At 34.6% G+C, this 67370-nt stretch overlaps 6 protein-coding genes, 1 non-coding gene and 1 pseudogene across 11 annotated transcripts; 6 read left to right on the top strand and 2 right to left on the bottom strand.

Moving 5' to 3' along the window:
- Nucleotides 1-4292: 4292 nt before the first annotated feature.
- Nucleotides 4293-9032, top strand: LOC147384922 (large ribosomal subunit protein eL14z-like). Its single transcript, XM_086425269.1, has 5 exons — nucleotides 4293-4418; nucleotides 4533-4634; nucleotides 7739-7868; nucleotides 7950-8062; nucleotides 8710-9032. Exons 1-5 carry the CDS (start codon nucleotides 4416-4418, stop codon nucleotides 8764-8766), a joined length of 405 nt encoding a protein of 134 aa, XP_086281395.1. The 5' UTR covers nucleotides 4293-4415; the 3' UTR covers nucleotides 8767-9032.
- A 12272-nt stretch (nucleotides 9033-21304) lies between these two features.
- On the top strand, nucleotides 21305-23048 carry LOC147384921 (cytochrome P450 94C1 pseudogene; annotated as a pseudogene).
- A 5148-nt stretch (nucleotides 23049-28196) lies between these two features.
- On the top strand, nucleotides 28197-40582 carry LOC147384920 (Transducin/WD40 repeat-like superfamily protein). The gene is made up of 16 exons (XM_086426604.1): nucleotides 28197-28351; nucleotides 28798-29221; nucleotides 29928-30054; nucleotides 30154-30194; nucleotides 31157-31250; nucleotides 32462-33603; nucleotides 33754-33885; nucleotides 34166-34238; nucleotides 35489-35534; nucleotides 35696-35768; nucleotides 36217-36282; nucleotides 36872-36949; nucleotides 37186-37358; nucleotides 38589-38635; nucleotides 38844-39084; nucleotides 39858-40582. The coding sequence occupies exons 2-16, from the start codon at nucleotides 28911-28913 to the stop codon at nucleotides 40193-40195; spliced, it is 2982 nt and encodes a 993-aa protein (XP_086282730.1). The 5' UTR covers nucleotides 28197-28351; nucleotides 28798-28910; the 3' UTR covers nucleotides 40196-40582.
- A 714-nt stretch (nucleotides 40583-41296) lies between these two features.
- Nucleotides 41297-45128, bottom strand: LOC147384919 (TRAF-like superfamily protein). Of its 2 annotated transcripts, XM_086426605.1 has the most exons (4): nucleotides 44990-45128; nucleotides 44678-44741; nucleotides 43214-44152; nucleotides 41297-41759 (listed from the first exon to the last, which is right to left on the bottom strand). In XM_086426605.1, exons 2-4 carry the CDS (start codon nucleotides 44729-44731, stop codon nucleotides 41538-41540), a joined length of 1215 nt encoding a protein of 404 aa, XP_086282731.1. In that variant the 5' UTR covers nucleotides 44732-44741; nucleotides 44990-45128; the 3' UTR covers nucleotides 41297-41537. The 2 variants fall into 2 exon arrangements, with proteins under 2 accessions (XP_086282731.1, XP_086282732.1); XM_086426606.1 differs by lacking the exon at nucleotides 44678-44741 and having other exon boundaries at nucleotides 44990-45123.
- A 3785-nt stretch (nucleotides 45129-48913) lies between these two features.
- LOC147384918 (large ribosomal subunit protein P2-like) lies at nucleotides 48914-51589 on the top strand. Of its 4 annotated transcripts, none has more exons than XM_086425708.1 (4): nucleotides 48914-48983; nucleotides 49087-49181; nucleotides 50136-50365; nucleotides 51406-51589. In XM_086425708.1, the coding sequence occupies exons 2-4, from the start codon at nucleotides 49094-49096 to the stop codon at nucleotides 51430-51432; spliced, it is 345 nt and encodes a 114-aa protein (XP_086281834.1). In that variant the 5' UTR covers nucleotides 48914-48983; nucleotides 49087-49093; the 3' UTR covers nucleotides 51433-51589. The 4 variants fall into 4 exon arrangements, with proteins under 4 accessions (XP_086281834.1, XP_086281835.1, XP_086281836.1 ...); XM_086425709.1 differs by having other exon boundaries at nucleotides 48918-48983; nucleotides 49090-49181; XM_086425710.1 differs by having other exon boundaries at nucleotides 48930-49025; nucleotides 49090-49181.
- Nucleotides 51590-53000: 1411 nt separating this feature from the next.
- On the top strand, nucleotides 53001-58555 carry LOC147384917 (serine/threonine-protein kinase D6PKL1-like). Its single transcript, XM_086425706.1, has 3 exons — nucleotides 53001-53367; nucleotides 54622-56512; nucleotides 57572-58555. Exons 2-3 carry the CDS (start codon nucleotides 54852-54854, stop codon nucleotides 58419-58421), a joined length of 2511 nt encoding a protein of 836 aa, XP_086281832.1. The 5' UTR covers nucleotides 53001-53367; nucleotides 54622-54851; the 3' UTR covers nucleotides 58422-58555.
- A 978-nt stretch (nucleotides 58556-59533) lies between these two features.
- LOC147384916 (neutral/alkaline invertase 3, chloroplastic-like) lies at nucleotides 59534-64740 on the top strand. Its single transcript, XM_086425707.1, has 7 exons — nucleotides 59534-59697; nucleotides 60332-61015; nucleotides 61206-61371; nucleotides 61478-61689; nucleotides 62913-63406; nucleotides 63493-63541; nucleotides 64334-64740. Exons 2-7 carry the CDS (start codon nucleotides 60401-60403, stop codon nucleotides 64658-64660), a joined length of 1863 nt encoding a protein of 620 aa, XP_086281833.1. The 5' UTR covers nucleotides 59534-59697; nucleotides 60332-60400; the 3' UTR covers nucleotides 64661-64740.
- Nucleotides 64741-66384: 1644 nt separating this feature from the next.
- On the bottom strand, nucleotides 66385-66458 carry TRNAV-CAC (transfer RNA valine (anticodon CAC)). Its single transcript has one exon. It is a non-coding gene; the product is annotated as a tRNA-Val (tRNA).
- Between the last annotated feature and the right edge of the window lie 912 nt (nucleotides 66459-67370).

Genomic DNA, 67370 nt, shown 5'->3' with positions numbered 1-67370 from the left:
TGGCGCCCCAACTTTTACTTATTACCTTATTCAGTCCCTAGAGTGACAAATCAGTCAAGTGTGGGAAATGGTTTCTACCATTTCATTACAGCGCCCCGGCCCGAACCTGACGGAACGGAATGTGACCTAAGAAGCACCTTAGAGAAAAGTAGCATGAGGCCCCTCACCTCAGGGAGGAAAGTGTGAGTGACTCCACTCCGCGGATTGCTTCCCATGCATGCAGAAGAAGTCGAAGAGTGGGATCTCATTGATCTTATTGACTTAGCGCGCATAGTTTGGGTAATGAGTAAACTTCTTGGTTTGGACATTGTAGGGAATGTTGGCGTACCCATTAGCTCCAGAAGGAGAAGACGTGCCTTCTATATCCCACCTGTTGGCAGTCTTTTTTCCGGCCCGAACCAACAGAGATGCTATGGACATGCTTCTCTAGGGATTCCTTCCATAGGCCATAGGCGGGGCTTAGTCAATGCAAGAGAGGATGTGTAACAGAGCCACTAGCAAACTAAACGTAGGAGCAAACTACGGCCCTGACTACACTCCACTTGACGTTGCCTACTTCTATCAAGTTCCGTCAGTTAAGCCAAAAACACGGGGTTTATATATATAATTGTTCCCATTCGACATCTATTGTAGCATCAAGTAGCAGCTTGTCTTGAATCTGTCCGTAGCATCAAGTCGTACTTTATCTGTCAGTAGCATAAATCCTACTTTCTCTTTCTCTGTCAGTAGCAGAAAGTAGTCCTTTCTCTGTCATTGAAAGCAGCTGTTGTCTCACTTGAAGCTAATTGGCTCAGCAGGAGGCCCCACTGACGGAACTACACTTGATATAGTAGGCTGAAAAGCCGTATCTTGCTGGTCGAGTGAAGCCATAAGCTGGCTCAACAAACCCTCGGAAGACGGATGACGGAACTAAACTCTCTCTCAGTAGGCCCAGCAAGCTCCGGCTTCAAGTCAAGGGGCCCCACTCATAAGCATCTGACCCACTTCTCGAAAGCAAGCTACGACAAAAAAGAAAAAAAAAAAAGGGGGTCGAACACTTTACCAAAAGTAAAGGAAAGAAATAAGTAGGCTTCAAATCTACAACTAGCAATGTATGAGACGCACATCAAGCAGCGAGTGTAAACTCACGAGACAGATAGCTAAGATAGAGCCTATACGGGGTCTCAAGGAGCACACCTTAGCACTTCGCCACTGACGCAACAAAATTAGACATAAAGCCATGACTATACTACACTTTAAAAAAATTCTAATTTGGGTACATTTCATTTTAATTCCCAAAATATGTTTTCGAGTGAGTTCGCTACTAGGTATTCTAATTTAAAGTGACCATCTCACTAATAAAAAGTGACAAATTCACTAGTAAATTTAAAATGATAAATATCCTCAATTTTAAAATGATGACCCCGCTAATAAAAAATGACGGTCTCGCTAGTAAATTTAAAGATAAATATCTCTTATTCTTTAATTAATGGTGAGATCGTTGGTAATTATCAATGAATTAGTCACGTTTTATCAGTGAAATTGATTTAAATTAGAGTACCTATTAGTGAACTCACTAGAAAACATGTTTTGGGAATACTTATTAACAAATTCACTCGAAAACATGTTTTGGGAATAAAAATGAACAGTGTACCTGAGTCAGAATTTCGTCTTAGAGTTGTGCTAATTTGATTACCCCACGTGGCATACTCAATCGACTACCTAACGTGACAAGTTTGTGAACCATAGATATGCATTCCTCGAGATACACGATCCCTCGATATACAATTTTTATGGGAAAGTGCAACCATGTATCTCAAGGAATGCAAATCTACGATTCCCGAACTTATCACATTAGAGTAGTTGTCACACCTTAAAAATTTTGAACCTTGATTTGATCAATAATCATGTTCAGTATCTTAATTTAAGGGTATAAGAAGAAACAAGAACCATTGAATTGTATCAACTAAATATCTATAAAGAAAGAATTAAAATAAATAGAAACTAATGCTTATCAAAATGGAGAGTATCATCCTAAAATCCAATTAAAATTTCAAGTGTTGTATTACTCTTTGGGTACTTATTACATTCAAATCAAATATAAAAAAATAAAATAAAATAATTATAAATTTGAATCTTAAAGAGACTAAACAACTAACAAAAAAAATATATAAATAATTATCCCCGTTGAAGATTTTACATTGCCCAACTCCAATCTCAATGCTCATTATTTGAAAAGTTTTTTCAATAGAGTTGGTAAGCTAAAACTTTTAGAAAAATCAATGTTATACTAACATTTAGGCATACATATATACAAAAAAAAAAAAGATCATGTTATCATCAAGTAACCAAGTCATTACAAAACAATCAATGCATGCAATGATGACTAATTTTCCCATCGATTTGGCCATTACTATCATCACTAATTTTTCTTACAGCTCGATCAAACTCTTCGTTCTAAAATAATCATTACATGCAATGATGACCAATTTTTTCACTAGCTTGATCAGTACCATCATTGTCGATTTTTTCAATAACTTGATCAAATTCCCTGTTCCAAAATAATCATTGCACGCAATGATGACCAACTTTCCCACCAGCTTGGCTATTACCATCATCACCAATTTTATCAACAGTTCGGTCAAACTCTCTATTCCAAAATAATTAATACATGTAATGATGACCAATTTTTCCACCGACTTGGTCATAACCATCATCACTGATTTTTTTAACAGCTCAATCAAACTTTCTGTTTCAAAATGCTAAACCTTCCTCGATGGCCTTCAAGGTCTTTCACCCAATGACTTAAGTTATGACTTGCTCAATTCATTATTTCAAAGCATGTCCATAATTATGCAATTTCACATTTATTTTCTAAAAAAACATTATATGCAATTTCAACATAAATATTATCACGACAACCAAATATTTATCACCAAAATCTACCGGATATTTATACCTCACATTATTCAACAATAAACACGTAACCATGTTATATACTTCATTTTTATTTATTACGTATATATAAATAGATGTGTCATGACTATCTTAATCAATGTTGGGATCCGTTAATGAAATCCGATTTCTTCTTCTTTGTTTTACGTCTTTTCATTTTTTTTCACTAAATAATTATATAAATAAAAATTACATAACTATTAATGGTGTCCAAATTATTTTAATATAATTTTTAGGATTTTTTCTCATCTCAAGAATCTTATTTTCTTGTTAAAAAATAACACAAAAATAAAATAATACAATATTTAAGAAAAAAAAAAAAAAAAAAAACTGAAATGACAACTTTGCATTACAAGTTGACTTCTTTAAATATAAAATTTCATTTATAGTTTTCTAGTATTTTTTTTGTAAACGAAACTTTCATATCTTTCCAATGATATATAAATTGTCAAAAATAGATAAGTAATGAGTTCTCGACAGATTTTACAAGTTAACCCTACAAATATGCCTCGAGTGATGAGAATCATAGATTATTCAAAACGATAAGTTTTTATTTATTTTTACAATAAAAGAATAGATGTTTGGTTTAAAACGATAATGCATAGAAATCTAAGATTATTAAATGATCTAGAAGTTCCCTACTTTAAATTTGCATTGAAAAATATCCGAAGAGCATAGAAAATTAAGTTGAGTCAAAGGTTTAGTATCGGATATGATCAGAAACACTATTTATTTGATTCCTTTCGAAGTTTGCAATACACTGAACAATTTTCTCTTCTACGTCGAAGCCTAACGGGTCCTCTATGTATATGAAAACCTGGGTTGAAGATGAAGGGAGACTAGGATTTCCCTAGGGTTTTGTTTTAGAAGAAGAGAACGTGAAAAATAAATGATTAATTCTAAAATTTTCGTAGTTTTAAATATTAATAGTGTTAAAAGGATGTAACGGTCATTATTTATTTTATTTTATTTTAATTAAAATGTTTATGTCATGAACTTCGATTTTCGCGATCTTATAGTGTAGTTCGATTAATTTTTCAATGCGGATCTAATGGGGTAATCAGTTTCAAAAAGTTCCAACTAAAAAAAAGAAAATTCTTCTATTTATTAGCTTGCGGATTTTCTTGAGATACATGTTTAAAAATCTGGGGTGTTATAGTAGTCGATTGAGTTTGCCACGTGGGATAGTCAGATTATCACGATTCTTCGTCTTATTCAACACATGAAATGTTAGTTCTCCCAATTTCAAAAGGATTGGTGCATTGTAAGTAAAAGTTGGTGTGCAAAATATAATTTCTTTATTGATGATTTGATGTCGGACTGCTCTAAGAAAATATTGGTGTGACAATAGGAAATTTATTCTGGATTACGTGTCAACTTTCAATCTAAATCCATAAACCCTAATCCTCACTTGTTAAGATTTACAGAATTACAGCTCAGAGCTTCAGACGTTTGCTCTCTTCCTCCAGATCTCTGCAACCATGGTGAGCTCTCTCTCTCTCTCTCTCTCTCTTCTTAGTTTTCAATCTCAAATTACTTGAACTTCTTTCTGATCTCTTATCTTTATTTCTTTCTTTCGTTTGAAATTCGAATCAAAGCCTTTCAAACGCTATGTTGAGATCGGGCGAGTCGCTCTCGTTAACTATGGAAAAGAGTACGGTAAACTCGTCGTGATTGTCGATGTTATCGACCAAAACAGGGTAAGATTTCAGATCTACACACCATTTCAAGTCCTCCATTAATGCTCGATTTACATTTTCAGTAAATTTTCCACTTTATTGATAATATGCACCATTTAGCGTAATTTTAGAGAAGCAACAAAGAATTATTGTAGACTTTCATACTAATTTTCTCAGCTTAAATTGTATTATTGAAAACGATCAATGTTGGGTTTTTTTTTTAAATTTTTTTGTTTGTTTCTTTCTTTCATGGGTTTTAATTTAACTCTATATTATTCAATGTTTACGTGCTAATTCTCACCTAGAAGATCCAATTTTTTGTTTTATTTTGGTTCCAATTGTAAAATCTTGCTTATTATCTGGAATCAATTTTATTTCTTAATAATGGAGAGATTTTCACATTGATTATGGTTTCTTTTTGCCTAAATTAAACTCATATCTTTGTTTTGGATAGGTTGAAAAATTAGTATTGGATTTCACACTAAGAATCTGAACTCAATCTGAACTTGGATCAGCTTTAGGAATTAGTAAATTCGAGATCTTGAGAGTTATTGGTGTCAAAGTTTCTCTTGTAAATGCCCAAATGAATTGTTTTGAAACATTAATATAATAGATCGGAAAATTTGGCTCATAATAATTTGATTTTATCATTTGACCCTTTATTTGAACCTTGGAATTTCTTAAGCGAACAAATAACTCACCCTATTATTCCTCTCTGCCTACAATGTTGCCCCTAGACTTTCTTTAATGATCAATTACAATTCCTTACTAACTACAACTCGCTTAGGATGTTTGGTGGTTTTAAAGAAATTTTTTCTCCGAGGTGCTATTCCGCTTTGATGTGCGAGGACTTGCTCCCATTCTTCCGAAGTCTGGTTATCAAAAATTCCATTCAAGATATCTTTTTTTTTTGTTGTTTTTTTTTTCCATTTGGACCTCAGCGTTGGGTAAAGCTCTCTCAATAGATCAACTTATTTGGAGGGTTTTGCATGCCAAATTTCTTCTTTATGTGTAAAAAAGGAAGGGGAATCAGTGAATCACAGTATCATCCGTTGTTCTCTTGCTTGAGAAGTGTGGGCTTACTTCTTGGATCTAGTCGGTATTTCAACTTGTTCCCCTGGGTCGGTGTGTGCTTTATTCAGGTCTTGGATGTGTCAAGGAGTATCTTTCTTTCTGGCAAAGAGATCATATGATCTACCACTCCTTCATTGTATGTTAGGGTATTTGGAAGGAGAGAAACTGTCAGGTTTTTGAGGATAAAAAGTTGAATTTTCATGATGTGATTATTTTTGTTCTTTTATTTTTCTTTCTTTCAGTGTAAAGTGTTTAAATAATTCGAAGGGGTCTTTTTTGAAGATCCATGGGTTGGTGGGAATGGGTCTGTAATTTAGCCCATGTAAGTCCATGGCCTTGGTCTTGACGACTTTTAATACAATTGTGCATTTAACCCCCCCAAGTATTAGCGACTTTTATGAATTTTATGCAATTATAATAAAAATCTAAACCCTTGTTTTGGATAAATTCTGTCACTACTTGGAAGAGCATGGGATAGTTCATTAGCGAACATATCCTGACACCGGGTTGCGGAGCACCAAAACATACAGATTTGAGGATCTCCCTTATTTGAGGTTCATGTTCCTGACCAATTAATCTCCTTTTATGATCCTTCACAGAAGAAGCACAATCCTCTATCGCCCAAAGGTCTAAACGTTGGTTCTTGATGGAATTTTGGAGCACAAAGTCCTCCTCCTTTCGATGCTCATTGAACTACCTCTCCTTCCCTTCATTCTAACATGATTATTGACAACATATTCACTTGCCTTATTTGGCTCTGATTGTGACAAAGCTTGAGCCAGCTCTTTCCAGACTTTAGCTTTATCACTTCTGGAATCATCAGAGGCTGATTCCACCTTTTTTTTTAGCACCTTGAGAGCCTCACAAATCTACCAATCTCGTTAAAGTATCTCTCAGGAACCTTGATATTTCCAGACACGGATTTTCTCCACACTTATTTGTCTTGTGGAGAATTACTAGCCTTTAATATAACATTTGTCGGCCACATAGATTCCTTCAAGAGCAAAGGCGCACATGGACCGAGGATCATTGAGACGGAGCATTCATTGTTCCCTTCATTGGAATTGCTCACTTGTGCAGAGGCCTGCAAATTGCAAACTACAAATCTGTCTGAATGCCCCCCCCCCCCCCCCCCCCTCCCCCCTCCCCCCCACCCAAAAGAAACAAAGCTTTTCTCCTTTTTCCTTCCTTGAAATCTGTATACGTAAGAAGAAAGAGAGATGACAAGTGCCTGAAAGGGCAGATCTGTTCTTTGATGACTCTTTTGTGTGACTTCAACTTCTTTTCCATTTGGTTCTGCCTTTTTTCTTGTTAAAAGGTGATAATGCAATATGATTTGAAGCTGTCACCTTGGTGAGGTGTTAATATCTGTATCTGGTAAATACCACAGACGTAGGGTCAAAACCCTTCCTTTGCACTTAAACCTATCAGAAAAAAAAATGCATATGGTTTCCTAAATGTAGGGCTGTGTAAATTGAACCATGTTTTTTTTTTTTTTTCATGAATCAAGCCCACCACTTCTCTATGGAGTATATTTTATGTTGGTTTGGAATTTTGGAGTGCTAGCTTTACAAAGATATACCATAAACAAAAATTTCTGAGACATATTTTCTCAATCCCTCCCCCCCCAACCCCCAGAAAAAAAAAAAAAAAAACAAAACAAAAACAGAAAAGCGATTCTTTTCCCCATAAAATTTGCATATTTTCCATGAAGCAACCAAAACAACATGAAAAAAATATATCCTAGAAAGTTCTATGTAAAAAAATAATAATAATATTGAGTGCGAATTTTCTGTGAAAAACAAATGAAACCTTTACCCTCCACGCTCCACTATGCCTAGTTGGGGTGCCGTATGTAGGAGTCATACTAATGCAAGACCACCACAGCCTTTACCAAAGCTTCCCTCTCTAACCACACACAAATATATATTTGCCAGTTGAGACATAGATATCTTATGTTTATTTGTCTTATTCTCTATTTTTATTTATTTATTTTATATAATATAGCTGTACTGTTGTGACATTTGTTATGTGTACACTTTGACATGCAGGCTCTGGTTGATGCCCCAGATATGGTTAGATGCCAAATGAATTTCAAGAGGCTCTCACTAACTGACATCAAAATTGATATTAAACGAGTGCCTACAAAGAAGTCTCTCATTGCTGCCATGGAAGCCGCAGGTTTATGTTCATCTTTCATTCAAAAGCTCCATTTTCTCTTTATAGATAAAATCTAATTGAAGATGATGTTTTCTGGTGCAGATGTGAAAAACAAGTGGGAGACTAGTTCTTGGGGCAGGAAATTGATTGTGCAGAAGAAGAGGGCCTCACTCAATGACTTTGATCGGTTCAAGGTTATGCTAGCAAAAATCAAGGTGTGCTTTTACTATTGCATTTCTTTTCTAGAGTATTGATGCTACTTCAGTCTAGGGCTGTCGAAGGATTGGTCTGGATCGCATTGGGGTCGATTGGTACCAATCCAATAAGGATTGGATCCAGGACTGACCTGATAAGTAATAGATTGAGTTTTTATCGGATCTCAATATTAAAATCCAGATCCGATCTTGAAGTGCCAACTTTGCTAAGTGGTAAGACGTGTAGAGTGTTATTCCCACGTCCTAGGTTCAAAACCCCTTGAACCCAACTTCATTTGCTTTCCACTAACCTTAATACCTATTAAAGAAACAATATCCAGATCCAATCCATTAACAATTGGTTCGGATCTGAATTGAGCCAAAACCAATCTTATATACAAAATCTGAATGAACTTCAGATATCTCAACAAATATATTATATAATTTATATACTTTACATATTATCGGATCAGGTCCTTGTCGGATTGGGACATGGTTGATCTAGATCCGATCCAAGAAGATATTGGATCGGATCATTGTCGGAATCCAAAACATTGATCCATACCCGAAGTTATCGGATCAGAATGGATTTTGGGTCGATCCCTTGACAGCCCTACTTCAGTCACTAAATTATCGTGTCTTACGATGAGAATTACATTTGTTTTCAGAGGGGTGGTTTAATCAGGCAAGAGCTTTCAAAGTTGAAAAAGCAGGTTGCAGCTTGAGTGGTTGAGTTGCATATCAAACACGCTATGGTATATTTTCACTATTTTGTCTTTCTCACTTATTGTCGGTTTTGCAGAAAACTATCTTTACGTAATAGATGATTCATCGTGGTTGTAGTAGCTTATTTTGGACCCACAAGGATTTTGTGCCTTTTTTTGTTGAATTCTTATATTTATTTTTGGAAGCAATGTTTATCATTTAGTAAGAATACCAAGTCTTTTAATTAAGTAAATAATTTCAGATACAGGTTTTGAAGTTGTTCTCAGCTCACAAGGTCTATATTGTTTTATTAATTTATTTTTTCAATTGTTTCTAATAGGCTTTATGTGTGAGTATGTGTTTTGCCTTGTCGATGAGCACGATACCTGGAGGTTTGTAAGTGAGAGGCAACTAGCACTTTGACCATAACTCTTATTTTTCTTGCTTCTTCTCTTCCATCATCCTACAATTTCCATTAATGTTTTGGGTTCAAGAGTTGAGAAAATTTGGAGTTCTATTTTGTTGGTTAGGTTTTGTAAGAAAATTGTTGAATTTTTCAGGATTGAGGAGTCATCAATTTTGTGTTATTTGAACACATTGGATTCATTATTGGCATATTTTAGTAGTTGCTTCCCAAGTATTCCTAATTTGGCAGGGATCAATTGGATTCATGTGTTACGGGGTTTGTACATACCCCCTTGAACTTCACCTTGTTAACTACCCTTTACCAATCAAAAGTGAAAATTTTTAAAAACAAAAGCAAAAAAATCAAGTTTAAGTTCTTTTGAAGAGCTTAAGAATCATTTGCTTCTTCAGAGAGATTAATTTGAAAAAAAAAAGAAAAAAAAAGTGGAGATTCATTGGGTAAGGAATTATATGTTGGCCCAGGGAAGATTAATAACACTAGTGTAGCATCCCTTTTGACATACCATATGCCCCTTTAATATCCAAACTTCAATGGCAACGTAGTTGGAGTAGTTCTAGAAGGATTTCGTTTGGGAGAGTATTGTTGAAGGTTAAAAGTAGTATCATCTTGTATGTTAGAATGTTATTTCCATCCCAAAATTTAAAATTGCTTTTGGGATTAGCTATATGGAGAGAGGGACTAATATGAGGGTTAAAATGATTATGGGTTGGGTGTGTGGGCATTTAGGGTGGCAATAGAGCTTAGTTTTTCGGATGCCACTTGGTCCATGGAGACTCCACTTTACAGAAGCGGAGCCAGGATTTTATATCAATGGGGGCTAAATTCGAACTCGATGACTTAATACTTTCAAGGATTCTCTGCATAAAGATCTGTGTTCAAAATGCAATTATTTCAACTTTTTAGATGAGTTTGATTATTTATCATAAATAATTTATTATTGGAGCTTCTGCTCAAATTTGATAGACCCCTTGCTAAACTTGTAGGGCAAGAGTTTGAGATTAATATTAATGATTGGGGCATTTCACATTTTAGATTTAGCATATTTAGTGCACATTCAAAATTGTCTGCGAACATCGATGTATGAGATCCTGATATTGAATTCGAACTCGACGAGGGTTATACTACAAACATAAGCATTTTGTATACATTTTTTTTTCTTTTATTGAACCTCTTTTTAAGTTAGACTGTCTTTCGTCGTCTGAGTTTGGTTTGAGTTTTAATTTTTTTTATTTTTAAGTTCATGCCCTCCCCTAAAAAATGCAATATTGGTGTGAATTTTATCACCAAGACAATGTAGAGGAATATTGTAGTCAAAGTATTTATCAATTGGCCGTCATTGCAACTCTCAAATTCGATGGGAATCACCTTCCTAGAATTATGATATGCTAGTCTGTTCTAAATACTTTAGTTTTGTTCTAGATTCTAAATCAAGATCATCACCTTTTTAATATAAATAAAAGTATCTACTAAGGTTTTGCACCTCTTAACACATTAAATTCATAACCTTTCATACATATATAGGTAGGTATTGTACTCTTTGCCTTGATTATATAAATATATATTCGATGCTTCAAATCCAATCCCTGATGCCGTCTCAATCCTCTCATCGAGTTAATTTCATTAGTTTGAGTTAATAAGCATTTTCTACAAGTCAAAACAATAACAATTGATTTTGTTTATTTTAAATTAATTGAATTTTTCGCCTTTTTCTAAGGTATGAGATGATAGAAGAAATTCATACAATTAATTTCTTTTTTGGCACAAAGATTACTAATTTAAATAAGCAACAAAACATAATTAGGATAGAAAGTAGAAATAAACTCTCTCTATAACAAAAAGAAACTTGACTTTGGACACTCAAGTGAAGGGAATATAATTTTTTTTGGCCAACCTGAAATCTCTGGGATAAGGCTTCGTTGTTGTTTTTGATGTCGACGCCAAGTCCAAACCACATTGATCATGGATTGCACATGGCAGGTACAAATCCGGGTCCCTAGCAATTTATAGTGGTGAGGAGTGGGGACAGATGGTTAGGTTGGTTCATGGTGGTGTTTTTTTTTTTTGTTGGGGTGGCCGACATGTATGGGTTTATTGTAGTTCCAACTGCATAGATGTATTTTAAACTACAAATTTTCCTTGTTTCAAACATGGAAAGCCTGTTGTGGTCCTTTGGAATGTCAGCATCTGCAGTCTTAGGTAACCAGATTTCTTCACCTAATGATGTGGAAGGTTTGTATGATTGCTCATGGAAAATGATAATTTTTATTTTTCTTCTTTTTAGAAAATGTTATTTTCAGATGTATGATTGATTGCATATTTTTTGTGGAAAATAATTTCTCTGTCAAGGCGATTGTCCCCATCCAAGATAATGATATGAGTTGTGATAATATGACGTCTTCTCTGACACACGCCCCCATCATGGAATCGTAGATGATTGACTTGAGATACATAAGAAAAAAAAATAAGGGATAAAAGATGAAAAATAATAAAGTGAATTAAAGGGATAAAAGAGAAAATATAGTAAAATTAGAGGAGGTGAAGAATAAATAAAATAAAGTGAATCCTATAACACTATTGTATGATGGAAGATTTAATCCACAAAATTGTGAACATGGAATGTTTGTCTTAGTTGAATTTGTCCCTCATAATACTATAATTGATTGGACGTTTGTGTCACACATAACTATTACAACTCAATTATTTTTTATTATATACATGGGTCAAATTCAAGGGACAACAAAATAACTAAAGTTTTCTATAAAATATGGGTTAGAAGTTTTGGAATAGGCTGATTTTTGATGATGATGGTCTATATGGTGAGGAGAACATCCTCATCAAAAATCAACCCATTCTGAAAATTTTAACCGAAGTTTACAAATTGAAGAATCATAGACTATCAATTTCTAATGTTAATTTGTAAACCACTTTTGATGGGGATAAAAGTTTCGAAATGGGTTGATTTTTGTGAGGATGATCTCCTCATCATGATCATCCTCACAAAAATTGGCCCATTCCGAAACTTCTAACCCTATCAAAAATTATTTATAAATTTTTTTTAACTATCTTGTTATCCATTGAATTCAATCCTATATATCTATATAATAAAACACAATTAAGTTGGAATAGTCGTGTGTGACACAAACATTCAATTAACTACAGTTTTGTGGGTTAAATCTCTCGTCAAGTTATAGTGTCATGAGACCTATTTTATTTCTCTTATTTTTCACCTTCTCTAATTTTATAATATTTTCTCTTCTACCCCTTTAATTGACTTTATTATTTTTCATCTCTTACCTCTTTAATCTCAATTTTATTTAATAATACCTCTCCAACTTTTTTTTTCCCCACTTTTACTCCCTTAACTCGAAAGATAATGCTTTCTTTTAACTTTACTATATTTTTTCTTTTACCCCTTTAATCTACTTTATTATTTTTCATCTCTTACCCCTTCCATCAAACTATAGTTTTCAGGACCCTCTTTATTTCATCTATTCTTAACTCCTTAATTTTACTATATTTCCTCTTCTACCTATTTAATCTATTTTATTATTTTTTATCTTTTACCTCTTTAATCTCAATTTTTCTTTTATAATAATATCATTCCAACCTTACTTTTTCGCTTTTACCCTCTTAATCCAAGAGAGGATGCTTATGTCGTAGGCAAGGGTGAACTCTAGTATATATATGGAATGTAGTTATATGAACCGAAAGGACCATCTTTCTCTATGGCCCACATGCCAATGCGCCACCCAAAACCACCATCAAACGTCACTTTGTATGTAGAGCATGAAATTTTATTAACTTCCAAACAAAAAAAATGAAAAAAAAAAAAAAAAAAAAAAAATTTCTCCGTTGAATATAAATTTTAAATCTAGTAGTTCAATGACTTTCTTTTCAAAATTAAGATCTAGTCTTAAAAAATATTTTTTTCAAGATAATTTTTTCAAACCCAATCTAAACTAGAAATCAAGAGGGACGAGTTGTTATTTAAACCGTGACGGTCCACATGACGTAAATGTAAATCTTGGTCCATACTCTACATGGTCCCTCAATTCATGCAACATTTTCCATATATACATATATATATATATATGGAAAAGAGAGAGATGGAGTTATATGGTCCAAATTGATGGCGTGATCAACAATCATGATGAGCACATGTACAATAAAGTGGATGGTGAGCTCTACAACGAAATCATTCCTGATTCTCCAAGTACTGCCGACGTCAACGAGGGATTCGGAAACCAATTCGCTTCTGTAACTAAGGGAATCTTGCTATGTTTGCTACACCAATCAAGTCATGGGATTTGTTGTTCTTTCCATATTATTATTGTCTGATTAGGCTTTCTTTTCTTAGTTAATTAATTATGGTAAGAGTGCAATACAGATTTAGCTTTAATAATGATGATCGCACGCGGACTTGATACACAGTTGACGTGGTAAGGACACAGAATCACACATCTTTTTCTTGTTTATCTCGATGAAAATGATTTATGATTTTGTACTCTTGAATAAAATATTAGTATTGAATCATGATAAATTAACTCGTTTTTTGCACATGGACTTGACGTAATTTGGCATGGATATAAAGGGTAGAGATCCAAAACCCTTACAAAGGTTAGGTGGCACCCCATTTCATACCACATGGTATTTATGGGACCCACTGCCCATATGGATATGTGATCCATCCCTTGTTAAACCTACCCTCAAAATATCAGTTTGATTGGTGATGTGCATCCATTGATTTTAGCATTGTCTTAAGAATGATTTTGAATCGTTGGATTCAAACTCTTTTTCATGATCCTGTGGATAAAAGTTATCAAATACTACGATTTTTGGTATGTAGGTTCACCAAAGGATGGACCACATATCCATATAGTCAGTGGGTCCCACAAATACAACGTGGTATGAAATAGGGTGCCACCTGACCTTTGTTGGGTACGACACACTGTTCTGGATCCCTACCTTTTGTATTCACGTCAAAATGCGTCAAGTGCATGCGTAAAAACCGAGTTAATTTATCGCGATTCATTAGTATTTCACAGTAACGTGGGTTATTTACTTAAGTTGTGTTTGAGTTGTATTACGATCACCTATCTATATGGATCATGTCTTTAAGTGACACCTACAAACACGATCGGGTGCCATATAGCTTATAAAGAATAGAATTCTAAGAACTTTGAAAAAAAAAAAAAAACAAATTTAAAAAATAACTTATTTTCACCATTGAATTTTAATCTTAAATTTTGGTGTTCATCAACCATTTATTTTCAAAGTTTTAGATCTGATTATAAATAATGTATTTTTATGAATTTTTTTCTTCAGAATTCGTCCTATTCATTAATTTTAAGGGGGGGGTGAAGTGTTATTTGAACCAACGTGAATGTCCATGTGGCCCAAACACGACCCTCGGTCCATGCTCTACATGGTCCCTTCGTTCATGCAACCTTTTCTTGGTTCACGATCAAACATAATTAGTGATAAATTTTTATCAAGTTTGATCGACTAATTGATTTGATTTAATTTTTAAAATATTAAATGAAAATACTTTAAAACTTATAAGGGATAAAAGTGACATTTAAATCATGTTACACGAAAAGTGGACACTAAAATTGACATTTATTAAAAAGCAAAATAGAACACAATATGATTTATTGGAAAAGCTGAATTTGTCTTGTTTTCCAAGGAGTTAGGCTAGCTTGACTACCGTAGTCACTTTCCCACCTTGACTAACACTTTCGATTGGCCCAATCATGACCCACTTGAAAGAGTTTGTATGCGTGGGGAGTCTAACCATGTCAATCAGCTTAGACTTTTTCTACTCAAATTATCCAAAAAAATTTATTTATTTATTTGTGAGCTCCATTTATTATTGGAAAAAGTAGGACGACGGGTGCAATTTGGTCCGGTTTGTGGCTAAATTGAAATCAAACCAATATAGGTCAGTTCCACTAAATAAGAATAAGAATCAATCAAAAATACCAATACAATCGAATCAACCCAAATCAAACGTAGGTCTATTTGATTTGGTTCGGTTTCATGGGTTGTCCACCCAAATCATTAATCTATTTATAAAAAAAATTATTAATTTATCCATAAAGAAGTCATTAATCTATATCTTAACTCTAAAAATAATTCATAATAAAAAATATATATTTATTTATTATATAACGTTCAGCTCTTGGTTGGTTCTGTTCTATACAAGTCTTGAACTAAGAATTGAACCAAATTGATCAAATCTACATTTTCTAAACCTAGAACCGAATCGCAACTTATTTTAAATCCGACCAAACCAACCCAAAATTATCGGTTTGGTTCGATTCTTAGGTTAAACTAGGCCAAGTTGCACCCCTAAGCAAGAGTGTGAAAACATAATCAAAATCCATTCTAACCCACACATAAATTCCTTAATTGGGTTTGATCCATGCATGGACCGGACCCCAAATATAGATCAACCATTCAACCTTATTAGTAGTGGTTTCGACGACAGCATAAAACCGTATCACCTCTTCGAAAACATTGGCTTAAACACTCATTGGGTTTTGCCTATTCATCTTAATACAGGGATAAAAGTCCTTGGATTAAAGACAATGGTAAAAATATTTTAATTTAAAAAAATGATAATGAGGGTAGTCAGGAGTTTTTGACAAAGGTTGATGGCGAGGGTGTTTATGGTCATTTACGTCAATCTCTCAAAGAATACCAAAGTCAAGGGATGTGCCATCAATTTGAAAATACAGGACTTTCTCTAAATTCCACTATAACCTAGAGGAATTATTCAAAATCACCGGAGTGGTGTGGTTATATAATGATTTTACAATAATAAGGAGTCATGATTTTCTAACTCGAAAATTTTCACTCAACTAACATGGAAATGGCATCTTTTTCTTTGGGATATACAACCAAAATGATCAACAATTTTGTGCCCTTGCCACGTCAAACGAGTACAGATTAAGTAAAATTAGCACAAGAAGAATGATAGTCATTATGCTATAGCTTTGGGGATACTCATATTTAGGGGTGTCAATGGGTCGATTCTGGAGGAACTTAGAACTATAACCATTATATTTAGTTTGATTTAGATTCTTGTTGATTCCGGCTCCGATTGCAAAATAAATAGAATCGAAACTATCAAAAATCACAGGTTCTCATCGGTTTCAATTCTCAAAAATCGAATGAAAAGAAAATAATTTGAAATCATTATATATCTATATATATATATATAATCCTTTCAAAAAAATTGACATTTTATCAATAAAAGTATTAAGTTAGTTATGATTTGTTATACTAAAGATAAAATTAATGATTTTTTTTCAAAAATGAAAAGTTATCTTAGTTAAAAGTAATAAATTCTTAGAAGAGTAACTCATTTTAAGCTTCAATCGATAATTTATATGAAAAATTGAAGAATTTTATATTTATTTTGAAATTTTAAAAAAATATATCTTAAATCATCTATAATATGAAAAGAAATGATAAAACAAATTGGTTCTAGGTACCCATTGGATAGAATCTAATGGTTTTGATTCCTATCGATCGGTTCGATTCTATTTTAGACCCGGTTCTAATCAATTCCAATAAAAAAGAGACCAGAACTGGAGTTTTCAATTCTGGTTGGATTTCAGTTAAATGGATACCTATTGACACTACCCTAAATGGATTTCAGTTAAATGGATACCTATTGACACCCTTACTCATATTATGGTGGTGTCGTAATATCACTACCCTAAAAATAAAGAGTTGTTCATAGTTGAGTTACCTAATTCGTTGGTAGAGAATTGAATCGTGAATTGGCTCGAATCAAATCAATTCGCAGTACAATTCGCTCTCAATTCATCAAATACAATGAATGCAAGGAATTAAAAAGTAAATTGCTTTACCTTTTATTTTTTACAACCCGTCCAAATATTTTAAAATATTAGAGATGTCTTCCTAATATTTTAAATTAATATCATGCCGCTTTAACTATGATATTTCTCAATAGAGTGATGAAAATTGACCAAAAACTCTCATCTCCAAATAATAAATACATCATCATCAATCTTTTTTGTATCATACTCATCACTTTGACCTTCAATCGCCCTAACTCTGTCTACCCCTATGAATCGAGTTCATTCTAATGCTTCATATAGATACTTTTTCTCGGGATACACAAATCTATGGTTCTAACCCATACGACGTCAAGGGGTGTGTGTCAAAGAGGTATTAAAAAATCACAACTCAAAAAATTGGGGGTAAATGTAAAAGGGGTCGTGCTGGAGTGACTCAAGATCGGACCTCATATCACACATCTTGACAGGAAAGAGGGTATAAATCATAGATGTTCTTCATTCGTATCTCGATGAAAAACATCTAGTATTCCCATACACCTTCACGTCAGTGTGTGTGTTATGTGACGTCATTTCAGCATTATTCATGTAAATTTTTTTATTTTTTGGTAAAATCATAAATTTCTCCATATCTTAATAGGAACACGTGGAATAAGTTAAAAATGGCACGTGGAATTTGGAAAGAGAGACAAATGGCTCACATGCAACAAAAGAAGAGAATATTCTCTTCAGATAGAATGAAGTAACAAGTGGAAATAGTAAGAGCGACAAGTGGAAATAATACGGAAAAGTTATCACTAAGAAAGTGACAAGTGGATTACATGCGGAAAAGTCTTAAAGTATGGGAAGAAGAAAGTAAACTTATCCAAAACAAAAAAAAAATTGTTTCAAATTTCAAATTTTGATCATTTTAAAAATAACTTTTAGCTAAGAAAAAGCTTTTCATATACCCATATTTACATCATGTTGGATAATTCAAGTGTGTACAATCCTAATCTTATCTTATAAATAAAAAAATCAAATGATCGAGATATATTTTTAAGATAAATATCATTGGGATGTGTATTATTAGGATACTACAGTAATTTGCCTCGTGCCGCATCTTTCAGGTTAAGGGGGATAAAAATTAAAAAAAATAAAATAGGTTAAAAAGAAAATATAGTAAAATTAAAAGTAGTGAAGAGTAAAAAAAAATAAAGTGGACACCTCAAAATTATAGATTGATGGGAGCTTATCTCCAGTCCTTTCATATTCCATATCTTGTTGCTTCTTTGCTTGCTTTTCTCGATCAAGCATTCTTGTTCTTAGTAAAGAGATAATAGCATTTAAGGTGACAATAATGAGATGTTCCAGATAAGTCGGCGTAGTTCTTGCTTGTTGTCTATGCATGGTCTTTCTTTCGCGAATGTTGCTGGACTTTTCTTGATGTTTTTGGGTGACCCACCAATCGACCCAACAGTGATCGATGATAGAATGGTACGAACAAATCAAAGTCATTGGATTTGGTAGTTCTCCATTGACTTATCTCTTTGTCCACCAAAGGCCTTTTCATATGTTCTTAAGTGAGTGTCCACTTCCATATGGATGGTTGAGTGAATTGTGCAATAAGCCTCTCTCGACCCTCCGTTTCTCATACATATTTATTCAAGCCTTTCGTCTTTCGAGATATGTTATAAAATTGTAATTAATGAGAGGTTTATTCCTCACAAAACTGTATCATGTGTGGGTATTATTGTTGTGCTTTATTATATATATACATATATATGACAAATGCTAATTTCGAAGACCTCATAGAGACGTTAGCATTATCCAACACTTTTACTTTTAAAAAATACCCATGTTAATTTTGTCTTTTAGTAAAAAAAAAACAAGGGCATCTTGGTCTTTTACATAATAAATACTTGTTTACATGATAAACGTTAAAGATATTTAAGTCTTTAGATTTAAATATTTTATTTATAATTAATGCGTTGACAATTAATATCAACATAACATATGCATTTATTATGTAAAAGACTAAGATGCCCTTACTTTTTTCACTAAAAACAAAATAGATAGGGATATTTTTGAAAAGTGAAAGTGTTGGAAAATGATTACGTTCCTGCAAGGTCCTAAACATGTGGATTAATGTCCAACACTTTTTTCAATAATAACCCTTCTTATTTTATTTTTTGGTGAAAAATACAAATGAATGTTAGACTTTTATATAATAAATATATTTATTATGCCATTGATAAATTCATTTATTATGTTATTATTGATTGTCAAAGTATTTACTACAAAAAATATATTTAATTCTCATGATAGTTATTATGTAAACAAATATTTAATATGTACAGACTAACATGTGCTTATATATATATATAAATTCTGATTGTTGAAAATTTGGATTATTTTTTCTCTATCTTGAGTTAACGGAGCCCAATCCTACTTAAATTGTCCATATTTAATATTAAAATTTGATATTTCTCACCTAATGAGAAATTGACTGGAAATTATAAAATTTAAATTCTAATCCAACATTTAGCTCAATTGAACCAATTTCTTGCAATAATGATCTCTAATAATTGAATTGTTCAATGAAAACATTTTAAAATTTTAAAATTTCAAAAAAAAAATAATAATAAAAAAATTGTAAACATATAATTATGAAATAAAACAAAATCCTTGTTAAAAATTGGTCCCGAAGCTTGATGGAACCAATTTGTCGAGTCAACTTGTTAAATCAACCAAGCAAACTTGTTAAATTGAAAGATGCCAGCTTAACAAGTTGATAAAACATGTGGAAAGTGTTCTCACATTTTAGGTTCGACTCCCTTAAAACCCAACTCCACGATTATCTTTCAAAAAATAAAATCGTTATATTGATTAATTAATTTAAAAATTCATGGGTAAGAAACTTGATTGAGTTTTTTAATTGATGAATATGATATTTTTGTGAAAAATAAAAAATAAAAAAATAAATTTATTTAGCTATTTAAAATTATGTTTTATCCATTTTTAAATTAATATATTTTTATTTGACTTTTCCGAGTCGAATCGCGAGTTTGGACTTTCCATCATTTTCATCGACATAGTGGAGGAAATAGAGCACGTGGGAAAAACTATCAGTCTGACGGAATTGTAATTTGTAACCATCTTGGAATCTTAGAGCACGTGTTCTCTGTGCTTTTCGAGAGATGTAAATTAACGTGATTTAGATATACACATCCACGTTTTTTAGAATATTTGAGAGACCCCAATATTTACAAACCTCTTAACCCTGGTATTCTCTATAGACTACTATAAAATGACCTAAATAACCCCACATTCAACATTTTGCAAAAATCCATTAATTTTTTTAAAAAAAAAACTTCAAGCTCTTCAATTTATATGATAAATTAATTTTAATCTATTTAATCCACATCATTTATATTCTCATCTTAAGCCCTTTAGAAAAACATTCATTTTATTGTCTTATCGACGTGGTGTTTTATCAAATGATAAATGTTGAAAAAGGTCATAAGATGTTATAAGAAAAAAAAAAAAAACTCTATAGATCGTATTTGCTCCTTATAGAGAATCCTTAATTTTTCTACCAACAATTCCATTGCTCTCTACTTTAATGTTGTGTTTCGATTGAGAGAAATGGAGAGAAGAGAAAAGAAAATAAATAAATTTCTCCCATTTCTCTGGTGTGGATTGTTCAAGTGGGGAGAGAAAAGAGAAAAGAAAAAAAAAAGTGAAAAAAAAAGTGAGTTTTCTTTCTCTCAAAAAATGGAGAGATTTAGAGAGAAACCCTTTTAAATTATTTTATAATTTTAACTTTGCCCCTATATCTTTTTTAAGATATTTTAAAATTTCAAAGCTATCCCAATCTCTCCCGTCAATCTAAATACGGTGGAGAGAAATTAAGTTTATTTTCTTTTCTCTTCTCTTCCCTTCTTTTAATGAGTTTCTCTTCTCTTCACTTCTCTCAATCCAAACTTAGTGTAAAAAATCCTAGATTGTTTATGAGGTTTTAAAGTTAAAGTTAATAGAATCTTGGGGATGAATTCGAGGGAGGAAATTATTTATTTATCAAAGTGATTGAGGCTATTGGTTTTTTGGAAAAAAAAAAAAAGAAAAAAGAAAGGGATTTTGACTTTTCAAAGAGGGTAATTAAGTCATTTTCTCATTAATTATTGGAGTAGATGAAGTTCAAGGGGCTCATGTAACCAGCTTGAAAGCATGGGGGTGTATCTTAAATATTGACAAAAACATAGAGGGCTTTTTAAAATTAAAGCACCGTTAAATCTTCTATAAAAGAACCCTAGATTTTCTCTTTCCCTTACACTCACTTCTCAGTTCTTCTCTTTAATACATTAATGGAGTCCAAAGCTTCACTATGGTTACAATCCCTCTTCACCTCCTTTTCCTTTCTCTTCTTCTTCTTCACCATCTTATTCTCTCTCTTCTCTCTCTTTCTCTTCTTACTTCGACTAAAGATTTGGTGTAGCTGCAACTGTTGTCGTAGTTATCTCAAATCAAACTGGTGTCTCGAGTTCGAAAATATTTGCGACTGGTACACTCACCTCATCAAACAATCACCAACTCGAACGATTCATCTTCATGCACTCAACAACATCATCACTGCAAACCCAGATAACGTCGAATACATACTCAAGAACCGATTCGAAAACTACCCAAAAGGGAAATCTTTCTCTTTCATCTTAGGTGATCTTTTGGGTCGTGGAATCTTCAATGTTGATGGAGATTCTTGGAAGTTTCAGAGAAAAATGGCGAGTTTAGAACTTGGGTCTGTCTCAATTCGATTATTTGCGCTCGAGATCGTCTCTAATGAGATCGAAAATCGACTTTTCAATCTATTATCTTCTTTTTCTTGTAAAAAAGATGGTATTTTTGATTTACAAGACGTGTTTCGTCGATTCACTTTCGATACAATTTGTCGATTTTCATTCGGGTTAGATCCTGGATGTCTCGAGCTCTCATTACCCGTATCGAATTTCGCTCTCGCATTCGATCTTGCCTCGAAATTATCAGCAGAGCGAGCGATGACTTTATCACCGTTGATTTGGATGACTAAACGTTTATTGAACATTGGTCCAGAGAAAAAGCTAAGAAACGCCATTAAAAACGTCAACACTTTAGCTTACGAGGTCATACGGAAACGTCGCACAATGGGTTTCGCTATACATCAAGATTTGCTGTCTAGATTCATGGGTTCAGTAGATGACGACACGTATCTAAGAGACATTGTTATAAGCTTTCTTTTAGCTGGTCGTGACACGGTCGCTTCCGGGTTGACCAGTTTTTTCTGGTTGTTGGCTCAGAATCCAGAAGTTGAATCGGCGATTCTTGACGAGTCAAACAGGATAATGGGTCTGAGTCAGGAACTCGTTAGTTTTGAGCAAATGCGAGAGATGAATTACTTACAAGCGGCTTTGCACGAGAGTATGAGACTCTATCCACCAGTGCAGTTTGACTCAAAGTTCGCTCAGGAGGACGACGTCCTCCCGGATGGTACGCTCGTGAAGAAGGGAACACGTGTTACTTATCATCCCTACGCAATGGGTCGGGTAGAAGAGGTTTGGGGTCCGGATTGTCTTGAATTCAAACCGGAAAGGTGGTTGAAGAACGGTTTGTTTTTGCCCGAAAACCCTTATAAGTATCCGGTTTTTCAAGCTGGGTTAAGGGTCTGTTTGGGTAAAGAAATAGCGTTGGTGGAGATGAAATGTGTTGCATTATCTCTGATCCGAAGGTTTGAGATCCAAGTTATTGAACCGAATCGGGCACCCAGGTTTGTACCCGGTTTAACTGCCACCGTTAGTGGAGGTCTCCCGGTTCGGGTTCGACAGAGGAGGAGCTCAAACAATTAACAATTGTCACCTTTGTGTCATTCCAGCATTTTCCGTTAAACATGTGTCCAAAAATAGGTGGATGGCGCAAGTTAGTGACCAATGTATTATACAGGGCGTTAACGTGCGCATAGTCTCTGTTTGGGTGGTGTTCATAACGAGGAAGTTTGGCTTTTTCGAATAAATTCTCTTTCTCTTAATGTTGACCATATTCAATGCCTTGTCAAAATACCATTATATCCTTCAACCTCTATCCAAAAACGTTGAATTTTTTCCCAAAATGTCTATGACTTCAGCCTTTGGTTTTGGTGACAAAATTGCTATTTGATATGTAGACCACCCCTTGTTCTCCACTATGTATCTTTTTCTAAATAAAATAAAAGTAAATTATTAATAATATTTATCTTAAATTAATTATCAATTTAAAGTCAATAAAAAAAAATCAAATGTTTTTTTTAGGGAATTTTGAAGTAAATCAAAGTTTTTACCCTATAGATTAATGATGGTGGAGACAAAAAACTTTTTATTTAAAAAAAAAAAAAGTTTTTCTCGACAAAATGGGTATTTTGAGTTACTCTCTAATGGGAAGGGTTATCGTAAGTTTTAAAGCACTCGTATCTCAAATATTCACTGAAACATTAGGGTTTTATGTCTAAATTACAAAGTACTTGTTTCTCACAGCCCAATAGACATTTGACTTGTTCTACAGATGGCATCAATAACCCATAATGAAAAACGAAAATTTCCTAATCATGTCACCTTGTTGCATTCAAAAATATGATCTGATGCCACAAGGTTGTAGAGGACGAAATTCTACAAATAAAAAAAAAAATGAATTTTTTTTAAAAAAATTTCACCGTTGAATTTTAATTTTAAGTTTGGACACTCAGTAGCCGGACCATTTTCAATTCCCTGGATCAAGCTCGAAAAACTTTTTTGCAAGAGAGAGAAATTTTCTCTCTATTATTGATGTCATTTGCGTCACATGTCAAAATGTTGTTGGGCTGTGAGCAAACAATCATTCCTAAATTACAAATAATAGGGTTTGATGAGAAACCAGAAGTGAATTTCGGCATGGGGAGGGCAACCTCCATGGGAGTGAATCCTTTGTACCATGATTTTCCTATAGTTGCTTTATAGAAGATCTGCTCCCAAACTCCATTTGGCAATTCATCACTTTAAATTAAGAAACTTGCTCACCACAAACTTAGGGTGTGTGTTGTGTTTGAGAGTCCCGACTTGTGCAAATTGTTCATTTATGAGTGTCTAGAAGACACACGTAACATGAATCGTCAACTCTCCAACTACTTAAAAATCAAACTTTTCAACTTTCGTAAAGTTGGCACCATGAGAATCTTTTATCTCCTTCCTCATCTTTTTTTTTTTTTTTTTTTTTTTGGGGGGGGGGGGGGGGGGTTGGAGGAGCATAACCTCTATGTGTCTTATGATTTAGGCTTTGATCTTGATTTGAGGTTGAGAAATTTGAACATATGGGGATTGGAGAGGAAAGTAGGGTTACTAGGGTTTTGGTAGAATAAATTTACAGGAGAGAAATGTGCGGGTTATTGACAAACCATTTACCTCAAAAGATCGATTTTATAGGGAAGGCACAACTATAAATATAAGAGGGTCATTGGTTAAACTAGGGAATGATATTTGAACGTGTGACACCTGAGAGTGGAGGTAGATAATATAACACTCAGCACTCCTCCTCACCCATAAGTATGAAAAATTCATTCAAGGAGACTTGAACCTGTGACCTATACGAATCTCGTGCATTGATACAATACCCATAATTTGTTGTTAATAGGAAATTGGTGTTTGGGGGGCAAATATCAGGTTCACAAAACAAACCCTTGCCCATGCCCAACCCGATCTCGGTCCTAAAATGCTCAACCTAAGTGGAGTTGATCAAGTTGTCTCATTCCTCATTAATACTAAATAAAATAACACTGATAGTGATTTATATAAAGATAAGTGGTATGTCAAAAACATAAAATTTATAATTATTTATGCTAAAAATACCTTTCAAAGTTCACGTACATATAGGAAATTATAAGTAAATGTAAAAAAAGATAAAAAGATAAAAAGAAAAAAAGATGACGATTATCGGTTAAAGTTTGAAATGTGAATTATGAATGAAAAATAAACAAAGATATTTAAAAATATTTTTAAATTATGACAAATATAAAGTTTGGGTTTGGGAACCCGAAATCTATGCTTGAACCCAATGAAAGAAAGTTAAAGCTTTAACTCGGATAACTCTGCAAATCAATCAAAAATCTAAAACTAGCTTTGCATAAAATCATAAATTTTTTCTACCCAAAATTTTATTAATTTTCATTTTGCCAAAAAATCCTTTATTGCCTTAAGATTTGAAAATTGAAATAGAGGCAGTAAAATTTCCGCCCGAGAGGTTAAAGATGACTGGTTTTAACAAGATGATTTTGGTTAGAGATTGAAGATGAGAACATTTGGGTTATTTTATTTTATAGTCTGGTTGCCCCACACTCATTCGTGGGAGAGAGAAGTGTGCGACGAGTGGGATAATTGTTGGATTCTAAACAAATCTCAATGCATAATTAAATACAATTCTAAACGAATCTCAATGTATTTTAGAGGAGATTGAGGTCAAGGGAGGTATGTCATCAGTTTTAATACATTTGTGTGTTTCTAATATTTACCAAACTTGGGAGGGAATGTCTAAATAACCCTAAATAACAATTGCCATGCTCATTGCTTCTCTCCCACGAACGAATGTGGCCCCTTGCCCCCCCCCCCCCCCCCCCCCCCCCCCCCCCCCCCCCATTTTTTACTTATTACACTCCAATTAAAAAATTAAAAAAAAATAATGATTGAGAATAAGTAAAAAGGGGAACCATTAGAAGTTCTGTAAAAAAACTTTGTGTTAAATTTCTATTTTTTAGGTTCAAGATTTTATATGAGCTTAATCCTAAATATAATAAGTAGCGAAATTGTTTAAATGCGTGTTATAATGTTTAGTAATGTAGAGAAGAGATAATAACTTGAGCTAAACACCATTGCAATGTTTGAATGAGTGTTTTAATCTTTAATTGGGGTATGATAAATAATGTAAGAAATTGTAGTGTAATAAGTAAAAGTTGGAGTGCTAATAGTAATTCTCTTATTTTATCAGTCAGAACAGACCAGGATCTAGGCAAGGCATGTCATCAGTTTGTTTACTAACATGGGTGTCAATGGGTCGGTTCTAACCATTATATTTAGTTCAGTTCCGATTCTTGTTGGTTTCGAATCTACTTTCAAAATAAATGGAACTGGAATCGTCAAAAACCACGGGTACCCATTAGTTCTGATTCTCAAGAATCGAATGAGAAAAATAGTATTTCAAATCATTATAATTATTTTTTCCTTTAAAAAAAAATTAATATATTATCAATAAAATTATTAACTTACTTATAATTTGTCAGACTAAAGATACACATTAATTATTTTTTTTTTCAACAATAAAAATTTATCTTAGTTAAAAGTAAGAAATTTTTAGAAGAAAACTCATTTAAGTTCCAATAGATAATTCATATGAAAAATTGAAGAATTTGATATAACTTGCATTTATTTTAAAATAAAAAATACCTAAAATCATTTATGGTATGAAAAGTAATGACAAAATAAATCAGTTTGGGTACCCACTGAATATAATCTAACAGTTTCGGTTCATATTGGTTCGGTTCCATTTTAGGTCTGACTTTAATCAATTCCAAAAAAAGGGAACCAAAGACTGGTTCCGATTTAATTTTAGTTAAATGCGTACATTAACACCCCTATTTTCTAACTTATTAGTTAAAATGAGGGGGAAGGGGGAGGCTATATCTGGGCAACAAGAGGGAGGGGGAGGTTATATTTAGGTAGGATATTTAGTAAGCTTTTTTCTTTCTAAATGGTCCCTAAACCTCATCTCCCACGTTTCTCACGATTGAATGTTCTAATTGTTCGAATTCATCGTTTTCATAAAAAAATTAGATTTTTGACACTTCAACCAAATTTTAAAGACTCCATTCCATCATAAAGGATTTACGAAAGAAGAATAAACCATTTTTAAGGATTTTTTAAAAATATTTTGAAGATATCTATAAAAAACTACGATTTTTTTTCTTCTTATTTTTTAGATAAAAGCCAATCAATAATGATTCTTTAGGGTTGAAATCATTTAAACAAATCATTATCTCAAGTTTTTAGTCAATCTTTCCATGTATTTTAGTTGGAAAAACTCGAAAATTGAAAATGGGTGGGTTTTACAGGTGTCAAGTTCACCACTTTTTATTTTAAACAATGGTAAACTCATTGATAGTAATTAAAAAAGCGTCAAGCTCGACAGTAAATAAAAAGTAGTGAATTCCACAATAAATAGTGGTGAGTTTGATAGTAACAAATGCTAACTTGACACTAAATAAAAATGCCTTGAGTTCGACAGTAAAAATTCTGAACTTGACAATACAAATGACCATTAACAAAAGAAAAAGTTTACCAAATGTCCTGTCAATCTAACGCGCAAAACTTAAGGATTATTTAGAAAGATACCCTTCTGCCAAAGTCCTTCAAGTAAATTTCCCTAAGGGTATGTTTGATTGCACATGGAAAATAGGGTGGAAAATCAATTTTCATGAAAAATGACATTTTTCAAGTGTTTGATTGCACATGGAAATGGAAATTCATTTTCCACCCCATTCAAAAAGTCCACTAAATCATGGATTTCACTTTCCCACCTATATGGGTGGGAAAATGAAATCCACCCATATTTTCCATCCTCAATTCTTCTCTACCACCACCACTACCACTACCACCACCACCACCACCACCACCACCACCATTACACTAACCTCGTCGTCGTCATCGCCGTCACCATTGCTGTCACCGTCACTGTCGCCGTCGGCTCCGTCTCCGACCACCTTCTCTCTCTCAGTTCTTCTTCTTCTTCTTCTCCATCCCTCACCTCCTCTGCCACCACCACCACGTTTTCCCCCCATTTTTCTCACTTACCTCCGTCGTTGCCGCTGCTACCGTCGCTGTCGCCGCCGCCGCATCCTCCCCCTTTTCTCTTCCTCGTCATCTTCTTCTTCCTCTCCCCCTCCTCTCATCTTCTTCCTCCTTCTCTTCTTCTTTTTTCTCATATTTTTTCCATGATTTTATCCAAGTGAAATCAAACAATGGAATTTGATTTTCCAACCCTACCTATTTTCCATTACTAATTTTCTATGGATTTCAAATTCCATGGAAAGTGACTTTCCATGCAATCAAACATATCCTAAGAGTTTTTTTTTTTAAATGGGACTGAGAAGAGTATGCCAACTTTTCATTAGTCTTTCATAGAAGACCACACTCAAGAAGCATGTGTAATGCCTAAATTACCCTTATCGTCCCTGGTTTACTATTGAGATTCCCACTATCAGTATCAGAGATCTTCGGGACAACTACGACCTACTAAATTGAGTTTTTGAGAATCTCTCTCTCTCTCTCTCTCTCTCCTGTGTGAAAGGTGAGATTTTTAATGGATACTTACGTTTATTTATTTATTTATATTTATTTTCCGCTTTTGTCTACTCGAAGATGGTGAAATTTTGTTGTTTAGAGTTTGTTGAGTTGAAATTTCTGATTTTTGTTTCTATGACATCTTAGTCTAAATTCGTTGTTGATTGAGGATTCTCTTACTTTTGGTGGCACAAGAGCATGATTAGATGGAAAATTAGGGTTTAGGTGTTGTTGAAGTTCGAAGAATTGCTCATTATTTAGAAATTGTAGTATAATCGAGAAATTTAGGCTTAATTATTTATTGGGTCAGCTTCGAATATTTATTGCAGAAGAGGAATTATGGCAATTTTTATTTTAAATTTTAATTATTGTTCTAATTTGGATTGTTTATTATGTCTGTGTTGATCAATGGGATGGAAGCTAATTTGATTCATATTTTTCCATCACAAACAGACCCTTTGAACTCATTTGAAACACGGTAATGCTGTGAAAATAGAAGATTGTGTGAAGTAGAAGACAATGATGGGTTTTTTCTTTTTAACGGTTTGTTTTAAGATATTTAAGAGATGAATATGGATTCTTTAAATTCTGAAAGTTTGGTTAGTAGGAAGGAAAAGAAGAAGTTGATTGGGGTGGGAAACCGTGGGGGATCCAAGAAGAATGCTAGAACTTCGGCAATGGAGGGAGAGAGTTCGGATGCTTTTGCAATGGATGAAGATAGTCATGGTGTTTCGGTTTTGATGTTTGATCATTCTATCGAGAATCACTTTAGATCCATGGATACGATTTCTAAGATTTGTGGAGCGGAGGGACAAGAAGAAGAAGGTTTCGATTTGAGTGAGGTGGAACGGTTATCTTCCACAATTACTTTCCTAAGGTGAACTCTCTTTTCGCTCTTTCCTTCTGATTTAATTTAGAAAATTTCAGCTTGGAATTTTGTGTGTTGTAGTTCATCGTCATCATCATCATAATCTATGCTTTATCCCAAATATTGATGTTGGCACCATTTTTGTAGTTTAGGTCTATAATTTCGTTGAATGAAGTTCACTCAGGGGAATCCATTGGATCAAGGAATTGTATATAATTTGAGGTTCTCAAGAATTTTGCCATGAACCTTAATTTCTTTCTCATTTTAGTATGTCAAAGGATGTGGAAGTTATTCACATTGGGATGGGACTTGCTAGGGTGACATGTCTAGATTTTTTAATGAATTAATAGTATGGTTGCATCCGCCATAGATTCAATGTTCATGAGTCTTCTGCAGATACAATACCATCATGTGGTTATCGACTGATGTACAGGCATTTTTATGCATAAAAGAACCTTTTTTTCCTAGCTCATATTGAAAAACTGGTTACTAATTGCACTTCCTATTCATTTGAAAATGTGTAGTTACTTTTCCTTCCTGATGGGTTTCTTCACTAAATTTTATACAGGATCCGTAAAAACTAGCTTGAGCTTTTCATGTTTGCATACTTTTTTAAAACTAAAATAAAAAATCTTATTAGGTCGATAGCATATTGCTAACTTTATTGAGTTTATTTGAATGGCTGAGAATGAACTGAATTCATGCACTCATACAGAGAATGGAAGCAATTTTATTATAAGCCAAGAACCATTAGGTTTGCTTGCGAAATTGGAGGATCACAAGGAAAAGATGTTGTTGAGGGGGTAAACTTACCTCAGTTTTCTTCTGCATGTGTTCCCCAGGTACATTCGTAATAATAATGCATTTATTTTTGGCAAAAAATATGTTTAGATTTTTATTTTATTTTTCCTTTTGATTATTCGGGTTGCATGTTGTCACAGCTAGAGAGACTATCAAGCTATACAAGTGCTTTGGAAACCAGGTATTTTTTTATTGTTTTAGGCTTTGATTTGAAAGCTCAGAAGTTTAGAGATGCGGTTATGTTTAATTTTGTAAGATTTAAGATTAAGATAATTATTGGAGATTCTTGCTCACATTCCCTTGAATTTTTCATACAACTGATCCATGCCTTAAAAGTTAAATAGAAGTGAGAGGGCTAGGAAACATTATCAGTTTGTTATAGTAAAAATTCTAAAATATGTTTTGTCCAATAAAATTTTGAGATTATCTTATTCGCCAGTTGTACCAATACAAACTATTTATTTTAATGGTATGCATTTTTCTCTTTTCTTGGTAAAAAGTATGTGGAGAGTAAACTTGATAAACAAAATACAAAATACAAGTATTGGCATTAAAGAACATCTGATGGATTCATTGTAATTGTTGGAAGGGAGGGGAGATTCATAGATGAGAGAGGGAGTAAGATTTTGAAGTGGGATTAGTACCTACTGTATAGCCTTTTTCCTTTTGAATTAAGTAGTGAAGAGTTTATTAAAGTTAATATATTATGAAAAATTTGATGTGGTACTCCTTGGCAGATCTGTAAAGTTATGAAGCATTTGCTGTGGTACTCCTTGGCGGAGCTGTAAAGTGCAAATCTTTTTTGCTTTATAGGTTCCACTGCCATGTTGCATATTCCTTCAACTGCAATACATGGATAGTTCCATGTTTCTTCGTTCTTATGTTTAGGTTGGCTAGCATTACAACTTAATACTTATATTTTGTGATAAATTCTATATGGTGCTTTCTGTCGTATTTATATATTTTGTGATATACTTTGACCGTTCTAGGGACGACTGCCTTCTCAGGTCCATCAATATATCTCTACATTTTTTATTTTTTGGTGTTAACAATTAATCATTTGGTTGCTTTGTAGAATGTTTCTCCTTGGATATTTATGCAGCAGAGATCTTGTTGAATGTTTCTCATTAAATCTTTTTGCAGCAAAGATTTTGTGTTATATGTAGGAGGGCCTGTTTGGGCATTGGATTGGTGTCCTAGTGTTCATCAAAGGTCGGACTGTCAAATCAAGTGTGAGGTACTTTATGCTATCTACCTTGAAGAGTAATATTTTTGGATCTATAAAAAAAAATTGGAACTTTAAATTTGCACAGCAATATATATATATATATATATTTTATAGGTAAAGGGTTAGTGGTTTGCAAGTGAAGTTGGGTTCAAAGGGTTTGAACCTAGGATATTGGAAAAACACTCCACATCTTACCAACTTAGCTAAGTTGGCATTTCTTGCACAGCAATATTCTTTGGTCTTCAAATTTTAATTTTAATTTTTAATGTTTGGTCATAGTTTGAGCTTAAACTGATTCGTTTCTGTCTCTCCCTACTTCTAACCATTTCTTCTGTCTTTGATTTGTAGTTATTTTTATATTTATTATGATTTAGCTAACTCGTTTCATTGCTAAAGAGTAGCTTTTTTTTTTTGTAATTTTTTTTGAATAGCTTGCTTCTATTCCTCTCTACCATCTTGGGTGGGTAGTTATTTGTAATTTTGTATGTTAATCGTGATTTGGCAAACTTGTTTTATTGCTAGATGAGTATGTCATTGTTCCACTCCTCAATTAATCACTCTAACATCCAATTTTAAGATTGTCAAAAGACTAGTAGATTTCAGACTATTAAAAAATAGACATTTGATTTCATAAAAATATGACATTTGACCATACAATCATGAACAGATGCATGTGCTACATATATAGCAATAATACAAGATTGTTTACAGATGGCACCTAAGTTCCTCTCTGAACAGAACAATTGAAAATTTGACATTTGATTTCATAAAAATCCCCCAATTGTTGATTGCTGTTATATGTGCAACGCAAGTGGTGAATTTTAGGGTAATCTTCAAGAGGAATTCAAGGGGCTATTCCTCAAGGAGTTTGTATTTGAGTGGAAGTCAGTGATTTTTCGGCAGTCTTAGTGCAGCGTGGGATTGTTGAGTTGTGGGTTACTTGGGCCTTTGTTTCTATATTTTTGAGTTTGGTCTCCTCAACGACTGAGGAGATAGTGTCCTTTTAACTCATGCATTTTTTTTTCATAAATTGAATCCTTTGCTTATAAAACAAATTTATATTTTGGTGAAACTTTTGTGGTGTTATTGTTTGGAAGTCTGCTTGGATGGACATGATTAGATAGAAACTTCTCTCTTAAAATATGTGGCGATTTTCTTGCTTGTGTAGACATGCGTGCCAATTTTTCTGATTACTTTCTTTCTGGCTTCTTACCTTTCAGTATCTTGCAGTTGCTGCCCATCCTCCTGACTCTTCTTATCACAAGATAGGTGCCCCTTTGACTGGGAGAGGAGTTGTTCAAATATGGTGTCTTTTAAATGTCAATGTGGACAAGGGAAAAAAAGAGGAAGAACTGCCTACATTGAAGAAGAAAAGAGGGCGACCTAGAAAAACAATTGCAGCAGAAGACTCTTCAAGTGCTTTAGGGAGTAGTGACAACCAAGTTGTTCAAGCATCAGTGGTTCAATTAGATACATTTAATGAGAAAGAGTCGGCTCCATTAAAGAAAGTGAGAGGGAGACCTAGAAAGAAAAAAGCTGAGGAATCTTTAGATGATTTTGATGCTTTAGGCAGTGACAACCAGGTAGTTCAAGCACTTGCCGTTCAATCAGATACTTTTAGTCAGAAAGGGTCAGCTTCATTGAAGAAAGCAAGAGGGAGGCCTAGAAAGAAAAAAGCTGAGGAATCTTTAGATGATTTTGATGCTTTAGGCAGCGACAACCAGGTAGTTCAAGCACTTGCCGTTCAATTAGATACTTTTAGTGAGAAAGAGTCAGCTCCATTGAAGAAAGCAAGAGGGAGACCTAGAAAGAAAAAAGCAGATGAACCTTTAGATGATTCTCACAGAGGCAGCCAATGTGTTGTAGCACTTTCTGCTGAACTCCCAGAAGATTTATCTGTGACTGGAGCAGATAAGAATACCCAAGAACTTGCTATGCTAAAAAGCCATGATAAAGACATTGTGCTGGAGACAGATACACAAGAAGGCTGCATCCGTGCAGTACGAACTTGTAAAGCAGGTCTTGTTACTCCCACATGTAAGAGAAAAATGAAAGATAAGGCAAGGGCAAAGAGTTATAATAACAGTGTTTCTCCCCTTTTGTTAACCCAAAACGAGGATGGGGAATCTCAGGATGCAATGACATCAACACATGAAGTAGCAAATAGCACGCCTTTGGAAATTAGCACTGATAGCTTTCATCTTCCTAAGGATGTTTCTTTGCCTAGGCTTGTGTTATGTCTGGCCCACAATGGAAAAGTTGCATGGGATGTGAAATGGCGGCCTTGTAATTTTGGTGATTTGGAATGCAAGCATCGTATGGGTTATCTTGCCGTATCGCTAGGCAATGGTTCTCTTGAAGTGTATGCTATTTTCCTTAAATCTGTCAAAATGTTGTCCCTTTTTCTGCATTTTCTTTTCTCATCATTTGTATAGTTGATGGTTATATTCAATTCGTTGTTTAAATAGTTGTGCGACTTTTCTTTTTGTTGAACCTTGAATACAACATGCAGGTGGGAGGTTCCTTCTCCAAGAACAATCAAATTTTCATTTTCTTCTTGTCAGAAGGATGGTATTGATCCACGTTTTGTAAAGTTGGAGCCAGTTTTTAAATGCTCGAAGTTGAAGTGTGGAGACCGACAGAGGTAATTAGGATGATTGTTTCATAGAGGCCATATTTGGTCACATTTGTTAATATAAAAGTGGAATACTCTGGCAAAAGAGGCATATAAATAGATTATTTGCCAATACTTGAAGGTGCCACCTCAGTGAGGTGGTTAAGTGTGTGGTAATATGACAGACCCGTGATCATAGGCCTGTCTTCACACACTTAACACCTATATAAGAAAATGTTTGTCAATATTTGGACAACTTCGTTTATTTCTCTTACCTATTAATTACTTAATTTATGGTTTTGTTAAACAGCATTCCTCTTACAGTGGAGTGGTCACCTTCCTTCCCGCATGATTTAATACTAGCTGGATGTCATGACGGAACAGTAATGTTTGCACCACCTCTTGTTGTATCTTTTGTTTATTGCTTTCTTCTCCAGTTAACTACATTGAATTCTAGGGTGGATTATATAACAATCTCAATTTCTGGTCTTCTTTGTTTTCCCTAACAATGTTCCTTTCAAAATGATTCATACTTTTAATTTTTCCTATATTTTTTTTTATTGACCCGCCTCCCAAGTTCTGCGGATCCAATGTTTTGAAAATCCCATCTCGAGACACTTGAGACTTACGCTTTGTGTCTAGAGTCTAGACGCAGGGGGTCCTGGCCTTGAGGGTTAAGCCTAAATTGGTTTATACAAGGTTTACACCTCACCCAATAAAGGCTTAAGCTTAGATGGTTTGGGTTGTGAGCTGCAAGTAAGGATTAAGCCTTCTCATTTTAGGCACAGATACACATAATTTAGCAAGTTATTTTAAAATATTTTCCTTTCTTTTTCCGAAACCCCGACTATTTATTTTATATGCTGCAAAACCTTGATAAGGATGATTTATATCATCTTATGACTCACTTAAATTAGGAAATTGTCATAAATGGTTTGGTTAGCTTTCAGCCAGAAGTTTTAAGTGACTACATTTCTGTATTGGTGGTCAAATGGAAAATGCTAGAGCTTTAAACTGTTAAAAACGTGAGCTTTGTATGTGTGGGATAAAGATTCTTCAGATTGAATTCAATGAACACTCAAATTAATCAAATCTTCTACGACTGTCAATGTTATTATGTTTGCCTAAAATAAACCTTGTTTTCTTTATTTTGTCGACTAATTGAGGGACAATATTGCATTTGCATTACCAATTGAAGTTGTTAAATACAAAATATAGTAAGGGAACAAGTAATGGAGTCCTTAAAATGATAAAGGGGGTATTTTAGCTTCATAGACTTTTCATAATAAAAAACAAGCATTTTAGAAGACATAAATTTGTACAAAGATGTTAGTCTTTTTTTTTTCTGTTGAATGTAAGAGGTATAAAACCTCTTTAAATAGGTGTATTAAGGTTGCTTCTTCTTTTTTTACCGCTAAACACTACTGAAGAGCTTCTTTGAAGAGAAATTGATTTCTACTTTCCCTAGTTGATTTCAGTTTTCAGGTATTATTATTGCATTCTTCTTTCTCTTTACTGCCTTTTCGTTTCTGTTTAACACCATTAAACCTTGCTACCTTGTTTGAAGGTTAAACGTTGATGCTAATTTTATTTAATTGTTGGGATGAGAATTGATGTGGTTCTGTACATTCAGGTTGCACTGTGGAAGTTCGCTGCAAGTGGTTCCTCTCAATGTACAGGTATCACATGAGCCAATTATGTCTTTGTCTGTCTTCTCTCTTCTAGATATTAGCTTATATAACAGCTAAGGGAAGGGGTGGAATGCATTTTTTACCATAGTTTTCTGTTGTTAATGAAGAGGAATTAAAAGTGAACCTACTGTGTTCTTGTCTGTTTGCAGATACAAGGCCTTTACTTTGCTTCAGTGCAGACACTGTTCCTATAAGGGCACTTGCTTGGGCCCCTGATGAAAGGTAAATTTGATTATTGCTTTTAAATAATATATTTTCTAGGGTGTTCCAGAAAGAAATGAGTACAGGTGTTGATACTTCTATAAATTATCTATTGGTGGAAAAGGGAACATGAAAGATGTGGCATTTTCTTATAATAAAAAAAACTTGAAAGATGTTTTACTGATCTGAAAATATTGAAGGATCTTTCCAATGTTCGAAGATGATTTAGTTCACCTTCATTAGGTAGTGAAGCCACTCCATTGGCACTTTCACAAATGTACGCCGAATATTAAGAACGGAAGATTTACTCATAAATCATAATAGGTTCGAAAATTGTCAATCTCCATGGGCTTTTGAATCTCATAGAACAAAGCAATGGCAAACGAATTCTCTCCATTTTCTAGAGCTCAGAGAAGATTGAATAATTTGTTGATTGAAAGATCTGAAAATGCAATTTTTTAATTTACAGTGATCCAGAGAGTGTGAATGCAATAGTTACCGCAGGACATGAAGGACTAAGGTTTTGGGACTTACGGTAAGGGTGAATGCTTGTTTTTTTAAGTAAAATTTTAAAATAATTTTTTTGCATCTCCTCTCTTTTCCGTTAATTTACCAACTTATTAGTTCTGTTTCAACTCATTGCAATTCATTTGGATGAGGAACTTGATGCTTTTTTACAATTTTATTTTGCTGTGACAAACAGAACAAAAAAGGATCTTAGAAAGGTACACATGTCTATGTGTAGAGAAATGTAAATTTTACCATTGCACATTCACTGGTATACCTGTAAATGCTCAGCTTTGGTAAAACTACTTATGTAGATGAAAGCAAGGCCTTAATTGTTGATATACGATAATTTAAGGGTTTTAAAGTTATATATTGCTTGCTACATAACCTGATGATTCATGGGGCTGAGTAAAGAGCGTTTACCAGATCTTGTGAACACTTGGTTTGTTCCCTGATCAATATTGTCCTATTTCTTGTTTCTCTCAATCGACCGTGTTATCCTTCCAAGCTTGCATCATCTCTCCTCATGTATGCAATATTTCATACATCCATGTTAATTATGAAGTATTTGCAATAGCTAAAACTCAAAAATGAAATTTCATCGTTGTCCCCTGCAGTGATCCACACCGTCCTCTCTGGGACCTTAATTCAGTGCGCAGGATCATATATAGCGTGGATTGGCTGCCAGATCCAAGGTGTTCTTTTGTCTTTCTTCTAATGAAACTGCATACAAAACCATACATTCATTTGCGAGGCCTTTCTTCTAGAGAGCTTATATTGCCACACCAACTTTTGCTAATGCTGTCCCAAGATGTTTGCTTATTCTTTGGTGATTTACATATGCATTGGGGTGGTGTTAGCAAAAGTTGTTGTGGCAATAGAATCTCTCTTCTTTTATTTGTCCTTATTTATTCGTTCCATGTTTTTATAGATGTGTCATTTTATCCTTTGACGATGGTACCCTAAGGATCCTTAGCTTGTTGAGGTCTGCATATGATGTTCCTGTGACCGGAAAACCTTTTGTTGGAACACAACAGCAAGGGTTGGACAGTTATTTCTGTTCATCATTTCCTATCTGGAGTGTTCAAGCATCACGACTAACAGGTACTTGCTTTGCACTAGGAGATAATATTATCAAGTGTATGATGGAATTTACAGGACTATCCAGGTCTTATTTATTTACTTACACATGGGCATACATGTATATCTCGGTGAGAGCTCTGGAACATGTGACAAATATGAAAAAGTAATGAATTGCACATATCACAAATTTATACACTTGTTTCATGAGCTTGAAAAAAATATTTTTTGATGAATTATTTTATAAATTCCTTGTGATTTTTTTTCTTCTTCAAATTATACATGAAGACATTAAGAGATAGTAATACCCCAAGAAGAACTTATTTATGGACTTGTAATTGTTTGATTGTGTAATTGACATGCATCAATGCATGCCTCTTGTGTGTTGCTAACATGGAACTTTCTTCCTTCCCCCTTTTCATTTTGCTTCAAACACAGTCTTTTTCTCTTCTTCCCACGAGGAATTGTCAATTACTAAAGTTCTAAAATTGATCTCCAGTGATTTTCTTACAAGCATGTTAGTTGTTCGACATGCTGACATATCTCCTTGAGACACAAAAGTTATGTTGTGTCTCATAGTGTACGTGTGGCCCTATGAGATGAGGATTCGCCCATTTTACTAATTAATTTATGGTCACTTGCTGGATGTCTATTTTCTGAACCTGACAACACATTCTTTCTCATTATTTTTTTATTGTACATGGGTCTCATTTTTTTGTCTAGAGTATTTTTTTTCTGAATATTATGTTAATGTTCTTGTTGCTATTGTTCAATCAAGGTTAACTCCTGATATAATAATACGTGGACCTTGACGATGGATGATAGATATTATTCCTTTCAGTTTATCAGACCCATCACAATTAAAGATGGTTCTCGAACCACGGCCAAGGATGATTCATGCTATGGGACTGGAAATTCAGTTATCCATCAAGGAAACAAAACCACCATAGTTTCTCATTAATCTAGTGTTTTGCCCTTCAATAACAGATTTAGTAAGTTGTCTTAATCATGTCTTTTATAAACACACAATAACATGAGACGTGGATCTGGACAGAGTTGAATGGCAGAACAAGATTCATTTAGCCAACCCAAATCTTTTGGATAAGATTTCAATGATGATGATCTTAATCTTGTCTTTTATACAATTTATAGTGAGAATCAAGAAATTAATTCTGCCTTGCATTTAATTGTTAGTCTATTGCACTTTTCAACCATCTTTATTCATTATAATGGAAGCTCCTTCTCCTATTTTAGGTATGATTGCATATTGCAGCTCAGATGGTTCTGTTCTCCGTTTTCAGGTTATTTCAACTTTCTCCTTTTTGCCTTCTCAAATTATTATTTATCTTTCCTACTTTTTCGATTGAATTGTGACGCTTGCCAATATTCGAGTTTCTTATCACAGCTTTAATAAATGCCTAAGTTTATGTATGAATTCACCATACTATATTCTGTCGAACCGCCTCTAACTTTTTACCTCCAAATCCATTTATTTATCACCATAACTAGCTTACAAGCAAAGCAGTGGATAAAGATGCTTCACGCAATCGGGCCCCACATTTTCTCTGTGGGTCACTGACTGAAGAGGATATGAATCTTACAATCAACACTCCAATGCCAAACATTCCATTCCCGATGAAGAAGTCTCTGAACGAGTGGAGCGACACCCCGAGGTCCATTCGTGGTTTTTTGTCAGATATGAATCAAGCAAAAAGAGGAAGCGAACCAATGTCAGACAACCAAACCATGGGTAAGTATGACGGTTATACTACTGTAGACTATAGCTTCCTATCGTAGTGACAGAGCTGGGGTTCTGGAATAATTCAGTGAGGAAAAAAATTTTCACCAAGTCGGGGAAAAGAACATATTGTTACTCATGGACAATATGGAGGTGTATAGATATTAACAAAATTATGAATTTAAACATAATATAAAAGTGTATTCTTCAGAACTTTGTAAATGAGTGGGTTGTTCCTTTATCGTTTTTTGACCTCTTAAAGGGGTGGAGTTTCAATATCTTCTCTGCTAGAAAGAGGCATCTCTGGGCTATCCTCCCGTCCGCTATTGCTTGGGGTCTTTGGAGAGAACGCAACAACAGGATATTCCTCGGCAAGGAAAGCTCTTCTCAACAAGTGATCTTAGAAATTTTGGGGCTGATTTTCCTTTGGACGAAGATGAGTAAGGACTTTGAGGGAGTGTGCTTTCAAGATTTTGTTTTTAATTGGGGAAGCATTTGTGATTCTTAGTTCCCCGTCAGACATGTTCTCTTTTCCGTTGTTTTTATCTTTCTGTATTGTTGACGGTCGTTTGTAGTTTTGGGGGCTATCTCAGCCTCCTTTTCTCCATTTATAAAAGTTATATTTATCCAAAAAAAAAAAACTTTGTAAATGAGTCGGGGATTAAATCATCGATTGGAAGAATTACGAATTAATCATGACTTTTTAAAAAATCTGAGAATTTTGTGCTTCCTAGCATCTTTCGAATGTTATTAATCCCCGTTCTTATTCCCTATCTTTGTGGCAGCTTTGTGTTACGGTGATGATCCCTCCTCGCATATTGTTTCTGGGGACACATCTGCTCCGAAGAAAAAAACATCAAACAACAAAACAAGCAAGAAGAAAAAGCCTGATGCAGACGTAGCATGCGAGGAAGAGCTAGAGAATTCAAGAAGCAGAGAGAACAAGAAGAGCGAAGCGAATGTAGAAGTTTTTCCTTCCAAGATGGTAGCAATGCATAGAGTGAGATGGAACATGAACAAAGGTAGTGAGAGATGGTTGTGTTATGGAGGTGCTGCTGGAATTGTACGGTGTCAGGAAATTTCCGCGTCTTCTGTTGCAGATCGATCCCTAAGCAAGAAATGAACCCATTTATGTGCTCAGCACGGATGAGTCCTACGCCTAGGCCTGGCCCTTGATGGGCGTAAAACCCGAAACCCAAGATGGCCCAATGATCAATTTTTTGTCCATGGTCATAAAATTGAGCCAAATCAAACCTTGAGCCAATAATTTAGTCTCTTAGAACAAGGATGGTCGGATTTTTGGGTCATATAATGTTAGCACATATGATATGTTCAACCTATAACAACCAAGCCTAAAGGCCCATCTCCCATAGCAAGCCAACTAACAATTGAGTCAATGCTAATGATATTTATTTAAGTGGGAACTGTCTTATTTGTTTCTATTTTCCATACAAAAGATTACTCTTTGTATTCTGCTTATATAGTTTCAAGTATGGAAGCTTAGAGAAAAGGGCCATTGTATATTACCTAAATGTCCTCATCTTTAACCTCTAGAAGTCCATCTTCAGGCCCTTCTACCTCTTTTAAGGGTAAAATTATCTCTTCAATCAAATTACATTCTTGTTCTTGAAAAAAAATTCCATGTTTTGCTCTTAACTATTAAAATCGCTATGCCTTCGATCGTACATGCCTTTAAATCCGATTAAATCTTGAGATTTCTTTTTTCCCTAAAACCATACAGACTTTATAAACAATTTCAATAACTATTTTATTGCTCTTAAGATGCATGTTAAATTGCTTTTCTAAGAACAAGAAATAGGGAAATTTCCTATTTAGTTTTTGAAATTTTTGAGCACTCATCAAACAGAGATGATCGTCATAAAGTACTCCATTTAATGCTTGGCCAGGCATGAGGTATTGTTTCTGTTTAAGTAGGGTGGATTGTGAGATGTGAGGCTTGAGATGGTAGCTTGAACTACCACATTAAATGGCTTATGGGTTTTCATAATCTAATGAGAAGGGTTCCTCGGTTTACGATTGTTGTACTGTAATGACATAAGCAAAATCATTGTTTCAAAATTAGAAGGTTGTTCCTGTTTCAATTTAAAGCATACAAACCACATTTAAAATAAATCACTATTTCATAGCAGCACTGGAACATATAAACACCAATCGACAACACTTTGAGTGATTGTTTAGCATAAGAACTCAAATTCCACGATAATTTCCCAAAAAATCAATAAATTTATTAGATGTAGAAGAACAAAATTGCGGCTTTCTGATGTTGACGAGCCATATAATTCACTTAAATTTAGGCAAAATAAAAAAGCCTATAAATGCAACTTACAAGAACAGGAAACCATAAGTGCAGAGCTACAAAGACCAATGATCCAAAACTGATTAAAACAACCATAGATGGAATATTGTCGAGAATTCAGTCTTAGGAGAGGTGAAGGATCTCTGTATCATGACTCTGACCCGTTGCCACTGAGTTCTTGAGATGTCTGAACTTGGGTCTCGGATTCCTCTTGTACATGCTTGGGCTTGTTTGAAGTATTCGAGCTCTCCTCACTGTCTTTATCGGGGATGTAAGGCTCTACTGGCCCCAACTTTGCATCTAGCTCCTTGACTGCCAAGGATAAAGATCTCACGTCCCAAGCTTTGGATAACTCACTGAGAGATGATGACTGTCACAGAAGTTCTTTTCTTGGTTATTTTTTTCTTTGATAGATATCAATTTTATTAGTAAAAATGGGAGGAAAGATGAGCTTAACCATCCAACCTATCACTTCATGTCAATAAGATATAGTGAAAAATACAGAGAAGGGTCAAAATTGGATGTTTATGCTCACCCAAGTGATGATTGTACAGAAAATCAACTTAAAAGAGCAAATAGATGCTCATACACCATCTTAATAGATTTTTAGTAGTGTTTTGACACACTTGGATCCACCTTTGACCCCACTCCTGCTTCCATACCATTTCAAAAATAGAGCTGCAGTGCTACAAGATGGACTGACATGCGGACATCATGCCATGATGTCAAACTTACCATTAGGTGCCAGGAGCATGTCAGCTAGGTGCCAAGGATATTCCAATTGGTGACCTTTCCCTCCACTCAACATTATCTCATGTCACAGGGCATGATGGTTGAAAATATATCTATCGTGGGGGTTGATTAGAGGTGAAGGTCAGGAGACCATGAGAATGATCTGCTTTCCTCTTAAAAGCTTGCAAGAGAAGGAAGACCGCCATGAATACGAGTCATCTATTAGAGAGCACATAGCTAACCATTCTGTCAATTGACATACCATGTTCGAGCACTAACAACATACTTCATTTACTAGAGGGGCATGTGTCATTTCATGTCAAGGGCACAAGTCAACAACATAATTTGACTTTTGTCAAAAATAAAGGATCATGTAGACGATTACCTCTTTGTTGTTTGTTGGGGGATCTGAAAGGGAAAAAACAATAGACTATTTGAAGGGAAGAAACATTTTCAACAAGAAGTTCTAATCAACATTGTTGGTCATATATTTTGGTGCAAGGTTTTCAAAGAATTTAAGGGAGTGTTATTTATTGTGTCTTTTATCTCAGCTGTTGGATTAGGGTTTAATCTAATGGTTAGGATATGTTCCTGTTTTGCACACCATAAATAGCAATATTAGGAGGTTTTTAATTAGATTAGGGTTTTCTTCTTCTAGGTGATGAGTGAGATAGGAAGAGGAGTGTACAAGGGTTCTAGGGCTTGGGTTTGGGATTAAACCTTGAGAGGTTATTTCTTGTATTGTTTTTCTTTGATTTCTTAATGAAGAAGATAGGATCTATCCGTGGACGTAGGCATCATTGCCGAACCATGTAAATCTTGGTGTTATTTAGTTTGTTCTTTATTTTCTTTGCTATTTTTTTCTTAATCGTATTGAGCAGGTATCTCCAAATTCATAATAGTCTTCTTTGAAGATCTTCTGTTTAGATGGGATAAAGTCGATGATGAGTAGTAGTTGTTTTTCCTTTTTGTATGCAAGTAGAGAAGTAGATTTATCAACCTTGTGGCCATTTCTTTTTAGTTTTCTTAATAAATTTTCTTTACCCATAAAGAAAGAAAATAAAAAGAGAAAGTTGAACAAGAAAGACCCACCTTTTCTAGTTGCCCCACCCGATGCTTCAGATCCTCCACAGACTCCCCTTTGTGAATTACTTGAAGAATGTGTAGCACATGAGAACTGAGAAACTCTAAACCGTGTTGCTTGATCATACATTGAGGAATCGTGGATTGACAACCCACTGGGTAGAAAGGGCAGTTCACAAGCTTCATGGGGCAAACAGTTATACAATGCCTATCCATCTCATGCCTCATGATACTCTCTGAGCAATTCTGCTCACATGGAAGGACCTTGAAAGGGCAAACCGAGTCGTGCTTTTCCAGGTGCACTACACAAAAGCTAGCATTACAACCCTCGTTCATACAATTTATAGACCTAAAATTGCATTGGTTTCCATGCTCAACAAGCTCTTCAGCGCTGTCAAATTTCATTTCACAGTGGAATATGTTCTTAAAGTCAATGTTTTTCAGTAAATTTTGTGCAACGGCTTCCCTTCGATCCATTAACCAAAACCCACTAATTTCCATCTCTTGTACAAAGTCATCTATCTTATCGTCCCTACTTTCACTCAATAACCATCCCGAAACCCGACTAAAAAAATTCCTCTTTGTACTTGCGAAATCGTCGACAAAATCCGAGATAATATCCGTTGGATGGTCAGAAGTTTCTCCATCCGGATCATCTTCTTGGATCACAGACTCGACGATAAATGTTTCGCTTCTTTGGGTAAGATAGTCTACCATTTCCTTTCTCACATCAACGACTACTGAAGCGGGGGCTTTGAAGAGATCACCAGTTGTGTTGTCAACACAAGCGGTAGCTAATCCAGGTAGAAAGACTTGTGCAATCTTGTGAACTACTTCTGAATCGAAAAGATCACAATGGAACAATGGTGCTCCATCTTTAATTTCTTCAAATTTCTCCTGATTTAGTCCCAAATCTGTTCTCGGAAGATCATCCATACTTATAGAGACCTGTTAACAAATTTGACCACAATGAATAATTGTTGAAATATGATGCACAAATGCATTTGTTTCTCTTCCAATCATGGTTTTTAAACTCGGTATTCCGTCTCGTCTCGTTCAGCTCCGATACCGAGTCGTCTCGGACGAGTTTTCCGATACGTTTGAGACGTCTTGTGAGACAAATCAATAAATTGCACTGTGACTCACAAATCTCGGTCAAAAAATGACTTTGTGAGTTGGTCTCGTTCAGCTCTGATACCGAGTTAACTCGGGCGATACGTCTCGGTCTCGGACGAGTTTAAAAACCATGCTTCCAATAAAAACTCTGCAGATTGTCTACTCGCTTAATCTGATTAGGTAACCCATCCAATCTACAAAATCTAGCCCTAGATGTGTTCTAGAAAACCCCTAATTTGATATAAAAATCAAATCTTTTTCAGAAAATTCAAACAAATAGAGATAAATCACATGACAATTATCCTAAAATGTATGAAATCAAATATCATAATAGAACAATGGTGCTCCATCTTTAACCTCTTCAAATTTCTCCTGATTGAGTCCCAAATCTCTTATCGGAAGATCATCCATTGTTATAGACCTGTAAACAAATTTGATCACAATTAATAGTTGTGAAATATGATGCATTTGTTCCTCTTCCAACAAAACACTCCATAGATCGTCTACTCGGTTAATCTGATTAGGTAACCCATCCAATCTACAAAATCTAAGCCTATAGGTGTTCCTCAAAATCCCAAATTTTATATAAAAATTAAATCTTTTTCAGAAAATTCAAACAAATAGAGATAAATCAGAATAAAATTACCCTAAATTGTATGAATTCCGTACCAGAATGGTGCTAATGGAGCCAAAATCTCCAAAATTTCTGACTATTAGAGAACCGATTCCACGATCTTAGATCGAAGCTTCATTTGCAAGAAGGTTGAAATTTCCCTCTTCAGAGTTCAGAAAATCAAATCAGGACAACTTGAAGGATTTTATTAGATTCTTCTCTCAATTTATATATATTATTAAAAAAAGGGAAATTACTTAATGGTCCCTGGAAGAAAATTTTCTTTCTATTTAATCCCTGGCTTTTGGGGGTTAGGTAAATAGCCCATTTCTAATTAGTCCCTGCACCTCATCCTAGACCTTTCTCACAATTGAAATGTCGAAATTGCCCTAACCATTCAAATTCACTATTTTCATCTAAAAAAATTAGATTTTTGACGTTCTGATCGAGTTTTGGAGACTTCATTTTGATGAAAAAGATTTGAAAGGAAGAAGAAACCATTTTTAAGGATTTTGAAGATATAATGTTTAAAAAAAAAAAAGGATATTTTAATGTATTTTAGTTGGAAAAACTCGAAAAAAATGAAAACAAATAAATGATTTGAAGACGATCTCTCCCACCCGTTTTCATTTTTTCGAGTTTTAATACAAATATGTCAACTTTTGGCGAGTCTCTAATAGAATGGATCATTGGTAGTAGCTTTTTCAAATAATAACATAGGTTGCATGTTTAGTTGATAATATCATTTGATATTTTAATAATTCCCATTCAATTTATCCAAACCAAACTAATGGCCTCAACAAGGCACATTGAGTCTTTTTAGACCTCTCCAACTTATACTAATAAAATAAAAAATGATCTTGTATTCTGTAAATAAATTCGATGAAAATAGATTCAATAACACATACTACAACAGATTGAAGTGGTCTCATATATCTTAATGAATGGATTATATTAATTGTGTTGTTCATCATTAAGAAGAAGATGATGGCACATTGGCAATGGTAGTGTTGATATGGTGAGGGCAACAATGTCATTTTCCTTTAGTTCATAATAAAAGACTGAGGTCAAGGGTTAAATATGATCGGTTCATATTTCACAAATAAGGGATTTCAAATATTCACAAATTCTTTGGAGCATTCTTTTTGCTATTACTTGGGGGGTTGTAGTTAGAGAGAAACACGAGGATCTTCGAAGGCATGGAAACATCTAATCAGGATCTCATTCTTAATATTTTAGGTGTATTGTTCTTTTAGAGCAAATTGTGGCCTACTTTTAAAGGTGTGTTCTTTGAGAATTTTATTTTTAGATGGGATACGTTGTGTAATAGTTAGTATTGACTGGTCATCTCGACCATCTTTGTTTTCTTTGTAGCTTTTCTTCTCTTAATAAAAGTATATTTATCAAAAAATCAATGTTCACAAAATTGTAGGGGGGATGTATTAAATTTTAAAATGAAAGAGGGCATGTACCACTATACATGGAAGAATCCTTTTTTTTTTTTTTTTTTCCTCTCTCTTTTAATAGGTTTAAATAGTTATTTGTAAGACTTGAACTCACAACCAAGATTTTATTACACGTCTTATGTTTATTGCAAAAACACAACAATTTGTTAAAATGAGATAAACTTGAGAATTGTAGTCAAGGTTGTTTCTAATTTTGGATGTTTTTGTGTTTCAATTATTAAAAAATACTTCAATAATCCAAATCAGATAGTGTTGTAGATTCTAAAATTCGATTATGAACGAAAATTAGATTCTATAATTAGAACCAAACGTCCCCTTCAACTTTATTCTATTTTCTCTCTCCCCTCCCCCCTTACGAGAAAAACCTTTCAACTTTAGAAAACACTTTCCTTACTAACTTTGTAAGATTTTAATTCTTACTAAGGAACCTTGAGCTCAAATGGATTACCACATTGGCAATCCAACACCACATCACTCTATATTTCATGGAAAAACTTTGATCAATTTTTTTTTATATCAAAAATTAATTTTTTGGGGCTTAGTCCAAGGTTTTGAAAATGGATTGCTACTGTACTTCCTTGAATCTCCCAAACTTAAAATTATAATTCAGTGGTGAAAAATAATAATTTTTTTAATTTATTTTTCAAAGTCTATAAAATTTTGTCCTCGACAACCCTATGGCATTGGATCATGTTTTTATATGCCATAAGTTGAGCTCAATGACTCTTAGGCGGTGTTTGTTTGCGCTATTTTTCAGCACTTATTGCTGAAAAAAATTAAATTCAGCACTTTTGTCAAAATAGCGCGTTTGTTTACTTTATATTTTCAGCGTTTATCGCTGAAAATAAGTGAAAAAAATTCAGCACTATTTTAATGCTGAAAAAAAGTGTTGAAGCGGTAAACACTTCGTTTTTTTCAACACGGACAAGTATGCCCTTTGTTTTTTTGAGCATGGATAAGTATGCCCTTATTCTTAAAAGGATATTACCTCTTATATCCCATGGATAAGTATATAAACACCCCACAAATTAATAAACCCACACCATAGCTAAATTATTTTGTCTTATATGAGTTAAAAGTTTTGGAATGAGTTGATTTTTAGTGAGGATGATCTCTACAATGAGGGGATCATCCTTACAAAAAATCAGCACATCTTGAAACTTCTAACCCTATCAAAACAAGTTCAAGAACCGTAAATTGTCCCCTTTTTTTTTTTGAAAACTATTTTTGACCAGTTAGAAGTTTCAAAATAGACTGATTTTTTTTAAAGATGATCTCTAGATCATATAGATCATCCTCACTAAAAATTTGCTTATTCCAAAAACTTTAACCCATATAAAACAAAACAAAAAAATGGCTATAATGTGGGTTGCCCTCATTAATTCATAGGGTGCTTTTATAATTACACATCCTTCATTTCCATCGAAAATTATTCATCCAAAATTAAGTTATTTTAAAGTTGATTTCAAAATTTGGTGACTTGTATGACATTATTATTTTTAATTTGAAATTTGTGGGTTTTTCTAAATAGAAATTATTATTTATAAATTGAAAATTTGAGTATTATTTATTATTTAAAAATAAATTGTATTTTAATTTTATAAGAAATAATATATTTTATTGTGTTTGATAATAAATAAGCATTTGAAACATGCAAACAACGTATAATATGATTGTAAGGGTAACAAAGACAATTTACCAGTTTCAGCAATGTGTAACAAACATGATTCAGTATTTAAACAAACAACTTTTTCAGCACTTAAATTTAGCGCTTATAAGTTTCAGCGCTTAATGCTATTCGACACTTATTTTTTTTAATTTAACAAACAACACCTTGGTAAGAGTAAATATTTTATTGAGTTAGTAAGGTTAGTTAGACTCTCAACTTTATTACCTTTTCCTTTCTATCACTTATCAATAATATCCTTCAAACTTTATTTTCTTTCCTCTCCTACACTTTTCTAATAGAATAATGCTGAAGTGACTTCAGGTTGGACCTTCATATCATATTTCTTGACGTGAAAGTGCATGGGAATCATAGATACTTTTCATAGAGATATGACTGAAAAAGCATCTATGGTCTCTATCTACTTTCACGTCAAGAAGTGTGGTATGAGGTTCCAACTTAACGCCACTTCAACACAACTCCTTCTAATAATACCCTTATATCCCCTTTTGCGACACATTTTGGTTGGAGTCCAAAATACATTGGCTCCTAACAAACCATTTTCTAATTACACTGATTGATAAATTTAATTTCCAACCAAAACATACTACATAAACATCATATGTTGTTATTTGAACGGGACACTATTTGAATCACGACTCTTTTCAATAATGCCCTTATAATTTTATTATATTTTCTCTTTTACCCCTTTTAATTTAGAGGTTAAATGCAAATTCTTATTAAAAAAAAAAAAAAAGAGTTTTAACTCGTTCGAGACGAGATGACTTGGATGGGTCTGACTCAAATCGTTCTGGGTGGGTCCCAAGTTCCGGGTTTGAAAACATAAATTAGAGGGTGAAACGTTCCCATTCTTCTGAAAACCCTAGGAAGGAAGTAAGAGCAGCCACTCCTCTGTTCGTAAGCTTCACAATCTCCGTCTCTGCAGATCTCAAGCTTCAAGTACTCTGTGTGTGTGTGTTTGACACTAATACGTTTCGCTCATAGTTATTTATTTATTTAGCAGAAAAATGAAGTTTATTGCTGCGTATTTGCTTGCTGTGTTGGGGGGGAACACCAACCCTTCATCGGATCACTTGAAGGAAATCCTCGGATCAGGTTCTATTTCTCTCTTTATTTTCGATTTATTTTGATTTCTCTCATAATATTTTCATAATTTATATGAATTAGTTTCATGTTTCCTAAATATGGGTTGAATCGTAAATGGATCAATAATTAATAAATGCAATCATGGGTGTTGTTTTAGGGTTTTGTTTATTGGATTTTACTGTTCTTCTAATTTCTCAATTTTTTGTAGGTTAGTGTTTCGGATTTACCATGTGTTTTCGTTTTTCATTGATTCTTAGGAGGATAAACTTCACTTAAGTATAGATTCTTATGCTCTTTGGGATTCAAACAGGGATTTAAACCATTTAACTTGGTTTATAATGATTTATTTATATGAAAATAATTATTAAGATTTTTATAAAATAAGATAGATTTAGAGAATGTTTAGTCATAAAATTTTGTTTTATCTATATAATAAATATTTAAATTAAAAAAAAATTAATTATTTTCATCAAAATATACAAAATCTCAGTTGACTTGGCAAGTTTTACTGCCTCGGTCGAGATTTTCAAAATGTCGTCCGAGTGATCTCATTTATCTCACACGATGGTGTGAAGTCTGAGATGCAATGTAGATCCTTCTGTCTTGTTGTTGAATGATATCGGTTGGATGAGATTTAAAACCATTATTAGTCTCTTTTTAGGGTTTTAGTATCTAGTGTTATGGTGCATTGCACGGTACACCACCCAAACTGGTGGTCATTGTGACTCACCATCACACTATTTTAAATTGTTTTATTTATTTTATAGGGAATATTTGAAAACTAGTTTGGTTTTCAAAAGTGTGAGATGAATCCGCTTATTGGAAACCAAATGTCTTGGTTCTAGATTGGTTCCAACTAATTTTGCTTTAATTCTTATGAACCCCTGCTTTTTTTTTTTTCAGAAAAGGAAACAATCCATGTAACTAATATTAAAATGGAAAATATTCTTTTGATTATAACAGTTGGAGCTGATGCCGATGACAATAGGATTGAACTACTCCTATCCCAAGTTAAGGGAAAAGATATAACAGAACTTATTGCATCTGGAAGGGAGAAGTTGGCTTCAGTTCCTTCTGGTGGAGGTGCACCCGTTGCAGCGGTTGCATCCAGTGGTGGTGGTGGTGCCTCAGCACCCGCTGCTGCCGAGCCAAAGAAAGAGGAGAAGGTGGAAGAGAAAGAGGAGTCTGATGATGTAAGTTTGTTATCTGGAATCATTAAAACCATTATTTGTGATCCAATAACCACTATGTGGATGACTGGCTCTCCAACAATAGTATTGCAAAGAGTAAGTCCAGCCTTACTAACTTAAAAAGATTTGAAATCTTACTAAGGGTTGTTGAGCTTACCTTATGGCATCCAAAAACATGACCTGATACCACATGGATGTAGAGGACAAAATTCTATGAACTTAAAAAAGGTTATTTTTCACCATTAACTTTAGTTTTAAATTTGGGAGTTCGATGGGAGTTTAGTAGTTGTCCATTTTTAAAACCTTGGATCAAGCCCCAAAAAAGGTTTTTTTTTTTTTAAATTGGTTTTTGGGATTTAAGTTTTTCCATGAAGTCAAGAGTGCCAATTTGGTAACACATTTGATCTCAACGACCCATAGTAAGATTTCAAATCTTACTAAGTTAATAAAGAAAGTGCGTCTCTATTGCACCCAACTTCATTTGCTAATCACTAACCCCATACCTATAAAAAAAAAAGTCTCTATTGGAAACATGGTTTCAAAACTTGTCCAAGACTGAGACGTATCGCCTGAGTTAACTCAGTATCGGGCATGGACGAGACGGACGATCATTTTTTAGTTTGCAGAATCTCGAGAGACGAACAAGACGTCTCGGACAAGATATAGAAAATCTCTGAGATAACCGAGACCAATGGGTTTTACCAGTTTTCATGATTGAAACTCTATCATTTTCACCCACAAATAGAGTTGTGCTTCTTTTCTCAATATAGTGGACCAGAGAACAAAGGGTTTGTGTCCAAATGGGGTGAAAAACTTCATCTTCATCATCAGATTTTTCAGATTTTTTAAATGGTTAAAAACCATTCTCTCAATGTCAAAATGAGATGAGACGTATCGTCCAAGTCAACTTGGTACCAAGCATGGATGAGACGAGATGTGAAACCAAGTTTTAAAACCATGATTGTAAACTCACAATTTGATTTTTTTTTTCTCCGGCTTGTATTTTTATGTTATTCATCTCATTCTCATTCAATTTGTTGCAGGACATGGGACTCTCTCTTTTTGACTGAGTATTGGATGCTGATCTTTATATAGGACTTGTTCTCCTTGTCAATTAGGGATTAAATGTTTAAGCTTTTGCACATTATTTGGTCTACATTTGAAGTTTTCTATTATGAACTGAGGTTGATTCTAATTTCGGGAATTTTGATTTGTGGTTCTATGAAATTTGATTTCTCCCCAATTCTGACATGTTGAAACATTGTGAGTCAGTCGTGCCATTTGTATCAAGAAAGCCATGGACTGTGCTGCATCACAAGTTACACAGCTGTGCCCAGAAATGGTCTTGGCAGATCCAAATGTCTGATACTGGATTTTTTTTTCATCGGATCCTCATGGGCAAGCAAAGATTTGTGAGATTTTCGAATTCGGTTGGTGATTCGTTGTTCTCATTTGTGTGGTATACTATTAGAATCATTTTCTTATTTGTGTGGTACGGGAGTTGATCACCTTCTCATTGATAACTCTCTAAAGTACACTTTTTTGGAACATTAGAAGGCTGAAATTCTGGGTGAGATTGAATAATTTAAGAGTAATTTAACATGGAGGTTATAAAGTCCTGAAGATCACATATTTTTTGGGCGAAAAATCAAAGGGTTTTGGCTATGCTGCTAGAGGTTCGCGATGAAGGGTTAATTTTTCATTAGTCTATAATAGAAGACTTAATTCAAAACATGGTTTTCAAACTCATTTTGACGTCTCCTCTCATCCAACAATGAGAAAAATGAATTATGGTTTTAAATCTCGTCCGATGCGTTTGCCTTGTCTATCGGTCTCATTGGTGGACAATATCGAGATGTTGTATCAGACGGGTCACCTCAGTCTCAGACTTAAAACCATGGTTCAAAAGCATTCACCTTTAATCTCTTACACGCTTGGATTGAGAGAAATGGAGAGAAGATGAAGGAATCAGTTTTCTCTTTTTCTCTTGTTTGGGAAGTTAAGTGAGGAGTGAAGAGAAAGTGAATGAAGAGGATTGTTCAATTTTGTTCTCCTCAAATTGGATAGATTTGGAGAGAAAGTGAGAAAATAGTAAAAATTACTTCAGATACTACCATTTTCTCTTCTTTTCTCTCTTATCTATACAAAACATGATAAAGAGAAAGTTGCTTTATGTTCTCTTCTATCTTTTTCTCTTAATCCAGACAAACTGTTAGGTAAAATCATTTACCTTAATATTCAAGTTTAGGAAGTTAGGACTCTATCTACTTAAGTGCCAACTTAGCTAAAGTTGGTTAGATGTTGGAGTGTTGTTTCCTCGGTGGGAATTGATTGGAGATTAAGATGAGGGCATTTACGTCATTTTATATTAGTTTATAGTAAAAGACTGAGGTCACAAGGGCCTATTTTCAATTTGAAAACATAAGGGTAATCTCAAATATTGACCAAAACATGGAGAGAAATTTCAAAATCACCCTTATTTAGAACTTGGCCATAAATGCAGAGACCGTTGCATGTCTCCCTCTCGTGAGGTGTGTGATGCAGCCTCCCTGAAGCAGACATTTTTCAAGGTTTAAACCGTCAATAATCCTCGAGATTTACGTTAAAATATATATAAAATCCAACGGTTATGACACTAGGGATGACATACATCCTCGGGACGGACGACAACATCATATTCCCTCTCTTTTGTTCTTCCGCCATTTTCTCATTCAGAAAAGCAAGAAAGAAAGAAACAAAAGTGGGAGTAAATTCTCGTGATTCGCATTTCACCCTTTCGCTTTCCTCATTCACTTTCAACCTCCCTTTCTCGTGCCCCCACTCTTCTTCTTCGTCTTCTCTCTTTCCATCTCTCTCTCCCCAAAAAAACCCTAGATTCAAACCCCTCTCTCTCTCTCTCGCTCGCTCTCTCTGTCTGTCAATTTCTCTGAAATTCGCTTTTAGGTTGCAAGAACAGTGTTTATGTGATCGAATTTGATTTCTGTGTGGTTCTGAACTTGATTCAGGTAGCTTTTCTCTTTCTCCGCTTTTGATTTCTGTAAAATTTTCCCTTTTTTTTGGTCTTTTATTGATGAAGACAGTCCTGCTTGAACTCATCTTTACTGCCAAGATTTCATTTTAGTTTGCTTAGATTATTCTCTGTTGTTCGAAGTTAGATATTTTGTTCTTTTTTTTTTTCTTCCTTCTGTTGTACGGTTCTCTATATTTCTTTCTCGATCTCGAGTTGTGGCCATCTTGCATACATATTTTATTTATTTTATTTTTTGTCATTTTATTGAATTTATAATTAATTTTATCATTTTAGTCTTATACTGGTTTAGATGATTTGAGTTCTGTAGTTCGTGTTCCTGATGGATCAGTGATTGAATTTCAATTGTTAACTCGTTTTTTTAAATTAGTATAAAAATTTAAAAATTAAAAAACAAAATCGAAATCAAAGATGGAGGAAATCAAGCAGACCCGCTTACAACAAAGAGACAAGAAATAAACCAAAAAACAACCTAGAGAAACATAAATCTCTTACTCTCTCTCTCTCTCTCTCTCACACACACACACACACACACACACACACACACACACACGTGCGCACGGAAAATCATTGTTCTTAATAATACATTTCATCTTATACCATTCGAGAAAAAAAAAAGGTTCTTAGTGTTTTAAAATGGTCGTGGTGAAGGACCCATATATATTATTTTCGGTCTTTTATATTTGTTTTAGTAAAAACTGGACAACATGGGCAATTTGCTTGGGACAAGTGAATTGGAAACCATGTAATTCAGTACTTCAGTGACTTGTCCATTTTTTTAAAATTCAAACAATTTGTTCAAGTCTCTACATCCAAAAACTGTTCATTTGTCTTTTTTCCCCTTAAAATTTTCTTTTAATTGGATGTTTACATCTGTGATATAATATGGTGTTAAGCATAGATATAAAAGCTTTCTTAAATGGAACTAAGATTCGTAGATAAATGTAAAAGCTTATCCAAGTGAGAAAGGTTGCTAAATAACCAATCAGATGCCCTGAGATAATCCAGACTCCAGATATAGAGAAGCAGCTGTGCTCTCACTTACAACTGCGTCTGTTGTCGTAAAACTTGGTAACATTTTTATAAATTGCACTCTTATGAAATTGTAAATGAGGCTCAAGCCATTACTGAATTTTTGCTTTCTTATGGATAAAAAATATATCACATTTACTTGTTATGGTAGCTTTAATTATTTGGTCCATATTTAGCTGAACGTTGATGATCATGGCAGGGACTGGACGCTGCATTTTGAAGTGAGTAAAATAAGTTGTGCAGACCCTTCAAATATGGAATTTAATCCGACGAGAGAGCCAGAAAATCCTATGTTTTCTTATTTCCATGTTTCTTTATGTTCAAATGGTTTCCTCTCAAATGGGTTAATATTATCTTGTGAACTCACATTTTTCTGTTCGTAGTGTCTTCGTTTTATTGAATTGAGTATAAAAGTAGGGCACACTCCTAATGATGGTTCAGTTTCCGGGCACTTGTGAAATAGTAGAATCAAATGAAGAGTTGGATTTCGTTCAACATTCTAAAGGAAGTACCCCTTCCAGTTCTGAATCAAGAGTGGATGACATAGCTGGGAAGCTTCCCAAGCTTAGAACAGGACGCAAATTTTCGATTGATGATGATCTTAATCAGCTTTTTGATGAAATTATTCTCAAAACTAAGGCCAGGGGTTTGGGTCTATCACATCAATTAGGCACAGACTCTCCGCAGAAGGATGTCTCAAAAAACCCAATTAGAGTTGGTGTGTCCCGAGCGTCCGGTATTGGAATTTCTGAATCTGTGAATTTGAAGCAAGCTCTAAGGGGGCTATGCATATCTCATGCCTCTGAAATGGCTGCTATGAAGCGTTTGTCAAAGCCAGCGGGATTGTCTAGGGTTTCAGAAGCTGGAGCCATCAAGAGGTTGTACACAGCAGTGGTGGTTGAGACCAGTGAATCTGGTTTTCCCCTAAATGAAGGTAAAGGGAGTTTGGTAGAAATTTCACTTGTGCCCGAAAAAAGCACATTTAACTCCTCTGAGAAGATACCTGTGTCCTCGCAAGGGCTTGAGACAAAGTCATTAAGCTTAAGTGCTCGTTCTTCTCCCCAATTTGAAGTTGGTACCTCAACTATGGAATCAGTGGCCAATAAACTGCCAAGGGATGAGATTGTTGGGAGGGAAACATCAAATTTGAAGCTTTGGCATAAAAGGCTGAAATCCACACCTTCAGTATCTAAATGTGATACCAGCAATAAAGCATTAGAGCTAAATGTCAAGCCTCATCTTTCACCTTCGTCTAGTTCTAGCACTGGAAGCAAGGTAAGCAAATCCAACAGAAACAGTCCACATGTAGCAAAGCCAGTTGTCAAGAAAAAGTGCTTTGTTAAGAAGAAAGTAAAGCAGGATTCAAGTTCTAAATCCAGTAATTCTAATACACGGAATGAAGATGATAGTGTTGGTTTGGGACCTAATACAAGTAAATTGGTTTGTCGGACTCACAATTGTAACCAGAAGAAGGTATCAAAAGAATCCGTTTCTCCACCATCCAGCAGTACCAATCTAAGTGTTGAAGGTTGTTCTAGTAATGCGGACTCTATTACAATTTTAAATGCGTGTGTGAGCTCAAGATCAAGAGAAAAGGGGGAATTCTCTCAAAGCTCAAAATGTAGCATTGGTGAGTGCAGCAGCAGCACTAGCATCAGTGAGGATAGCAATCCAAGCGGGTTTAGTTATAGTGGTAGTAGGCCTCACATGTCAAAGGATTTGAGATGGGACGCTATCCACCATGTTGAGATGCAACATGGAAGCCTAGGATTGAGGCACTTCAAGTTGCTCAAGCGGCTTGGTTGTGGAGACATCGGTACTGTTTATCTTGCTGAGCTAACTAGAACAAACTGCCTATTTGCTTTGAAGGTTATGGATAATGAGTTTTTGGGTAGTGGCAAGAAGATGCCAAGGGCCCAAACTGAAAGAGAAATAATGCAAATGTTAGATCATCCTTTTCTCCCGACGCTATTTGCTCATTTTACGACTGATAAGTTCTCATGCTTGGTTATGGAGTACTGTCCGGGGGGAGATATGCACGTCCTTCGACAGAGGCAGCCGGGCAAGAGTTTTATGGAACAGGCAGCTAGGTAGGACAAACCTCAGCTCCACTTTTGACTTGTTTTATACAGATAATTTTCTGTTTTGTTCATAATAGAACATGCATGCATGCTTATATACATAGACACACACATACTTGCGACATTCCTGAATTGTTTAGTTGGTAAATATGTATTGAGTTTTATTTAATATAGAGAGCTGCTATTGGCACCCCAACTTTTACTTATTACACCCCAATTAAAAATAAAGGAAATAAGTGAATGGTTGAGAATAATTAAGAGTTGGGGTGCCAATAAGAGTTCTCTCTCTCTCTCTTTTTTTTTTCTATTCTAGATTTCTATTTTTTGGGTTTAGGATTTATATGAGCCTAATCATAATTGTAAACAACTATTGAAATTGTTTGAACTGAGTGTTATAATGTTGAGATTATAATTTGAGCCTAACCTTTATTATGTTTGAAATTGAATAGTGTGTTTTAATCTTTAATTGGGGTGATAAATAATTTAAGAAATTGATGTGTAATGAGGAAAAGTTGGGGGTGCCAATAGCAGCTCTTTAATTTAATGTATTTCTGGTGGGTTTTGATTAAAGTGATATTTTTTGAAGGACTTTAAAGCTTGAAACTATGACAGTATAAATATGGATATGTGACTTAAGAACTTTGAACTACGAAGAGCTCTTTGCTTTGATAACCAATAGGTGACTGATTTCATATGTTGCAACTTTTGCTTTGAAGTGCTTATTGAGCTACTGAAATCTGTATTTTTGTTTTGTTTAGTACTAGATTCAAAGCTTTCTCAACTCTTGAGTTTCCCTAGACATAGAAGAATTTCTTGTTGGGACCTATTAAATGGTATGTCCTAACCATAGCTTTGTCCGTTTGACACATAACAAAGCAATTCTAAGGGCATGGGTTGAAGTCCAGCTACTCTTGTTTGGTACTTGTTGGTCTGTTAAGAAAAGTTCAATAGAAGATGATTTTCCACTCATGGTTAAAACCACTAATTTCATGATTGACAGTCCTTCAAGAACTCCTATAATTTTGATAATCTCTCTCTTTGATTAATTTTGTGACATAATTACTGCAGGTTTTACGCCGCAGAAGTTCTCCTTGCTTTGGAGTACCTACACATGCTTGGAGTTGTATACCGAGATCTAAAACCAGAAAATATTCTAATTCGAGAGGATGGTCACATCATGCTCTCAGATTTCGACCTGGCACTGAGATGTAAAGTAAGTCCCACGCTCGTTAAGTCATCTACATCGGTAATAGATCCCAATAAAAAGTTTTCAGGTCCATTCATGGAATCCAAGTGTTTAGATCCTTTCTGCCTTCAACCATCATGGCCCCAAGTTCCATGCTTCACACCTAGGCTTATATCTGGGTCAACCAAAACCAGGAAGATAAAATCAGATCCGCGATCCCAGGTCAACCCATTTCCACAACTTGTAGCGGAGCCTACAAGTGCACGATCAAACTCCTTTGTCGGGACCCATGAGTACTTGGCCCCAGAGATCATCAAAGGTGAAGGTCATGGCAATGCCGTTGATTGGTGGACATTCGGAATCTTTCTGTACGAACTTTTATTTGGTAAAACACCATTCCAAGGATCAGGAAATGATGACACCTTAGCGAATGTGGTATTTAAGAGTCTCAAGTTCCCGGGAAGACCACGTGTTAGTTTTCAGGCAAGAGACCTAATCAGAAGGCTATTAATAAAGGAGCCCAAGAGACGATTGGGCTCTGTTAGAGGGGCTACTGAGATCAGACAACACCCATTCTTTGAGGGGCTGAATTGGGCGCTGATACGATGTGCTGTACCACCTGATCTACCAAAATCTTGTGATCCCGTAGTTCCAGTTACGACCTGTGAGCAGGAGAACACGAGTATGGAGTTTCGGGTAAGTGGAGAGGTTGTGGAGTTCGAGTTGTTTTAGCAAAATTTGTTCTATTGTATGAACTGTAACTGTGTATGTAGCTCATGATGTAAATTAAATTCAGGAAAATTGGCGGTTAAGACTGTCTTATAGTTTGTATACGATGATAATATATGTAACCTCTGTTACTAGCATGGTTCATGTGTTTTTGTCATGCCATTGTTTTAAAACACAACTTGTCTCGGGCGAGACAATCCATTAAACTCGGTTTACATTGACTGATTTATATGTATTTAAATTAAAATATTTATAATTTTATAATAAAATAAGATAGCTTAGGAAATGTTTAGTCATAAATTCATGTTATATTCATATAATAAATATTTAAAATTATTTTAATCAAAATCTACAAAAATCCCAATTGACTCATTCGAATTTTACTAACTTGGACGAGATTTTCAAGATATCACTTGAGACATCTCGTTTATCTTGTGAGATGTGTTTTGAATGTTGAGACACCGAGTTATATATCTTTATCGTTGCTAAATAATTTTGGTAGCCATCCATTTTCGATACCTTGATTAAGGTTCCAAAAGGATTTATTTATTTGATTTGTTTTGAATTTTTTTCTTTTGAATCTAAGTTTTTTATATGAAATCTTACTAAGTTGGTCATGCTAGCCTGATTCATAAAATAAGGTTTGTTCATAACCAAACTTGAAGAAGTAAGGGAGTTTTTGTAATAAAATTGCAACAGAATTATGACTGGTTTAATATAAATAGATATGAGGGTATTTGTGATATTTTATTTTGGTCTATGAGGCTATTAGTTAGAGAAGCAGAGATCGAGGGGGTATTTCATCAATTTGAAAGCACTGGGGGTTTATCTACGTATTTACAAAAACATGGAGGGGTAAGTCTAAATCACCCAAAAAAAAAAAAACTTGAATGAGACAATAGAGCAATAAATAAAAAACAAGACAAAAGTTTCGAAGAGATAAGATACGCGTGGAATGTTCTCATAGAAGTAGAAATCTGTTGTAATCAAATAAGAGTATTAATCTGTCAAACTACATTGAGATGCCACGTGTTCTTCTTATTAGTTCGAACACGTGGCATCTTATGGTGATCTAAGATCTAACAGCAAATCTTTTACTCGAAAAAAAAGTTAACTTAACTTAAGCCCAATAGAGAGATCTCGAATCTCGAATTCTCGATTGATCGAATTTCCAATTGAAACACGAAAAAAAAAAGGTTAAAAAGTTCACAGAAACTAATTTATGGTTAGAAATCGCCGTTTTTAAGATCAAAATCATCCCTCAAAGTTGATTAATAAGGTAAAAAATCCAAACCTTCTTTGTTTAATTCTCATCTGTCTTTCGAATCTTGATCTTTAGTTTTGCTGACTTCAAATTTTCCTTTTCTATATGTTACTGAAAAACACAAAATTTCAAATTTTTAATAAAACTTATCGGATTTTATCTGAAATTGGTAAGAATTGTAATTTTGTCGATCTTTCACTTATATGATTTGAATGAAACTTTCAACTATGATCCATCAGATCTATTATGGAAGAAACACGGTTTTGCTAATCTTGATTGCACTATTTCCAACACTCTCTTAATTAAAAATCTCATTTTTAGTGAAATTTGATGTATGTGTCAATGGAATCCAATCGTTTTATTTTTTAAATGAACAATTTAATTGCTTATCAGTAAGTTTCTGTTATCTGTTTGATCTAATTTAATAGAAGTTGGTTTTTTTGTAGTTAAAATGTTAAAGGTTTTGCACCAACGGCACATTTATAGAATTTATTCTTCTTTTTTCGTTTTGTTGTGCTATTTAACATCATTTAGTCATAAATTTCATTTATTTTAATTTTGATTAACTATGAAATTGAATATTAATTCTACTATACTATTTTTTGGGTCATATTGTTGCCTATTATGTAATTCGAGTTGTTCTGCTTAGGTATTTTAACTGAGTAGACCGGACATATCGGAATCATTTCAACTCGAAATCGAGTTAAAATTGTACTCGATGGACACTTCAGAGTTGGTTTTGAAAGCTTTGTCGGGAACTATCCCACAACTGTGTTGTTCTGATCCATGTTTTAGCAGATCCGACTCACTATTATCTGTTAAGTCCCATGTCAAGTGTCGGAAGAACATATCATTAATCCATTCAAGAGTGTCAAAATTTTGCACTAGAATCTATGGGATTCGGGGGATTTGTGGTGTCTCTATTCAAAATAATGCAATTGATCGATTTCGGTTTTTGAGTTGCCGATGCCAACGGGCTGAAAGTTTTAGTGAAAATGGAGCTTGGTTTGTGGATACAGCTAAGAAATCAAATCCAATTGAAGCTGAGAGAAACGATCCAAATGTTCTAAAGTTTGAGGAGACACGTGAGTTGAGACATGAGAAGGAAGGTTTATCCATTGAGGATGAAGCGTGGAAACTCTTGCGGAAATCTATGGTTTATTACTGTGGTAGTCCTATTGGAACGATTGCTGCAAAGGACCCAACTAGTTCCAATGTTTTAAACTACGATCAAGTCTTTATCCGTGACTTTATCCCTTCTGGGATAGCTTTCCTTTTGAAGGGAGAGTATGATATTGTTCGGAACTTCATCCTCCACACGCTTCAATTGCAGGTAATATAGTTTTTTGGTTTGAACCATTTTTGCCCCAGAATTCGAATTATATTCAAAATTGATTTTTCACTTGTGAATCCTTTTTTGTATTTGAAAGTTTTTTGGGTTTTTGGAAGCATAGTCACCAAATTCTCCGACCTTTTAAAAAGTCACGATTAAATCATGAATTTTACCTTTACCGATTTGACAGAGCTGGGAGAAAACAATGGATTGCCATAGTCCCGGTCAAGGGCTTATGCCTGCAAGCTTCAAGGTGCGCACTATTCCTCTTGACGGTGATGATTCTGCAACAGAAGAGGTTTTGGATCCCGACTTCGGAGAGGCAGCAATTGGGCGTGTTGCGCCAGTTGATTCTGGTCAATAAATTTTTTCAACAAGTCTTCTACTCATTTATATTTTTGAACTTTTTTGCTTACAAAAATGGCTTTTTTTTTTAATGTTTCATTACTATCCAAAATTCAGGATTATGGTGGATTATACTTCTACGGGCATATGGAAAATGCTCTGGAGATATTTCTGTTCAGGAGAGGGTGGATGTGCAAACTGGAATTAAGATGATTTTGAAGTTATGTCTTTCAGATGGGTTTGACATGTTCCCAACTTTACTGGTGACGGATGGTTCTTGCATGATAGACCGCCGCATGGGAATTCATGGGCATCCTCTTGAAATTCAGGTAAATAAGTTTCTCTATTATCGTTGTTAACTTACGGCCATCCAAGTCAACTTTATTTCTTTATTTGATATTGCTTATGTTTTGGATCATGCATCTACTTTAGGTAATAATGACACTCCATTCGCGGGTTGCTCTGTTATAGAAATTGTTCCTTTTTTAAGTGGGGAATTTGCTATGCATTGTGTACCATCTATTTGATTGTGATTGACTAAGTTGTTATTCACTTGTCCCCATTCTTTCTTTGCTAAGATTCATGTTTTAGGTGTTCGTGTATCCTCTATCCCTCATGATCATCATTTACTTTAAACTAGGACATTTTTATTTTGAGTTGTGCTGGAGTGACCTCAAGATTGTACCACATATCGCATATCCTGACGTGAAAGTGTATAGGAACCAAAGATGCTTTTCATCGTGATCGATGTGAGGTACAATCTTGAGGTCACTTCAGCATTATTCTCTCTCTTTTTTTTTTTTTTTTGAAGATTAGACTAGGACATTTTTAATGGTGTAAAATAAATAGTCGTGTACCTATACCTTTGGTCGCATGGTCTTTTATGTAATTTGGAGAGTTATAAGGGTGTGGTGGTTATTTTTAAAAGTTCTTGTTAAATATACAAGACTCTTAACTCTTCCTCTCTCCTCTAGTTTTCTCTTCTTTCTTTCTTTTTTCTCTATTTCTCTCATCTTCCTTCAAGGGTCTAATTCAACTTGTTATGCCATAAGACTAGGAGGAAAGATGTAACTTTTTCTTTTGCTTATCGACATCGTGGCTATCCCCGGGTGGGACTAATCCCACGATCACACGCACGCCCCCCTCACAAAGTCCTACGTGGACTAGTTGAGTCGAGGGTCAACTGAACCCTGGAGAGTGATCCCAAGGAACGAAAAAATAAAATGTAACTTGGTTGTTCGTGATACATTCGGACCATGTAAATAATTGAAAGAAGAGTCGTGATAATCTGATGGCCCCCTCTGACATACGCCCCCATCACAGAACTGTAGATCATTTGCCTCCGGATACACAAGAAAAAGATTTATGTTTCTGTGTATCCTGAGGCAAATGATCTACTATTCTGTGGTGGGGGCATATGTCAGAGGGGGCATCAGAAAACCATTGTTTTTTAAAGAAAGGAGGAGAAGAAGAGATGGATTTCTCTTAATAGTTATGTTGTTGCATGTCAAGGCATTTAAGACTAACATAGTAAAAATATGTGTTCTTGTAGGCATTATTTTATTCAGCACTACTTTGTGCTCGTGAGATGCTTGCACCTGAAGACGGATCAGCAGACCTTAGTCAAGCTATAAACAATCGTCTGGTCGCGTTGTCATTTCATATAAGGGAATATTATTGGGTTGACATGGGAAAACTCAACGAGATTTACCGCTACAAAACAGAAGAGTACTCAATAGATGCAATTAACAAGTTCAACATTTATCCTGATCAGGTTTCTCCTTGGCTGGTGGAATGGATGCCCAGTGAAGGAGGTTATTTAATTGGAAACTTACAGCCAGCTCACATGGATTTTCGTTTCTTCTCACTCGGTAACTTGTGGTCTATAATTAGCAGTTTGGCAACAAGAGATCAATCACATGCCATACTTGATCTCATTGAAGCCAAATGGTCAGACTTGGTAGCCGATATGCCGTTCAAGATATGTTATCCTGCGCTTGAGGGTCAGGAATGGAGGCTTACCACGGGCAGTGATCCCAAGAACACGTAAAATCTCTGCTTGATGGTTTCCATATATTTGAATTTGGCATTTTTTTTTGTATCTCTTATTTTTAATCTTTTGTTTCTTGCAGGCCTTGGTCTTACCACAATGCAGGTTCTTGGCCAACTTTGCTCTGGCAGGTCCGTTAGTTGTTTTTTTCATCCCCTTTCTGATTTCTAATGAATTTCAAAGGCATGCCCTCATCCGGACATTCCTAACCAAATGAAAAGTTGATTTGAAATTGAAAATTTTGAGACTATTAATTTAGTAGCGTTGAAACCGACTGAATTTCGGCAATAATCAACTTGGTGATGAAGACTAGATTATATTCATGTGGTCTCTACCCGTAAGCTTTCTGTGGGAGTGAGACCTATATGACCCCATGAATCCTGCCCCTTGCCCAAATAAAAGAGGGTTAGGTCAAGTTGGAAGTCGTGTAAAATGCGCCCCTCCTGACATGAATCCTGTATTAAGAAAACAGGGGCATCCGAACCAAGAAAAATGAATCAGAAAAAAGAAAAAAAAAATGAACACAAATCACATAGAGAACACAGAGATTTACGTGGTTCCCTGATTGAGGTATGTCCGCGGATCACACTGATTCCACTATAAAGAGAAAACTTGCAGTTACAGATTACATCCTTTCATCGAAAAGAGAAATATATATCCCAAGAAAACATAAATAGGTTTCTACATAATACCAATGAAATTACAAAAATACCTTCGGGAAAATTTTCTTTCATGGGCTCCACCTCCGAAGCCCAACCTTCCGGGCAGTGGGGTCACTGATGTCTCCACTGTGTTATATGATGAACAATAGTTTTTTCAGTTGACCCCAAATTTGTGGTATAAGACTTTGATGATAGTGTTCACCTTTAACATTGGTAGATAGATCTGTCAGTAAAATAACATATTTAAGAGATTTGTTGCAGCTCACAGTGGCATCCATAAAGATGAATAGACCAGAGATTGCGGTGAAAGCCATTGAGGTTGCAGAGAAGCGCATTTCAAAAGACAATTGGCCCGAATATTACGACACCAGAGGAGCAAGATTCATCGGGAAACAGGCTTGCTTATACCAGACATGGTCTATTGCTGGATATCTTGTATCGAAGCTCCTTCTTTCGAATCCAGACACGGCAAAGATTCTAATAAATGAAGAAGATCAAGATCTTGTTAATGCCTTATTTTGCATGATCGACGGCAGCCCAAGGAGGAAACGTGGCCGGAAACCATCAAAACATAGCTATATAATATGAGCTTTATATATAATGGAATTTTTTTTGTACATTATCAGAGAATATGGTAGGAAGACAGGAATGAAAAGCAGTTGATCAGAGATGTTGGGGATGCAGACGTGGTCTTGATGCAGGATGGGTCCTTCCCGGTCATGGTTTTAAATCTCATCCGAGACTCAGACGACTCGTCCAATACTTCTTGGTGTCATCCCCAAACGATACGAATAGACAAGTCAAACACATCGGATAACATTTAAAACAAGGGTTCATTTTTCTCATTGTTGAACGAGACAACTCAAATGTATTAGTAAACTCGTCCAAGAAAACTTGGTCTGGCTCATGTTCGAGACGAGAAGTCAAAAATGAGTTTTAAAACCATGTTCCAGGTTGGAGTTGAACCCCTTGGCCAGTGCTGCAAACTGACTAAAAATCTAAAATGTTAGGCCCAATTCTGTATCTTAATGTTTAATAGCTTACATATATAGTGGTTAGGGTTAGTGATAATAGTATGAATAGCCAATTTTGTTAACGAACTTTATTCTTGGTTGTTTATTTAAAAGAGATGCTATTGGCACCCTAACTTTTACTTATTACACACCATTTAAAGACTAAAACACACTCTTCAAACATTACAAAGGCTTGGCTCAAATTATAATCTCACATTACAAGACATTATAACATTCGTTCAAATTATTTCAGTAGTTTTTACAATTATAATTAGACTAATATAAAATCTTAAACCCAAAAAATAGAAATCTAGCGTGTATATATATATATATATATAGAGAGAGAGAGAGAGCTTCTATTGGCACCCAACTTTTACTTATTCTCATCCATTCACTTATTTTCTTTAGAGATATTTCCTAAAACGTGTGCAACTTATGTCAAAATTCCGATTTTGGTACACTGTTCATTTTAATTCCCAAAACATGTTTTGTCAGTGAATTCTTCACTTTTTATAATCAACGAATTCGTTGATAAATTACCAGCGAGATCACAGATATGGAAAAATCACTGGTATTTTATCGGGAATTTGTAGATTATAAAAGTGACGAATTCATTGGAAAAACATGTTTTGGGAATTAAAATGAACATAGTACAACACTGGAAAAACATGTTTTGGGAATTAAAATGAACAGAGTACAAGACTCGGAATTTCTCATATTCAGCTCACAAAATCTCATTTTTTTTTTGTGAAGAATTTAGAAATTGATTTGGAATTAAAAAAAAAAATACCCTTTTTCTTATACCGTTTCTGAATTCGTGAATCATGATATAATGGAGCAAGAAAAATCAGCTTAATACAAAAATGCAAGAAATTCAGTTATGATATAAATAATTTTTTTGATTTTATAATCTAAAACAAATATAACATTAGATTTTAGAATCCAAATGAAATAACCCCAAGGGGTTTGCTCAATGGCAATTTCGAATCCAAAAAGCGGTGAGAGTCCGTTGGTTGTGTGTTCGATACCCAATATGAGCAATATTTCCTTGAGGTCACTCACGAGGGTGTTCCCTCGGGCAATGCACGTGCCCGGGGGAGGGTCCCATACGCCTTGGTTCCGGCCCTGGCTCATTTAGCCCTCCTAGTCGGACGTAAGTCTGGACAAGCTCGTTATTAAAAACAAAACAAAAATGGAATCCAAATGAAGCAACCCTAGTGGAACTTGGACTAATCGAGATGCACATAAACAAATAAAAATAACAAAATACATTTTTCAAAAAAAAATAAAATGAATAACTGTCTGAGCCCGGGTTCGAACCGGGGACCTCTAGTGTGTGAGACTAGCGTGATGACCAACTACACCACCCAGACAATTTGTTTGTTAAGGTCAGAGATAATATATAATTATAATTTTCTCTAGCAACTGATTCACTCTAGATACATTAATGGATCAATCCAATAAGAATCGGATCCTCGTCAAAATATTCAGATCCAAAAACCAATCCAACAACAATGGATTTGGGTCCGATCGGATCAAATCCAATACCATATAACAAATATAAACTAAATCCTCAATCTAGATCGAAGTTATTGGATAGATTAGTTTGCTCATTGTAACATCCATAATTCAAGTGATGATACCAATCAAAATAGAACCCGCAAGCTAGGGTTGGTGAGATGGCCAAGACCACGTCTCTAAAATCAAATGTCTTGGGTTCGAATCTCGCCTTCGTGGCTCTTCCTAGCGACTGGGATGGGGGACTGTATGTGCCACAAGAATTAATCCCGTGCTCTAAGAGAACGGATACCTAAGTTCCAAAAGAAAAATCAAAAATCAATGAGAATAAAATATTTGACTTTAGAATTATCTAGCATACAAAAAAGAAAAAAATAAATAAAATCCACCATTTTCACTCATCTTTATAACTTCATTGACATTGAATTAATCTAAATTTGTGATGTGAGACACTTTTTGTCCTCTAATCATCCACTTGTAAGAAACCCATTGTGGAGACTCCTTATCTCTAATAAGTAAAGCTTTGTGACCAAATAATTTTCCTCTTTTAGGTGAACCCAATTAAGGTCCATATCAAGCTAACTAAACATAGCCGGGGATACCAAGGGGGTACAAAAGTCAAGAAAACTAATAATGCAACAACAAGACATATTGAAGGAAAATAACAGCTTTCAAAACATCTGAATTCAATATGACGTATGTCATGGATGGCTACATCAATAGCTGGCTATAATTAGTCCTATTATTAAAGATTGGGACCCACAATT

The sequence above is a fragment of the Akebia trifoliata genome, chromosome 15, assembly GCF_017979445.1.
Source record: "Akebia trifoliata isolate Shusen 1 chromosome 15, ASM1797944v1, whole genome shotgun sequence".
NCBI classification, from domain to species: Eukaryota; Viridiplantae; Streptophyta; class Magnoliopsida; order Ranunculales; family Lardizabalaceae; genus Akebia; species Akebia trifoliata.
This window is presented reverse-complemented; position numbering and strand designations above follow the sequence as displayed.

Excerpts from the sequence above, each read along its gene's own strand:
- LOC147384920 (XM_086426604.1), top strand. The coding sequence starts at position 28,911 with ATGAATATGGATTCTTTAAATTCTGAAAGTTTGGTTAGTAGGAAGGAA. Across the intron at positions 31,251-32,461 it reads ACTGTCAAATCAAGTGTGAG|TATCTTGCAGTTGCTGCCCA; the intron begins GTACTTTATGCT and ends CTTACCTTTCAG. Across the intron at positions 38,636-38,843 it reads GTTCTGTTCTCCGTTTTCAG|CTTACAAGCAAAGCAGTGGA; the intron begins GTTATTTCAACT and ends CACCATAACTAG.
- LOC147384918 (XM_086425708.1), top strand. The coding sequence starts at position 49,094 with ATGAAGTTTATTGCTGCGTATTTGCTTGCTGTGTTGGGGGGGAACACC. Across the intron at positions 49,182-50,135 it reads GAAGGAAATCCTCGGATCAG|TTGGAGCTGATGCCGATGAC; the intron begins GTTCTATTTCTC and ends TGATTATAACAG. Across the intron at positions 50,366-51,405 it reads AGAAAGAGGAGTCTGATGAT|GACATGGGACTCTCTCTTTT; the intron begins GTAAGTTTGTTA and ends AATTTGTTGCAG.
- LOC147384917 (XM_086425706.1), top strand. The coding sequence starts at position 54,852 with ATGATGGTTCAGTTTCCGGGCACTTGTGAAATAGTAGAATCAAATGAA. Across the intron at positions 56,513-57,571 it reads TTTATGGAACAGGCAGCTAG|GTTTTACGCCGCAGAAGTTC; the intron begins GTAGGACAAACC and ends TAATTACTGCAG.
- LOC147384919 (XM_086426605.1), bottom strand. The coding sequence starts at position 44,731 with ATGGATGATCTTCCGATAAGAGATTTGGGACTCAATCAGGAGAAATTT. Across the intron at positions 44,153-44,677 it reads ATCAGGAGAAATTTGAAGAG|GTCTCTATAAGTATGGATGA; the intron begins GTTAAAGATGGA and ends ATTTGTTAACAG. Across the intron at positions 41,760-43,213 it reads GGGTGGGGCAACTAGAAAAG|TCATCATCTCTCAGTGAGTT; the intron begins GTGGGTCTTTCT and ends CTTCTGTGACAG.
- LOC147384922 (XM_086425269.1), top strand. Across the intron at positions 4,635-7,738 it reads ATGTTATCGACCAAAACAGG|GCTCTGGTTGATGCCCCAGA; the intron begins GTAAGATTTCAG and ends TTTGACATGCAG. Across the intron at positions 7,869-7,949 it reads TGCTGCCATGGAAGCCGCAG|ATGTGAAAAACAAGTGGGAG; the intron begins GTTTATGTTCAT and ends TTTCTGGTGCAG.
- LOC147384916 (XM_086425707.1), top strand. The coding sequence starts at position 60,401 with ATGGACACTTCAGAGTTGGTTTTGAAAGCTTTGTCGGGAACTATCCCA. Across the intron at positions 61,016-61,205 it reads TCCACACGCTTCAATTGCAG|AGCTGGGAGAAAACAATGGA; the intron begins GTAATATAGTTT and ends CCGATTTGACAG. Across the intron at positions 63,542-64,333 it reads GGCCAACTTTGCTCTGGCAG|CTCACAGTGGCATCCATAAA; the intron begins GTCCGTTAGTTG and ends GATTTGTTGCAG.